Raw genomic sequence first — 68,036 nt, 5'->3', positions numbered from 1 at the left:
TTTAAAGTCAAGTCCATCCTATGCATACAAGAATGGATGTGTGTGCATTTACATATTTATTTTCAATTGCACTCATTAGGTAAACATAATAGATACTGATAAAAAGCATGTTTAAGGCTCAGAGTTTCTTCAAGGTTCTTTATGCATTAGTTGCTTCGGGTACTGTATGTTTATGATCATCAGTACATTGCACCATCGTCTTTCTCATTCTTCACTATATTGTGTTGTAGACGATTGTATTTTTGGCTCAGTTGGTATCTTCACATAAAAAGGCTAGTCCTTTTGAACATGTGTCTCTAAAGTGGACCCTCCAACCCAGGCACCCCTTCTTGAATTAACATTTGAATTAACATACATTTCTATCACTCTCCCACCCACATACAGTATGCATCTAAACTGTAACCCTTCCATCCATACATACAGGTTAGAGCGGAGGGGACTCCCTCCCTGAGCTAGCATGCAGACGCCCCCACCCGTGAGCCCTCCCGTGAACTGCAGGGAAAAATAAAGACAATTAATAATCTGTCCCACTACCACATTTCCCTGATATAATCCGCAGCAAAACCCTTTTAAAGCTTTCTCTCAATATGCATTTTTTAAACTTTAGCTTTGTCACATCATATGGCTTCTCTCGTTGCTTTTCTGTATGTTTGAGAGTGGTTATCTTTATTACATCGCTCTAGCTCTATGATTTCTTTGTTATGTTAGTTCTGGGTTGATTGCTTGTCGTCGTGTCATCTTTGTTCCTCCTGAGTGGGTTGGATGGAGCGCAGTTACTCAGTTTCAGTCACCACCTTGACGGACTGGGAAGAGTGTTTCTCCATCTTCTTGCTGGAGACTGTCTTCTCCTGCATCAAATCCTCAGACTCCTTCACAGTCTCGGTGACAGTGACTGATTTGGTGACATGCTTGGCCCCGTCCTCTCCAGTGGTGATGGTCTCCACTGTTTGGGTGATGACCACATTCTGGTCCTTTGGATCATCTTTCTGGTCGGGGTCATCTTTAGTGGGGCTCTCGTCCACTCCATTTGAGATAATATCCTTCTCCTCTGCCTCTTTCCCACCCTCATCCTTCTTGTCCTTGACCTCTGGGGAAGTCTTCTCCACATCTCCGTTCATGGCTGTGTCTTTCTTTTCTACCTTCTTCTCTGCCTCTGAATCACTCTTTTTGTCTACTTTCTCTTCTGCAGCCTTGGGGGCCTCTGACTTTGGAGCTTCTGGTTTGGGGGCCTCACCCTTAGGGGACTCTGCCTTGGGGGATCCTAATTTGGGGGATTCAGATTTGGGGGATCCTGTAGGTTTTGGGGATTCAGATTTTGGGGATCCTGTAAGTTTTGGGGATTCAGATTTGGGGGAGCCAGCAGGTTTTGGGGATTCAGATTTGGGGGAGCCAGCAGGTTTTGGGGATTCAGATTTAGGGGATCCAGCAGGTTTTGAGGATTCAGAAGTAGGGGATCCAGCAGGTTTTGGGGATTCAGATTTAGGGGATCCAGAAGGTTTTGGGGATTCAGAAGTAGGGGATCCAGCAGGTTTTGGGGATTCAGATTTAGGGGATCCAGCAGGTTTTGGGGATTCAGAAGTAGGGGATCCAGCAGGTTTTGGGGATTCAGATTTAGGGGATCCAGCAGGTTTTGGGGATTCAGAAGTAGGGGATCCAGCAGGTTTTGGGGATTCAGATTTAGGGGATCCAGCAGGTTTTGGGGATTCAGATTTAGGGGATCCAGCAGGTTTTGGGGATTCAGTTTTAGGGGATCCAGAAGGTTTTGGGGATTCAGATTTGGGGGATCCAGCAGGTTTTGGGGATTCAGATTTGGGGGATCCAGCAGGTTTTGGGGATTCAGATTTGGGGGAGCCAGGTTTTGGAGATTCAGAAGTAGGGGATCCAGCAGGTTTTGGGGATTCAGATTTAGGGGATCCAGCAGGTTTTGGGGATTCAGAAGTAGGGGATCCAGCAGGTTTTGGGGATTCAGATTTAGGGGATCCAGCAGGTTTTGGGGATTCAGATTTAGGGGATCCAGCAGGTTTTGGGGATTCAGTTTTAGGGGATCCAGAAGGTTTTGGGGATTCAGATTTGGGGGATCCAGCAGGTTTTGGGGATTCAGATTTGGGGGATCCAGCAGGTTTTGGGGATTCAGATTTGGGGGAGCCAGGTTTTGGAGATTCAGATTTGGGGGTTACAGCTTTGGGGGATTCATGTTTGGGGGATCCAGCTTTTGGTGACTCAGACTTGGGGGACCCAGCCTTTGGGGATTCAGCTTTTAGGGAGTCTGGCTTGGAGGGCTTTGGGGCCTCAGATTTCTGGACCTCAACTTTTGGGGCCTCACTCTTGGGGGCTTCTGTTTTGGGAGCCTCTGCCTTGGCTACAGCTGCCTTCTCATCTGTTTTGTCTTCTTTCTCATCCTTTCCTTTCTTCTCATCTTCCTCATCCTTATCATCTCCATCTTTGGATCCTTTGTCACTACCTGCACCTTCATCTTGATCATCTCCCTCCTCTTCTCCCTCTCCTGTCTCCTCTTCTCCTCCGCTTCCCTTCTCTTTGTCAGGAGAGGACTTTGATTCTGGGGCTTTAGAGCACAGGACTGTCTCCTCTAATTCCCCCTCTCCTTCTCCCTCATCACCACCTTCTGTATCATCTTCCTTGTCACCCTCACCCTCTTCTCCTTTCTCATCCTCTTCTTCTTTTTCTCCCTCTTCCTCTACATCACCACCTTCTTTGTCCTCCTCTTCCTCCTCAGCATGTGTGCTGGAGCTAACTTGGGCTTCAGTGGAGGCTACAACCTCTTCTGATTCACCCTCTCCCCCCTTCTCCCTCTTCTCCCTCTGCTTCTTCTCCTCCCTCTTCTCCCTCATCCTCTCCTTCATCTGTGGCCTCTGTCTCCAGAGCGGCAGAAAGCTCCTGGGCGATCTCAGCCAGGTCTTGGTCCATCTCATCCTTCTCATCCTCTACCCTGGTCTCCTCGATGATCTCCTCGACAAACTTATGCTGGACTTTCAGTTTGGGAGGCTCATACTTGGACTTCTTAGAGGAGGTGACGTTGTGGCGGTAAGGGAAAGTGCTAAAGTGGGTCTCTTCACCTTCTAGGAGTTTCCTGCAAGAACAGTAGAACATGAGATATAGTTTAGTGTAGGCCTAATATAAATATGTAGTTTCTATATATAAATGAGATCTTTATATACTATTTTGTTTTGAAATTAGTAAACATATATTTAAAAAAAAAAGTTTTTTCAATGTTAGGCCTAATTAGCACTCGGTCGTCGCATTGTACCTGTATGCAGCTATCTCAATGTCCAGGGCCATCTTGACATTGAGCAGGTCCTGGTACTCGCGCAGATGACGTGCCATCTCCCACTTCGTGCCCTTGAGCTCATTATCCAGCTGGTGGATGGTCTCCTGCAGAGAACAAGACCGAGAGACACAAGCTGGTTAAGAGCTATTATTTCTTATGCCTATATGGAACCCTGAAATAATACTTGGTTATTTCTTTTTGGTGTAGGGATGACACATTTCTCCATAAGGACACTGCTTTCTAAACATCATAAGAAAACTATCAAAAATACAATGTCATATTTTGTGATCCTGGTAATTACTTCACAATCACATTTAAACTTGTATAGGCCTACATTTGAAACAGCACTTTGAGATTCCATTAAAACACATGCATTTAGGGCCCACATAATAAAACAATTTAGTTCGTTCAAAATCAAACTAATGCAATATGTGGGAACACAATGCAAGTGTGTGTCTTTCTCTCTATAAATGTAGGGGACTCTCCTTATAAGTAGATCTACATTTAAAATAAGAATAAAAACCTCAAAGGTGTCGTGATAATATTCTCAATTTGGAAAAACATATCTTATTATATAATTTATTCTCTCCACTACATTGCTTCTCTTTACACAAAGAACACAACTTTATAGAATACTTCACCATTAAGCCTGTGGCTGGAGGTTTCTGTATGAAAATAATGCCTACAGCGGGTCTCATCATACCTGCAGGCTGGACAGGTCGCTGTTGTGTCGGTCCTCGATGTCATTCAACTGCCTCTCCAGTGACTCCCTGGTTCCACGGACGGACTCTAACTCCACGGTCTTGGACTGGAGCTGGCGGCGGTAGTCTGCTATCTCATCACGGGCGGACTTGATTGCATCTTTGTTTTGTTCCGCAGCATCAGTGAGCTTGGAATAGCGGCACATGAACCAGTCCTCCACCTGCTGCAGGTTCTGGTTGGAGTGGCCCTCGAGCTGGGTGCGGATCTCCCGGAGCGCCTCGGTGATGTCCGTCTTCTGGATGTCTTTCCTCTCCATGGTCACCTGCGACGCCTGCACCTGGGCGAACAGGTCGCTCACCTCTTCCTCGTGGTTGTTGCGAATAAAGGCAATCTCGTCATGCAGTGACTGAACTTTCTTCTCCAACTCTGACTTCACCAAATCAGAGTCGGTCATATCTTTTCTCAACGCCCGGATGATGCCTTCCGTCTCATCCCTGATGCGGGCTTCCTCATCGAAACGGTCCCTAATTCTCTGGATGTCATCCTCGACGTGGTCCGTGTCGAGCTGGATCTGCGCTTTATCGTGGTGAATCTGCTCCAGCATGGAGCGCAGCTCCTGGAGTTCCTGGTCGTATAAATCGCCTAGCTGGGATTGCGACACCTGCTTCTGCCGCAGCGTCTGGATCTCCTCTTCGATTTGGCTGTTCTGCTGCTCCAGGTAGTGCACCTTGTCGATGTAACCGGCGAAGCGGTCGTTGAGCCCCTGGAGCTGCTCTTTCTCGTTGGAGCGCTTGTAGTCTCCGTTCGTTTGATTGAAATCAACGCTGTCGGCGGAGCTGAGGAGTGTGGAGCTGTACATTCGGGCTACCGGCATGTTGACGCTCCTCTTGTAGGAGGAGGTCATCGTGGAGCCTGGGCTTGCCCGGGACCAGGACTGAGAACGGAACCCGCTGGAGGGGGTGCCAGTGGAGCGGCCGTAGGTGGTCCTACTATCCATACTTCTCCTGAATGGACTCCCTATCGTGTCCACCGGGTGGTAACTCATCCGGCCAGACCAGGGGTTGCGTGTGCAGATGGAAGGGAAGGTGTGCGAGGTGGAGGAGTGGTGTGTGTGTCTGTTTGCAGGTGCGGGGTGGATGGCGCTCACAGCATTCTTAGTCTCACCGGCTGTCCTTTATATAGGAGAAGCTTTATCGCTAACAAGGCAGCGACTGTTTTTACTGGCCCATTGATCGAACGGAGGGGGAGGGCCATGTCTCAACCCTTCATACTCTATGTAAGTGAAACACTACTTGTTTGTGGGGGGTTCGTGGGTGGCCGCTTGAAAAGCAGAGGAATGATCACACATAGGGAGAAAAAAGGAAATGGGGTGATTATCATTAGGATTTTTGGGATAGCTCATGTGTCCTTGACGTTGATGTGTTTATCATTTGTCTCTTGTCACAGAGGGAATATAGAGTTTCCTCCAAACATTGAACATTAGAATAAGAGAGAAAATTATACATGCATCTCTGCATTTGCTAATTCAACCAGCCAACGTGCAGCATTACTATGCATGGAAATATAACTTATGGAGCAGTTCAATGACCCATGTTAATTATTATTTCCCCTATTATTAGTTAGCAAAAAGGTTATACCAGAAATGATCAATTTACCGATGCAATTTAGAGCGATAACAATATCGACACCATGGACAGCGACTTAATGCAGTAAAACACCATTACCGTCCTTTACAAGTGTTTGAAAAGTGTTGAAAATGTTTCTCTCAATTTGAACAGAATGATTGATCATTAAATTAATTGAATAAAACATTTATATTTGCCTATGAACATGTGCAAAGCCGAACCAATTTCCTATATTGATGTTTTGCTTGTGCTAAGTCTTCAATAATAGGTGATTGATTACTTCTTGACAGGAAACCTCCCAAGATCAAAGGGATTACCATCAGTGACCTACCGATGACGTATAAAGTGAGACTACCATGAGGGGGTTGGTTCAATCAATATCATGCATTTATGTGACCACTTATAACTTTCAGGAAATGTTGAAGCATTAATCATAGTTGTAGTTATTGACAGCTATTGGAATAGATTACAGTTATGATCAGCCTGTGCTTATATGCAAGCAATTTACCCCATTCAATAGTATATATTACCTTCATAATGCATATCATAATATGTTATGGACAAATTTGCCCTTTTATTTTGAGCCACTTCAAACCAAAGCATTTCAGTAGTGATGAATAGGCATCCAAACTGCAACACTGTTTTTTCTATAATTACATTCCTCAGAATGACTTTGTAACTCTATCTGTCCAACTCTAACAATGATGGGAAACACTTTGATTAATATGGTTTCACAAACAGATACAGAATACAATGCATAAGTTACAGTCTTTGGGTTGCGGATGAGAGCACATTGGATAGAGAGGCTGCTATCTCCTCCCTGCATTGAGATGATTTCTCTAAGGAGTGAAGCTGCAGTGTTGCTTGCCAGATCTGATTGGCTGCAGTGTGTTGTCAGTCTTATTGATTCCCATTCAGTCCTGCTCTACCCATTTCAGAGGTAACTAAGGTCATTGCAAACCCTGCAACTGAAGCAGGTAATGCAACAAAATGGCTGCCTCTGGTTTTGGCCAATTGACTGCCTTTAATGACAATATTTCATCCTATGAAAACCAGTGATTAAAAATTCAAAAGGCACTTGCACATCTGAGCTATCTTTGTTGCAGGCACATGGTAAGAATTGAATAACATGAGAAAAAATAAGAAACCTGACACTGCTCTTGCTAGTATCCCTTAATAAAGAGCAGTGACACTAGCAAGAGCAGTGTGCGGGTTTCTTCTTTATTCTCATCCTATGAAAACCAGCTAGACTATTTTTGACAAACGGCAAGGCTATTGTTGCCTCCCAGAACATTATTACCCACAATAAGATTTAAATTGTTTGTCAGGTTGATTCAGATTCTCCAGTCGCCTTTAAAAACCCTTGTTTTATACCACAGTTAAGAGGGAAGAATAAGTTATTCCCATCTCTGAGACTTAATTAGACACTTGTCACTTATCACCCATTTGTATTCTGTTATCTCACTCATTGTTTTTCCATTGCAACAGTTAGCTCTGTGGAGTGAGCCCTAACGCATTTGGGAGCTCAGACAATTTCAGATTGTGTTTGTCCCAGAGAGAGAGAGAGGGAGAGAGAGAGGGAGAGATAGTTACCATGCCTCACTACATAAAAGTGATTCTCTCATCCTAACTGAATGTGTGTGAATGTGTGTTGTTGTGGCTGAGTTAACTTGAGCGATGTATATGGCCCTATACTCACTTTCTCCTGGCTGATCCTTGTGACCTAGAGCTAGACACCTGGCCTCTGTTGCCTCTTTCTCTCTCTGCTCTCCTGCTGGCCTCAGCCTTTTAAACATGTACATCACCACCAGTGGCGATTTTAGCATGTAAATCTTGGTGGAGTAAAACACAACACAACACTAAACAATACATTAATTGCACTATAACGGTGACAAATGGTGCCCACAAACTGTTAGGGCCTATATAAAGCTGTCCCAACAGCAGAGTCCCAACAGCAGTCCCAACATCTTACCACTGCTACACCTGGCTATTAACGGAGCCTTGTCTGGCAGCAAAACAGTTCATTCAGCCTCATTTACTGCTTTAAAAAAAAACATAGTTGATATGGCTGACTTGCTTAAACAAATATGGTTTCTAATGACAATTTAGATGTATAAACTATGGCTTACGGGGACGACAAGCGGATAAGAAGCAATCTGTAATTTCGATTAAGACATGAGCGAGCTAGGACGGACGTGGTCGCTATAACTATTTGTTTCGCACTTTGAAATGTACAACGACACAATTCAGAACATGGGCCATTCTTACAGTGTTCTCCCTGTAGACCAAGTCAGAACAATAGGCTAAATAAAGGGGCCATATAAGCAGACAATGAAAGCTCTTACAATATTCAATGATTACATTTCTCTAAAACTGGTTATAGGCTACATGTGCACCACCAAGTCAGATCAGTAGGCAAAATTAAGAGAGGAAAATAGACTAAATTATTAGGGTGAGGCATGTTGACTACTAACAGCTTACTACACAACATAGACTTAGTATTACTTTCTTTGATACAGTATACATATCTCCCTGGCATATTACATCATTTATGCAGCAGCATACAAGACATTTTTGGACTCGCCTTGTTGTGCTGTGATCACTTGAACAGGAAGGTGGCGCGGCGGTCCTTCGTGGGCAAATTTTGTTATCAAAGTCTGGCATTCTCTGGATTTATGGTGCTTTCAAGACAACTGGGAACTCAGAAAAACAAGGTTGAATCATGATCTTCAGATCGTAGCTCTAGAAAGACACCCGAGTTCCAGATTTACAATTCCGAGTTGGATAACCGTTTCAAAAGATATTTTCACAGTCAGGGCTCATGCTTCATTCACAGCATGACCAATGCTGAATGTTTATAATTTTAGACTTGGAAAAGAGACCCTTAATCCCAGATTTGGGACCACACAGCCACTCCACTGAATAGCAGGCTAGTGATTGCTTTTCCATGCTTGCAGTTAGCCACTGGTTCCTTCCAAACTGTAACGTCTGCGTCCAACTCATACTTCTAAACACATAGATCCCCGGAACACAGCCCACTTTCCAGCTCACTCTCCAGATCCCAATCACCGGAATTCTAATCACCTGTTCACACACCTGCATGTCATCATCCCACACTATTTAGTTCAGTTCCTTGCACCCCATCACTGTGAGGTATTGTTTGTTTTGAGACACACTTCTTTCGGAGCTCTGTTTTTTCTTGTCCTTCATGCCTCCCGTGTATGATCGTTTTTGCCTGCCTCCCTCACGACACCTTTTGCCTATTCCCTGCCTGTACTGTTGCCATTTTGGACCTACCGTGTAGGACCTTCTGCCTGCCCCTGGACCCAGCTACCTGCCTCCTCCTATGGTCCTTTCCAATAAACACCTGCTGCGCTCGGCGCTTGAAACCAGCTCTCTGTCTCATATCGTGTTCATTACAGAATACCTCACCAAACACGACAGATGGATTCAGCGGAGCTGCAGCTACGTCTAGCGCGACAGGAGGAATGGCTCGATGAACTCTGCGACCTCCTTCACCAGTCCATTCCTTCTTCACCCATATCAGGTGCCACAGCCTCCTCTCGTTCATCCTCCTCTATATCCATGCCTAATAAATATGACGCTCCCCAGGGAAATGTCAAGGATTTTTCATGTAGCGTAACCTGTACATAGACCATCACCCCGCTGACTTCACCTCTGACAAAGAAAGGGTGGACTTCGTCATCTCCCTATTCACTGTAACGGCGTTGGTAGTCGTGATTAGGAATGAGGCGCAGGAAGCAACGAGCACAGGGAGTGTTGTTCTTTTAATAACACTTTGAGAAAGAAAATCAAAGTTCCCAAACACAGGGGAATAAATAAAGTGTGACAATGCCAAGCCGAACATGAACAAGACAGTCGGAAACAACAATTAATCCCGCACGAAAAGGAGCTGGCCAGCTAACCTAAATAGCCCTTCTAATGGCTAATTTACCACAGGTGTGTAAAATAAAAAAAAGGGAAAAGCAAAGGGAATCGGTGGCAGCTAATAGACCGGTGATGACGACTGCCGAGCGCCACCCGAGCAGGAGGGGGCGCCACCGTCGGTGGGAATCGTGACAGTACCCCCCTCCTGACGCGCGGCTCCTGCAGCGCTGACACCGGCCTCGAGGTCGACCCGGAGGGCGAGGGGCAGGGGCGATCCGGACGGAGGTGGTGGAAATCCCTCAACATAGATGGGTCCAGGACGTCCTCCGCCGGCACCCAGCACCTCTCCTCCGGGCCGTACCCCTCCCAGTCCACGAGGTACTGCAGGCCCCTCGAGTCCAGAATGGCCCGTATGCTGTACGCCGGGGACCCCCCGATGTCCAGAGGGGGTGGAGGGACCTCCGGCACCTCATCTTCGTGAAGGGGACCAGCTACCACCGGCCTGAGGAGAGACACATGAAACGAGGGGTTAATACGGTAATAGGAAGGGAGTTGCAACCGATAACACACCTCGTTTATCCTCCTCAGGACTTTGAAGGGCCCCACACACTGCGGCCCCAGCTTCCAGCAGGGCACGCGGAGGGGCAGGTTCCGGGTCGAGAGCCAGACCCTGTCTCCCGGTGCGAACACGGGCGCCTCACTGCGGTGGCGGTCAGCACTCCTCTTCTGCCGCGCACTGGCCTCCTTTAGTGAGTTCTGGATGGCTCTCCAGGTCTCCTTGGAGTGCTGGACCCAGTCCTCCACCGCAGGAGCCTCGGTCTGGCTCTGGTGCCATGGTGCCAGGACCGGATGGTAACCTAACACACACTGAAAGGGTGATATGTTAGTTGAGGAGTGGCGAAGTGAGTTCTGGGCTAATTCGGCCTGGCAATACGACCTCAGGAACCTGCCCACCTCCTGGTTCACCCTCTCCGCCTGCCCATTGCTCTCGGGGTGATAACCGGAGGTCAAACTGACCGAGACCCCCAGCCGCTCCATAAACGCTTTCCAGACCCAGGACGTGAACTGGGAACCTCGATCAGAGACAATGTCCTCCGGCACCCCGTAGTGCCGGAAGACGTGGGTAAATAGGGCCTCCGCAGTCTGCAGCGCCGTAGGGAGACCGGGCAATGGGAGGAGACGGCAGGACTTAGAGAACCGATCCACAACCACCAGAATCGCCGTGTTCCCCTGAGAGGGGGGAAGATCTGTTAAGAAGTCGATGGACAGGTGCGACCATGGTCGTTGTGGAACGGGGGGGGGCTGTAACTTCCTTCTCGGTAGATGCCTAGGAGCCTTACTCTGGGCACATACCGAACAGGAAGAGACATAGGACCTCACGTCCTTAGCCAAGATGGGCCACCAGTACTTCCCCCTTAGACCCCGCACTGTCCTCGCGTCACCAGGATGACCCGCAGTAGGTAGCGTGTGCGCCCACCGAATCAAACGATCACGAACACCGAGCGGCACATACATGCGCCCTATGCGCACCTGCGCAGGCGCAGGTTCCAACACTAATGCCCTCTCGATGTCGCGTCCACCTCCCATACCACTGGTGCCACCAGCCTAGATGCTGGAATGATGGGAGTTGGATCGATGGGCCGGTCCTCTGTGTCATAGAGACGGGACAGCGCGTCGGCCTTAGTATTCAGGGAACCCGGTCTATAGGAGATGGTAAACCTAAACCGGGCGAAGAACATGGCCCACCTCGCCTGACGTGGATTCAGTCTCCTCGCTGCCCGGATGTACTCCAGGTTTCGGTGGTCGGTCCAGATGAGAAAGGGGTGTTTAGCCCCCTCAAGCCAGTGCCGCCACACCCTCAGAGCTTTAACCACCGCTAGCAACTCCCTGTCCCCCCACATCGTAGTTACGCTCCGCCCGAACTGAGCTTCTTCGAAAAGAAAGCGCAGGGGCGGAGTTTCGATAGCGTACCGAGCGCTGTGATAGCACGGCACCCACCCCAGCCTCGGATGCGTCCACCTCCACTACGAACGCTAAAGACGGGTCCGGGTGCGCCAACACGGGTGCGTCGGTGAACAGCGCCTTCAACCTCTTGAAGGCTCCGTCCGCCTCCGTCGACCATCGCAAACGCACCGGCCCCCCTTCAGCAGTGAGGTAATGGGAGCCGCTACCTGGCCAAAACCCCGGATAAACCTCCGGTAGTAATTGGCAAAGCCTAAGAACCGCTGCACCTCCTTCACCGTGGTTGGAGTCGGCCAATTACGCACGGCCTTAACGCGGTCACACTCCATCACCACCCCCGTGGTGGAAATCGCGATAACCCAGAAAGGAGACGGCTCGTTTGGAAAACTCACACTTCTCAGCCTTAACGTATAGGTCATGCTCCAGCAGTCTACCAAGCACCTTGCGCACCAGGGACACATGCGCGGAACGGGTGGCGGAATATATCAGAATGTCATCGATATAGACAATCACGCCCTGCCCGTGCAGGTCCCTGAGAATTTCGTCAACAAAGGATTGAAAGACGGCTGGAGCATTTTTCAACCCATACGGCATGACGAGGTACTCATAATGGCCTGATGTGGTACTAAAGGCGGTTTTCCACTCGTCTCCCTTCTTGATCCGCACCAGATTATACGCGCTCCTGAGATCCAATTTTGTGAAGAACTGTGCTCCGTGAAATGATTCCACCGCCGTAGCGATGAGAGGTAGTGGGTAACTAAATCCCACCGTGATAGCGTTTAGACCTCGGTAATCAATGCACGGACGCAGACCTCCCTCCTTTTTCTTCACAAAAAAGAAACTCGAGGAAGATGGTGAGATGGAGGGCCGAATGTACCCCTGTCCCAGGGATTCCGTGACATATGTCTCCATAGCCGCCGTCTCCTCCTGTGACAAGGGGTACATGTGACTCCTGGGAAGCGCAGCGTTTACCTGGAGATCTATCGCACAATCCCCTGTCGATGAGGTGGTAATTTAGTCGCCCTCTTTTTACAAAAAGCGATCGCCAAATCGGCGTATTCAGGGGGAATGCGCACGGTGGACACCTGTTCTGGACTCTCCACCGACGTGGCACCTATGGAAACTCCTAGACACCTCCCTGAACACTCCTCTGACCACCCCTGGAGAACCCCCTGTTTCCACGAAATATGGGGATTGTGACCAGCCAGCCAGGGGACCCTCAGCACCACCGGAAACGCAGGCGAATCAATAAGGAAAAACGAATGCGTTCAATATGATTCCCCCTGCGTTACCATGTCCAGTGGCACCGTAGACTCCCCTGACTAGCCCTGACCCTAATGGTCGGCTATCTAGGGAGTGCACGGGAAAGGGGAATCTATCGGCACCCGCGGAATGCCCAGCTTAATGGCAAGTCCACGGTCCATAAAATTCCCAGCTGCGCCTGAATCGACTAGCGCCCTATGCTGGGAAGAGGGGAAACATTTAGTAAAAAAAACAGGTAAAAACACGTGACCAACAGGGGGTTCTGGGTGAATCTGGTGCTGACTCACCTGAGGTGACCGAGAAGTGTTCTGCCTGCCATCTCGACTCCCAGACTGGCTCCTCCAGTACCGGTCGGCCGTGTGTCCTCTCTGACCACAGCTGGTGCAGGAGGAGCCACCTCCTCCGGTGCCCCTTGGCACGGCCCCTCCCACCTCCATAGGGGTAGGAGCGGGGGTGCACGGGGGTGGAACGGGCAGGACCCTCTCCGAACGCCCGCGGGCAGCCAGCAAATTTTCCAGACGTATGGACATATCAATCAGCTCGTCCAGGGACAGAGCTGTGTCCCGACAGGCCAGCTCCCTGCGGACGTCCGCCCGGAGACTGCAGCGGTAGTGGTCAATGAGGGCCCTGTCGTTCCACCCCGCCCCAGCAGCCAAGGTCCTGAACTCCAGCGCGAAGTCCTGCGTACTCCTCGTCTCCTGCCTGAGGTGGAACAGCCGTTCACCCGCCGCTCTTCCTTCCGGAGGGTGGTCGAACACGGCCCGAAAGCGGCGGGTGAACTCTGGGTAGTGGTCCCTCGCCGAGTCTGGACCGTTCCAGACCGCATTAGCCCACTCCAGAGCTCGGCCCGTCAGGCAGGAAACGAGGGCACTCACGCTCTCCTCTCCCGTGGGAGCAGGTCTGACGGTGGCCAGGTACAGCTCAAGCTGGAGCAAAAACCCCTGGCACCCAGCCGCCGCCCCATCGTACTCCCTCGGGAGCGCCAAACGAAGCGCGCCAGAGCCAGACGTCAGGGGAGGCGTAGATGGCTGTATCGGGGGAGGTGGAGGTGGAGAGAGGATACCACTTCTCTCCCATCGGTCCATCCTCTCCATCATCTGGTCCATGGCCGATCCGATGCGATGTAGGACTGTCGTGTGGTGGAGCACGCGTTCCTCCATCGAGGGCAGAGGAGTGCTCGCTGCTTCCGCTGATTCCATACCTTTATGGTGTTGCGGGATTCTGTAACGGCGTTGGTAGTCGTGATTAGGAATGAGGCGCAGGAAGCAACGAGGACAGGGAGTGTTGTTGTTTTAATAACACTTTGAGAAAGAAAATCAAAGTTCCCAAACACAGGGGAATAAATAAAGTGTGACAATGCCAAGCCGAACATGAACAAGACAGTCGGAAACAACAATTAATCCCGCACGAAAAGGAGCGGGCCAGCTAACCTAAATAGCCCTTCTAATGGCTAATTTACCACAGGTGTGTAAAATAAATAAAAAGGGAAAAGCAAAGGGAATCGGTGGCAGCTAATAGACCGGTGACGACGACTGCCGAAGCGCCACCCGAGCAGGAGGGGGGCGCCACCGTCGGTGGGAATCGTGACACTCACAGGCAAAGCTCTGGATTTGGGTCACAGCCCTGTGGGCCGCTCAAAGATCCGATCTTGTTTTACTATCCTAATTTATTTAATATGGTTTTACTATCCTAATTTATCTCTCTTAATTTTACATTTGTCTATCATAATTTTATATTTATCTATCTTAATTTTATATTTGTTTATCTTAATTTTATATTTGTCTAGAAATGTATTGTTGTCACGTCCTGGCCAGTATAAGGGTTAATTGTCATTGTAGTTTGGTCAGGACGTGGCAGAGGGTATTCGTTTTATGTGGTTCGGGGTGGTGTGTTTGTTGAAGGGGCATTTGATTTAAGTATTCCGGGGTGTTTGGGCACTGTTTGATATTCATGTATTCTATGTTTAGTCTAGTGAGTCTGTTTCTATGTTTGGTTAATTGGGGTTGGGACTCTCAGTTGAAGGCAGGTGTTGTCTATTTGCCTTTGATTGAGAGTTCCATATATTAGGGTGTGTTTGTGTTTGTCATTTGTGGGAGATTGTTCTGTGTTTAGCCTTGTGCCTTGCCAGACTGTTTTGTTGATCGTTCGTTCTTTTGTTATTTTGGTGTTCATTTTGAATTTATTAAACTTCAAGATGAGCATACACATACCTGCTGCATTTTGGTCCTCCTTTACCAACGACAACCGTGACAGAATCTCCCACCAAAAATGGACCAAGCAGCGAGGAAGGAGCAAGGGGAATTCGGTGAGGACCGGGAACGCTACCGAGGAACGCGACTGGCGTTTAAACCGGAGAGGCAGCCCCAAGATTTTTTTTGGGGGGGGCACACGGACAGATCGGCGGAGCCGAGGATGGAACCAGAGCTAGTGAGGGAAAAGGGGAGGAAAGAGAAACAGAGACTATAAGGGAGTTGATGGGAAAATTGGAGGAGAAAAGGATGAGAGAGCTACTGTGTTGGTGTTTTAGGCACGACATTCGCCCTACAGAGCGTGTCCTAATGTTATCACCTGGAGTAGCGTTTATTAATAGTCCTGAGGTGCGTGCCAGCTGTCTGGTGAAGATAATACCAGCACCACGCACCAGGCATCCAGTTCGTCAGCCCAGTCCGACTCGTCCTGGAGGTGCGTGTTCCCAAGCCGATACCTCCAGTACCAGCGCCACGCATCGGGCTTTTAGTGCGTCAGCCCAGTCTGACTCGTCCCGCTCCCCGCACTAGCTCTGAGGTGCGTGTTCCCAGGCTGATACGTCCAGTACCAACACCACGCACCAGGCTTCAAGTGCGTCAAACCAGTCTGACTCGTCCTGTTCCCGCTCCCCGCACTAGCCTGGAGGTGCGTGTTCCCAGTCTGGTACGTCCAGTACCAGCACCACGCACCAGGCTTCAAGTGCGTCATCTCAGTCAAGAGTCGCCCGAGCTGCCCGTCAGTCAAGAGTCGCCCGAGCTGCCCGTCAGTCAAGAGTCGCCCGAGCTGCCCGTCAGTCAAGAGTCGCCCGAGCTGCCCGTCAGTCAAGAGTCGCCCGAGCCGCCCGTCAGTCAGGAGTCGCCCGAGCCGCCCGTCAGTCAGGAGTCGCCCGAGCCGCCCGTCAGTCAAGAGTCGCCCGAGCCGCCCGTCAGTCAGGAGTCGCCCGAGCCGCCCGTCAGTCAGGAGTCGCCCGAGCCGCCCGTCAGTCAGGAGTCGCCCGAGCCGCCCGTCAGTCAGGAGTCGCCCGAGCGCCCGTCAGTCAGGAGTCGCCCGAGCCGCCCGTCAGTCAGGAGTCGCCCGAGCCGCCCGTCAGTCAGGAGTCGCCCGAGCGCCCGTCAGTCAGGAGTCGCCCGAGCCGCCCGACTGCCCGGAGCCGCCAGAGCGGCCAGACTGCCCGGAGCCGCCAGAGCGGCCAGACTGCCCGGAGCCGCCAGAGCGGCCAGACTGCCCGGAGCTGCCAGACTGCCCCAGCGGCCAGGATCAGCCAGATTGGCCCATCTGCCCAGAGTTTGCCGATGACCAAAACCCAAGGGAGTCTAGCAGCAACCTTGAACTCAGTAAGCCTGACAATTCAGAACTTAAAGAGATTAACTGTTTAATTGCTGAGTCTGCATACAGGGTGGAGAGGTGGAGGTCTGCCCATGATCCGGAGCAGGGGGAGTCTGCCTACGGTCCGAGGCTGATCGGGTCGGTCAGCACTCTGGAGGACAATAGGCCGGAGCCTGAACCACCACCTGCATAGGTGGGTTGGGGAGGGGGGGTGTAGCACAAGTGCCGTCGGTGACGGCAGCCACCCTCCCTTCCCTCCCTTTAGTTTAGGGGAATTTTGTTGTTGTTTGGGGTTTTTGTTTTTCTTAAGGTGCTTCCGGGGTTAGCACCTTTAGGGGGGGGGGGGTACTGTCACGTCCTGGCCAGTATAAGGGTTAATTGTCATTGTAGTTTGGTCAGGACGTGGCAGAGGGTATTCGTTTTATGTGGTGCGGGGTGGTGTGTTTGTTGAAGGGGCATTTGATTTAAGTATTCCGGGGTGTTTGGGCACTGTTTGATATTCATGTATTCTATGTTTAGTCTAGTGAGTCTGTTTCTATGTTTGGTTAATTGGGGTTGGGACTCTCAGTTGAAGGCAGGTGTTGTCTATTTGCCTTTGATTGAGAGTCCCATATATTAGGGTGTGTTTGTGTTTGTCATTTGTGGGAGATTGTTCTGTGTTTAGCCTTTTGCCTTGCCAGACTGTTTTGTTGATCGTTCGTTCTTTTGTTATTTTGGTGTTCATTTTGAATTTATTAAACGTCAAGATGAGCATACACATACCTGCTGCATTTTGGTCCTCCTTTACCAACGACAACCGTGACAATTGTTTTTATCTTTCTCACTTTTTTATTATTTTATTTATGTAAGTGAAGTACTTTGAATTGCACTGTTTTTGGTAAGAAATGTGCGATGTAAATTAAGTTTGATTTGATAAATCAAGTGCTATAATAAAATGCTATTTGCATGAAAATGCCATGGGGTGCATCGTTTATGTTATGGTTGGTGGCTCATTCTTTGATGGTATGCACATATTACAGCGTAGCTTTAAATATCTGTAAAGGACAGCGTCTGTAGAGGACAGCCTCTGTAGAGGACAGCCTCTGGATGGTGATGTGGTTTTGTATCATTTCTAGGCTACAAAAGATCATGAGGCATGCAATCCCACCCCCAGGAAAGCAGATGAAGAAATAGAATAGTGTGCATGTTGAGGTGAGACAGCTACTGTAAATGAACAAGTGAAAGGACATGACAGGACAATTGCATAAAGGAACAAGAGACCATATTTGTATTTCAGTATGACATTTATTGAGCAAATGCTGCTGGGAAATAGTTCATGATGAGTAAAGACATGGGATTGCAAACTGTAGCACCTCATTTATGTTCGCTATTTAAAGTCAAGTCCATCCTATGCATACAAGAATGGATGTGTGCGCATTTACATATTTATTTTCAATTGCACTCATTAGGTAAACATAATAGATACTGATAAAAAGCATGTTTAAGGCTCAGAGTTTCTTCAAGGTTCTTTATGCATTAGTTGCTTCGGTACTGTATGTTTATGATCATCAGTACATCGCACCATCGTCTTTCTCATTCTTCACTATATTGTGTTGTCGACGATTGTATTTTTGGCTCAGTTGGTATCTTCACATAAAAAGGCTAGTCCTTTTGAACATGTGTCTCTAAAGTGGATCCTCCAACCCAGGCACCCCTTCTTGAATTAACATTTGAATTAACATACATTTCTATCACTCTCCCACCCACATACAGTATGCATCTAAACTGTAACCCTTCCATCCATACATACAGGTTAGAGCGGAGGGGACTCCCTCCCTGAGCTAGCATGCAGACGCCCCCACCCGTGAGCCCTCCCGTGAACTGCAGGGAAAAATAAAGACAATTAATAATCTGTCCCACTACCACATTTCCCTGATATAATCCGCAGCAAAACCCTTTTAAAGCTTTCTCTCAACATGCATTTTTTAAACTTTAGCTTTGTCACATCATATGGCTTCTCTCGTTGCTTTTCTGTATGTTTGAGAGTGGTTATCTTTATTACATCGCTCTAGCTCTATGATTTCTTTGTTATGTTAGTTCTGGGTTGATTGCTTGTCGTCGTGTCATCTTTGTTCCTCCTGAGTGGGTTGGATGGAGCGCAGTTACTCAGTTTCAGTCACCACCTTGATGGACTGGGAAGAGTGTTTCTCCATCTTCTTGCTGGAGACTGTCTTCTCCTGCATCAAATCCTCAGACTCCTTCACAGTCTCGGTGACAGTGACTGATTTGGTGACATGCTTGGCCCCGTCCTCTCCAGTGGTGATGGTCTCCACTGTTTGGGTGATGACCACCTTCTGGTCCTTTGGATCATCTTTCTGGTCGGGGTCATCTTTAGTGGGGCTCTCGTCCACTCCATTTGAGATAACATCCTTCTCCTCTGCCTCTTTCCCACCCTCATCCTTCTTGTCCTTGTCCTCTGGGGAAGTCTTCTCCACATCTCCGTTCATGGCTGCGTCTTTCTTTTCTACCTTCTTCTCTTCCTCTGAATCACTCTTTTTGTCTACTTTCTCTTCTGCAGCCTTGGGGGCCTCTGACTTTGGAGCTTCTTGTTTGGGGGCCTCACCCTTAGGGGACTCTGCCTTGGGGGATCCTAATTTGGGAGATTCAGATTTGGGGGATCCTGTAGGTTTTGGGGATTCAGATTTTGGGGATCCTGTAAGTTTTGGGGATTCAGATTTGGGGGAGCCAGCAGGTTTGGGGGATTCAGATTTGGGGGAGCCAGCAGGTTTTGGGGATTCAGATTTAGGGGATCCAGCAGGTTTTGGGGATTCAGAAGTAGGGGATCCAGCAGGTTTTGGGGATTCAGATTTAGGGGATCCAGAAGGTTTTGGGGATTCAGAAGTAGGGGATCCAGCAGGTTTTGGGGATTCAGATTTAGGGGATCCAGCAGGTTTTGGGGATTCAGAAGTAGGGGATCCAGCAGGTTTTGGGGATTCAGATTTAGGGGATCCAGCAGGTTTTGGGGATTCAGAAGTAGGGGATCCAGCAGGTTTTGGGGATTCAGATTTAGGGGATCCAGCAGGTTTTGGGGATTCAGATTTAGGGGATCCAGCAGGTTTTGGGGATTCAGTTTTAGGGGATCCAGAAGGTTTTGGGGATTCAGATTTGGGGGATCCAGCAGGTTTTGGGGATTCAGATTTGGGGGAGCCAGGTTTTGGAGATTCAGATTTGGGGGTTACAGCTTTGGGGATTCATGTTTGGGGATCCAGCTTTTGGTGACTCAGACTTGGGGGACCCAGCCTTTGGGGATTCAGCTTTTAGGGAGTCTGGCTTGGAGGGCTTTGGGGCCTCAGATTTCTGGACCTCAACTTTTGGGGCCTCACTCTTGGGGGCTTCTGTTTTGGGAGCCTCTGCCTTGGCTACAGCTGCCTTCTCATCTGTTTTGTCTTTTTTCTCATCCTTTCCTTTCTTCTCATCTTCCTCATCCTTATCATCTCCATCTTTGGATCCTTTGTCACTACCTGCATCTTCATCTTGATCATCTCCCTCCTCTTCTCCCTCTCCTGTCTCCTCTTCTCCTCCGCTTCCCTTCTCTTTGTCAGGAGAGGACTTTGATTCTGGGGCTTTAGAGCACAGGACTGTCTCCTCTAATTCCCCCTCTCCTTCTCCCTCATCACCACCTTCTGTATCATCTTCCTTGTCACCCTCACCCTCTTCTCCTTTCTCACCCTCTTCTTCTTTTTCGCCCTCTTCCTCTTCATCACCACCTTCTTTGTCCTCCTCTTCCTCCTCAGCAGGTGTGCTGGAGCTAACTTGGGCATCAGTGGAGGCTACAACCTCTTCTGATTCACCCTCTCCCCCTTCTCCCTCTTCTCCCTCTGCTTCTTCTCCTCCCTCTTCTCCATCATCCTCTCCTTCATCTGTGGCCTCTGTCTCCAGAGCGGCAGAAAGCTCCTGGGCGATCTCAGCCAGGTCTTGGTCCATCTCATCCTTCTCATCCTCTACCCTGGTCTCCTCGATGATCTCCTCGACAAACTTATGCTGGACTTTCAGTTTGGGAGGCTCATACTTGGACTTCTTAGAGGAGGTGACGGTGTGGCGGTAAAGGAAAGTGCTAAAGTGGGTCTCTTCACCTTCTAGGAGTTTCCTGCAAGAACAGTAGAACATGAGATATAGTTTAGTGTAGGCCTAATATAAAAATGTAGTTTCTATATATAAATGAGATCTTTATATACTATTTTGTTTTGAAATTAGTAAACATATATTTAAAAAAAAGTTTTTTCAATGTTAGGCCTAATTAGCGCTCTGTCGTCGCATTGTACCTGTATGCAGCTATCTCAATGTCCAGGGCCATCTTGACATTGAGCAGGTCCTGGTACTCGCGCAGATGACGCGCCATCTCCCACTTCGTGCCCTTGAGCTCATTATCCAGCTGGTGGATGGTCTCCTGCAGAGAACAAGACCGAGAGACACAAGCTGGTTAAGAGCTATTATTTCTTATGCCTATATGGAACCCTGAAATAATACTTGGTTATTTCTTTTTGGTGTAGGGATGACACATTTCTCCATAAGGACACTGCTTTCTAAACATCATAAGAAAACTATCAAAAATACAATGTCATATTTTGTGATCCTGGTAATTACTTCACAAGCACATTTAAACTTGTATAGGCCTACATTTGAAACAGCACTTTGAGATTCCATTAAAACACATGCATTTAGGGCCCACATAATAAAACAATTTAGTTCGTTCAAAATCAAAACTAATGCAATATGTGGGAACACAATGCAAGTGTGTGTCTTTCTCTCTATAAATGTAGGGGACTCTCCTTATAAGTAGACCTACATTTAAAATAAGAATAAAAACCTCAAAGGTGTCGTGATAATATTCTCAATTTGAAATCAACGAAAAACATATCTTATTATATAATTTATTCTCTCCACTACATTGCTTCTCTTTACACAAAGAACACAACTTTATAGAATACTTCACCATTAAGCCTGTGGCTGGAGGTTTCTGTATGAAAATAATGCCTACAGCGGGTCTCATCATACCTGCAGGCTGGACAGGTCGCTGTTGTGTCGGTCCTCGATGTCATTCAACTGCCTCTCCAGTGACTCCCTGGTTCCACGGACGGACTCTAACTCCACGGTCTTGGACTGGAGCTGGCGGCGGTAGTCTGCTATCTCATCACGGGCGGACTTGATTGCATCTTTGTTTTGTTCCGCAGCATCAGTGAGCTTGGAATAGCGGCACATGAACCAGTCCTCCACCTGCTGCAGGTTCTGGTTGGAGTGGCCCTCGAGCTGGGTGCGGATCTCCCGGAGCGCCTCGGTGATGTCCGTCTTCTGGATGTCTTTCCTCTCCATGGTCACCTGCGACGCCTGCACCTGGGCGAACAGGTCGCTCACCTCTTCCTCGTGGTTGTTGCGAATAAAGGCAATCTCGTCATGCAGTGACTGAACTTTCTTCTCCAACTCTGACTTCACCAAATCAGAGTCGGTCATATCTTTTCTCAACGCCCGGATGATGCCTTCCGTCTCATCCCTGATGCGGGCTTCCTCATCGAAACGGTCCCTAATTCTCTGGATGTCATCCTCGACGTGGTCCGTGTCGAGCTGGATCTGCGCTTTATCGTGGTGAATCTGCTCCAGCATGGAGCGCAGCTCCTGGAGTTCCTGGTCGTATAAATCGCCTAGCTGGGATTGCGACACCTGCTTCTGCCGCAGCGTCTGGATCTCCTCTTCGATATGGCTGTTCTGCTGCTCCAGGTAGTGCACCTTGTCGATGTAACCGGCGAAGCGGTCGTTGAGCCCCTGGAGCTGCTCTTTCTCGTTGGAGCGCTTGTAGTCTCCGTTCGTTTGATTGAAATCAACGCTGTCGGCGGAGCTGAGGAGTGTGGAGCTGTACATTCGGGCTACCGGCATATTGACGCTCCTCTTGTAGGAGGAGGTCATCGTGGAGCCTGGGCTTGCCCGGGACCAGGACTGAGAACGGAACCCGCTGGAGGGGGTGCCAGTGGAGCGGCCGTAGGTGGTCCTACTATCCATACTTCTCCTGAATGGACTCCCTATCGTGTCCACCGGGTGGTAACTCATCCGGCCAGACCAGGGGTTGCGTGTGCAGATGGAAGGGAAGGTGTGCGAGGTGGAGGAGTGGTGTGTGTGTCTGTTTGCAGGTGCGGGGTGGATGGCGCTCACAGCATTCTTAGTCTCACCGGCTGTCCTTTATATAGGAGAAGCTTTATCGCTAACAAGGCAGCGACTGTTTTTACTGGCCCATTGATCGAACGGAGGGGGAGGGCCATGTCTCAACCCTTCATACTCTATGTAAGTGAAACACTACTTGCTTGTGTGAGGGTTCGTGGGTGGCCGTTTGAAAAGCAGAGGAATGATCACACATACGGAGAAAAAAGGAAATGGGGTGATTATCATTAGGATTTTTGGGATAGCTCATGTGTCCTTGACGTTGATGTGTTTATCATTTGTCTCTTGTCACAGAGGGAATATAGAGTTTCCTCCAAACATTGAACATTAGAATAAGAGAGAAAATTATACATGCATCTCTGCATTTGCTAATTCAACCAGCCAACGTGCAGCATTACTATGCATGGAAATATAACTTATGGAGCAGTTCAATGACCCATGTTAATTATTATTTCCCCTATTATTAGTTAGCAAAAAAGGTTATACCAGAAATGATCAATTTACCGATGCAATTTAGAGCGATAACAATATCGACACCATGGACAGCGACTTAATGCAGCAAAACACCATTACCGTCCTTTACAAGTGTTTGAAAAGTGTTGAAAATGTTTCTCTTAAATTGAACAGAATGATTGATCATTAAATTAATTGAATTAATAATGTATATTTGCCAATGAACATGTGCAAAGCCGAACCAATTTCCTATATTGATGTTTTGCTTGTGCTAAGTCTTCAATAATAGGTGATTGATTACTTCTTGACAGGAAACCTCCCAAGATCAAAGGGATTACCATCAGTGACCTACCGATGACGTATAAAGTGAGACTACCATGAGGGGGGTTGGTTCAATCAATATCATGCATTTATGTGACCACTTATAACTTTCAGGAAATGTTGAAGCATTAATCATAGTTGTAGTTATTGACAGCTATTGGAATAGATTACAGTTATGATCAGCCTGTGCTTATATGCAAGCAATTTACCCCATTCAATAGTATATATTACCTTCATAATGCATATCATAATATGTTATGGACAAATTTGCCCTTTTATTTTGAGCCACTTCAAACCAAAGCATTTCAGTAGTGATGAATAGGCATCCAAACTGCAACACTGTTTTTTTCTATAATTACATTCCTCAGAATGACTTTGTAACTCTATCTGTCCAACTCTAACAATGATGGGAAACACTTTGATTAATATGGTTTCACAAACAGATACAGAATACAATGCATAAGTTACAGTCTTTGGGTTGCGGATGAGAGCACATTGGATAGAGAGGCTGCTATCTCCTCCCTGCATTGAGATGATTTCTCTAAGGAGTGAAGCTGCAGTGTTGGTTGACAGATCTGATTGGCTGCAGTGTGTTGTCAGTCTTATTGATTCCCATTCAGTCCTGCTCTACCCATTTCAGAGGTAACTAAGGTCATTGCAAACCCTGAAACTGAAGCAGGTAATGCAACAAAATGGCTGCCTCTGGTTTTGGCCAATTGACTGCCTTTAATGACAATATTTCATCCTATGAAAACCAGTGATTAAAAATTCAAAAGGCACTTGCACATCTGAGCTATCTTTGTTGCAGGCACATGGTAAGAATTGAATAACATGAGAAAAAATAAGAAACCTGCACACTGCTCTTGCTAGTATCCCTTAATAAAGAGCAGTGAAACTAGCAAGAGCAGTGTGCGAGTTTCTTCTTTATTCTCATACTATGAAAACCAGCAAGACTATTTTTGACAAACGGCAAGGCTATTTTTGCCTCCCAGAACATTATTACCCACAATAAGATTTATATTGTTTGTCAGGATTGATTCAGATTCTCCAGTCGCCTTTAAAAACCCTTGTTTTATACCACAGTTAAGAGGGAAGAATAAGTTATTCCCATCTCTGAGACTTAATTAGACACTTGTCACTTATCACCCATTTGTATTCTGTTATCTCACTCATTGTTTTTCCATTGCAACAGTTAGCTCTGTGGAGTGAGCCCTAACGCATTTGAGAGCTCAGACAATTTCAGATTGTGTTTGTCCCAGAGAGAGAGAGAGGGAGAGAGAGGGAGAGATAGTTACCATGCCTCACTACATAAAAGTGATTCTCTCATCCTTACTGAATGTGTGTGAATGTGTGTTGTTGTGGCTGAGTTAACATGAGCGATGTATATGGCCCTATACTCACTTTCTCCTGGCTGATCCTTGTGACCTAGAGGTAGACACCTGGCCTCTGTTGCCTCTTTCTCTCTCTGCTCTCCTGCTGGCCTCAGCCTTTTAAACATGTACATCACCACCAGTGGCGATTTTAGCATGTAAATCTTGGTGGAGTAAAACACAACACAACACTAAACAATACATTAATTGCACTATAACGGTGACAAACGGTGCCCACAAACTGTTAGGGCCTATATAAAGCTGTCCCAACAGCAGAGTCCCAACAGCAGTCCCAACATCTTACCACTGCTACACCTGGCTATCAGCGGAGCCTTGTCTGGCAGCAAAACAGTTCATTCAGCCTCATTTACAGCTTTAAAAAAAAAACATAGTTGATATGGCTGACTTGCTTAAAACAAATATGGTTTCTAATGACAATTTAGATGTATAAACTATGGCTTACGGGGATGACAAGCGGATAAGAAGCAATCTGTAATTTCGATTAAGACATGAGCGAGCTAGGACGGACGTGGTCGATATACCTATTTGTTTCGGCACTTTGAAATGTACAACGACACAATTCAGAACATGTGCCGTTCTTACAGTGTTCTCCCTGTACACCAAGTCAGAACAATAGGCTAAATAAAGGGGCCATATAAGCAGACAATGAAAGCTCTTACAATATTCAATGATTACATTTCTCTAAAACAGGTTATAGGCTACATGTGCACCACCAAGTCAGATCAGTAGGCGAAATTAAGAGAGGAAAATAGACCAAATTATTAGGGTGAGGCATGTTGACTACTAACAGCTTACTACACAACATACACTTAGTATTACTTTCTTAGATACAGTATGCATATCTCCCTGGCATATTACATCATTTATGCAGCAGCATACAAGACATTTTTGTACTCGCCTTGTTGTGCTGTGATCACTTGAACAGGAAGGTGGCGGGGCGGTCCTTCGTGGGCAAATTTTGTTATCAAAGTCTGGCATTCTCTGGATTTATGGGGCTTTCAAGACAACTGGGAACTCAGAAAAACAAGGTTGAATCATGATCTTCAGATCGTAGCTCTAGAAAGACACCCGAGTTCCAGATTTACAATTCCGAGTTGGATGACCGTTCAAAACATATTTTCACAGTCAGGGCTCATGCTTCATTGACAGCATGACCAATGCTGAATGTTTATAATTTTAGACTTGGAAAAGAGACCCTTAATCCCAGATTTGGGACCACACAGCCACTCCACTGAATAGCAGGCTAGTGATTGCTTTTCAATGCTTGCAGTTAGCCACTGGTTCCTTCCAAACTGTAACGTCTGCGTCCAACTCATACTTCTAAACACATAGATCCCCGGAACACAGCCCACTTTCCAGCTCACTCTCCAGATCCCAATCACCGGAATTCTAATCACCTGTTCACACACCTGCATGTCATCATCCCACACTATTTAGTTCAGTTCCTTGCACCCAATCACTGTGAGGTATTGTTTGTTTTGAGACACACTTCTTTCGGAGCTCTGTTTTTTCTTGTCCTTCATGCCTCCCATGTATGATCGTTTTTGCCTGCCTCCCTCACGACACCTTTTGCCTATTACCTGCCTGTACTGTTGCCATTTTGGACCTACCGTGTAGGACCTTCTGCCTGCCCCTGGACCCAGCTACCTGCCTCCTCCTATGGTCCTTTCCAATAAACACCTGCTGCGCTCTGCGCTTGAAACCAGCTCTCTGTCTCATATCGTGTTCATTACAGAATACCTCACCAAACACGACAGATGGATTCAGCGGAGCTGCAGCTACATCTAGCCCGACAGGAGGAATGGCTCGATGAACTCTGCGACCTCTTCACCAGTCCATTCCTTCTTCACCCATATCAGGTGCCACAGCCTCCTCTCGTTTATCCTCCTCTATATCCATGCCTAATAAATATGATGCTCCCCAGGGAAATGTCAAGGATTTTTCATGCAGTGTAACCTGTACATAGACCATCACCCCGCTGACTTCACCTCTGACAAAGAAAGGGTGGACTTTGTCATCTCCCTACTCACAGGCAAAGCTCTGGATTGGGTCACAGCCCTGTGGGCCGCTCAAAGATCTGATCTGTCCTCTAATTTATTTAATATTGTTTTACTTTCCTAATTTATTTAATATTGTTTAACTATCCTATTTTTTTCATATTGTTTTACTATCCTAATTTATTTAATATGGTTTTACTATCCTAATTTATCTATCTTAATTTTACATTTGTCTATCTTAATTTTATATTTGTCTAGAAATGTATTGTTGTCACGCCCTGGCCAGTATAAGGGTTAATTGTCATTGTAGTTTGGTCAGGACGTGGCAGAGGGTATTCGTTTTATGTGGTTCGGGGTGGTGTGTTTGTTGAAGGGGCATTTGATTTAAGTATTCCGGGGTGTTTGGGCACTGTTTGATATTCATGTTTTTCTATGTTTAGTCTAGTGAGTCTGTTTCTATGTTTGGTTAATTGGGGTTGGGACTCTCAGTTGAAGGCAGGTGTTGTCTATTTGCCTTTGATTGAGAGTCCCATGTATTAGGGTGTGTTTGTCATTTGTGGGAGATTGTTCTGTGTTTAGCCTTGTGCCTTGCCAGACTGTTTTGTTGATCGTTCGTTCTTTTGTTATTTTGGTGTTCATTTTGAATTTATTAAACGTCAAGATGAGCATACACATACATACCTGCTGCATTTTGGTCCTCCTTTACCAACGACAACCGTGACAATTGTTTTTATCTTTCTCACTTTTTTATTATTTTATTTATGTAAGTGAAGTACTTTGAATTGCACTGTTTTTGGTAAGAAATGTGCGATGTAAATTAAGTTTGATTTGATAAATCAAGTGCTATAATAAAATGCTATTTGCATGAAAATGCCATGGGGTGCATCGTTTATGTTATGGTTGGTGGCTCATTCTTTGATGGTATGCACATATTACAGCGTAGCTTTAAATATCTGTAGAGGACAGCCTCTGTAGAGGACAGCCTCTGTAGAGGACAGCCTCTGGATGGTGATGTGGTTTTGTATCATTTCTAGGCTACAAAAGATCATGAGGCATGCAATCCCACCCCCAGGAAAGCAGATGAAGAAATAGAATAGTGTGCATGTTGAGGTGAGACAGCTACTGTAAATGAACAAGTGAAAGGACATGACAGGACAATTGCATAAAGGAACGAGAGACCATATTTGTATTTCAGTATGACATTTATTGAGCAAATGCTGCTGGGAAATAGTTCATGATGAGTAAAGACATGGGATTGCAAACTGTAGCACCTCATTTATGTTCGCTATTTAAAGTCAAGTCCATCCTATGCATACAAGAATGTATGTGTGCGCATTTACATATTTATTTTCAATTGCACTCATTAGGTAAACATAATAGATACTGATAAAAAGCATGTTTAAGGCTCAGAGTTTCTTCAAGGTTCTTTATGCATTAGTTGCTTCGGGTACTGTATGTTTATGATCATCAGTACATCGCACCATCGTCTTTCTCATTCTTCACTATATTGTGTTGTCGACGATTGTATTTTTGGCTCAGTTGGTATCTTCACATAAAAAGGCTAGTCCTTTTGAACATGTGTCTCTAAAGTGGATCCTCCAACCCAGGCACCACTTCTTGAATTAACATTTGAATTAACATACATTTCTATCACTCTCCCACCCACATACAGTATGCATCTAAACTGTAACCCTTCCATCCATACATACAGGTTAGAGCGGAGGGGACTCCCTCCCTGAGCTAGCATGCAGACGCCCCACCCGTGAGCCCTCCCGTGAACTGCAGGGAAAAATAAAGACAATTAATAATCTGTCCCACTACCACATTTCCCTGATATAATCCGCAGCAAAACCCTTTTAAAGCTTTCTCTCAACATGCATTTTTTAAACTTTAGCTTTGTCACATCATATGGCTTCTCTCGTTGCTTTTCTGTATGTTTGAGAGTGGTTATCTTTATTACATCGCTCTAGCTCTATGATTTCTTTGTTATGTTAGTTCTGGGTTGATTGCTTGTCGTCGTGTCATCTTTGTTCCTCCTGAGTGGGTTGGATGGAGCGCAGTTACTCAGTTTCAGTCACCACCTTGACGGACTGGGAAGAGTGTTTCTCCATCTTCTTGCTGGAGACTGTCTTCTCCTGCATCAAATCCTCAGACTCCTTCACAGTCTCGGTGACAGTGACTGATTTGGTGACATGCTTGGCCCCGTCCTCTCCAGTGGTGATGGTCTCCACTGTTTGGGTGATGACCACCTTCTGGTCCTTTGGATCATCTTTCTGGTCGGGGTCATCTTTAGTGGGGCTCTCGTCCACTCCATTTGAGATAACATCCTTCTCCTCTGCCTCTTTCCCACCCTCATCCTTCTTGTCCTTGTCCTCTGGGGAAGTCTTCTCCACATCTCCGTTCATGGCTGCGTCTTTCTTTTCTACCTTCTTCTCTTCCTCTGAATCACTCTTTTTGTCTACTTTCTCTTCTGCAGCCTTGGGGGCCTCTGACTTTGGAGCTTCTGGTTTGGGGGCCTCACCCTTAGGGGACTCTGCCTTGGGGGATCCTAATTTGGGAGATTCAGATTTGGGGATCCTGTAGGTTTTGGGGATTCAGATTTTGGGGATCCTGTAAGTTTTGGGGATTCAGATTTGGGGGAGCCAGCAGGTTTGGGGATTCAGATTTGGGGGAGCCAGCAGGTTTTGGGGATTCAGATTTAGGGGATCCAGCAGGTTTTGGGGATTCAGAAGTAGGGGATCCAGCAGGTTTTGGGGATTCAGATTTAGGGGATCCAGAAGGTTTTGGGGATTCAGAAGTAGGGGATCCAGCAGGTTTTGGGGATTCAGATTTAGGGGATCCAGCAGGTTTTGGGGATTCAGAAGTAGGGGATCCAGCAGGTTTTGGGGATTCAGATTTAGGGGATCCAGCAGGTTTTGGGGATTCAGAAGTAGGGGATCCAGCAGGTTTTGGGGATTCAGATTTAGGGGATCCAGCAGGTTTTGGGGATTCAGATTTAGGGGATCCAGCAGGTTTTGGGGATTCAGTTTTAGGGGATCCAGAAGGTTTTGGGGATTCAGATTTGGGGATCCAGCAGGTTTTGGGGATTCAGATTTGGGGGATCAGCAGGTTTTGGGGATTCAGATTTGGGGGAGCCAGGTTTTGGAGATTCAGATTTGGGGTTACAGCTTTGGGGGATTCATGTTTGGGGGATCCAGCTTTTGGTGACTCAGACTTGGGGGACCCAGCCTTTGGGGATTCAGCTTTTAGGGAGTCTGGCTTGGAGGGCTTTGGGGCCTCAGATTTCTGGACCTCAACTTTTGGGGCCTCACTCTTGGGGGCTTCTGTTTTGGGAGCCTCTGTCTTGGCTACAGCTGCCTTCTCATCTGTTTTGTCTTCTTTCTCATCCTTTCCTTTCTTCTCATCTTCCTCATCCTTATCATCTCCATCTTTGGATCCTTTGTCACTACCTGCATCTTCATCTTGATCATCTCCTCCTCTTCTCCCTCTCCTGTCTCCTCTTCTCCTCCGCTTCCCTTCTCTTTGTCAGGAGAGGCCTTTGATTCTGGGGCTTTAGAGCACAGGACTGTCTCCTCTAATTCCCCCTCTCCTTCTCCCTCATCACCACCTTCTGTATCATCTTCCTTGTCACCCTCACCCTCTTCTCCTTTCTCATCCTCTTCTTCTTTTTTGCCCTCTTCCTCTTCATCACCACCTTCTTTGACCTCCTCTTCCTCCTCAGCAGGTGTGCTGGAGCTAACTTGGGCATCAGTGGAGGCTACAACCTCTTCTGATTCACCCTCTCCCCCCTTCTCCCTCTTCTCCCTCTGCTTCTTCTCCTCCCTCTTCTCCCTCATCCTCTCCTTCATCTGTGGCCTCTGTCTCCAGAGCGGCAGAAAGCTCCTGGGCGATCTCAGCCAGGTCTTGGTCCATCTCATCCTTCTCATCCTCTACCCTGGTCTCCTCGATGATCTCCTCGACAAACTTATGCTGGACTTTCAGTTTGGGAGGCTCATACTTGGACTTCTTAGAGGAGGTGACGGTGTGGCGGTAAAGGAAAGTGCTAAAGTGGGTCTCTTCACCTTCTAGGAGTTTCCTGCAAGAACAGTAGAACATGAGATATAGTTTAGTGTAGGCCTAATATAAAAATGTAGTTTCTATATATAAATGAGATCTTTATACACTATTTTGTTTTGTAAATTAGTAAACATATATTTAAAAAAAAAGTTTTTTCAATGTTAGGCCTAATTAGCGCTCTGTCGTCGCATTGTACCTGTATGCAGCTATCTCAATGTCCAGGGCCATCTTGACATTGAGCAGGTCCTGGTACTCGCGCAGATGACGCGCCATCTCCCACTTCGTGCCCTTGAGCTCATTATCCAGCTGGTGGATGGTCTCCTGCAGAGAACAAGACCGAGAGACACAAGCTGGTTAAGAGCTATTATTTCTTATGCCTATATGGAACCCTGAAATAATACTTGGTTATTTTTTTTTGGTGTAGGGATGACACATTTCTCCATAAGGACACTGCTTTCTAAACATCATAAGAAAACTATCAAAAATACAATGTCATATTTTGTGATCCTGGTAATTACTTCACAAGCACATTTAAACTTGTATAGGCCTACATTTGAAACAGCACTTTGAGATTCCAATAAAATATTGCAATAACAATTGAAATTGTGAACTCCTCCTGTCTCATTTATGAAAAGTGAAAGTGCAAATAATTGGATAGGTTGGACTGTTGTTGTGTTAAATAATGTATTCGGACGCAGTGAACAGCACTGTTTTCAAGGGCCCCGAGTCTCTGGCTCAGCAACGAAAAAATAACAAAAAAAACAGTCTGCTGCATTATGTCTTCCCAACCCTATAATGTTGACGTGCCCAAGTGTCGCAGCTTATGCGTAGCCTAATGCTCCAACATTTGGAGATGTTACATCTGTGTCCATAAGATGTCAGCATTGTGCCATTTAGGCAGTCTAAAGCAAAAGCGCAGACACCACCATTGCGCAGAGTTTATAGCCTAGTTAAAACGCATGCATTTAGGGCCCACATAATAAAACAATTTAGTTCGTTCAAAATCAAACTAATGCAATATGTGGGGACACAATGCAAGTGTGTGTCTTTCTCTCTATAAATGTAGGGGACTCTCCTTATAAGTAGACCTACATTTAAAATAAGAATAAAAACCTCAAAGGTGTCGTGATAATATTCTCAATTTGAAATCAACGAAAAACATATCTTATTATATAATTTATTCTCTCCACTACATTGCTTCTCTTTACACAAAGAACACAACTTTATAGAATACTTCACCATTAAGCCTGTGGCTGGGGGTTTCTGTATGAAAATAATGCCTACAGCGGGTCTCATCATACCTGCAGGCTGGACAGGTCGCTGTTGTGTCGGTCCTCGATGTCATTCAACTGCCTCTCCAGTGACTCCCTGGTTCCACGGACGGACTCTAACTCCACGGTCTTGGACTGGAGCTGGCGGCGGTAGTCTGCTATCTCATCACGGGCGGACTTGATTGCATCTTTGTTTTGTTCCGCAGCATCAGTGAGCTTGGAATAGCGGCACATGAACCAGTCCTCCACCTGCTGCAGGTTCTGGTTGGAGTGGCCCTCGAGCTGGGTGCGGATCTCCCGGAGCGCCTCGGTGATGTCCGTCTTCTGGATGTCTTTCCTCTCCATGGTCACCTGCGACGCCTGCACCTGGGCGAACAGGTCGCTCACCTCTTCCTCGTGGTTGTTGCGGATAAAGGCAATCTCGTCATGCAGTGACTGAACTTTCTTCTCCAACTCTGACTTCACCAAATCAGAGTCGGTCATATCTTTTTTCAACGCCCGGATGATGCCTTCCGTCTCATCCCTGATGCGGGCTTCCTCGTCGAAACGGTCCCTAATTCTCTGGATGTCATCCTCGACGTGGTCCGTGTCGAGCTGGATCTGCGCTTTATCGTGGTGAATCTGCTCCAGCATGGAGCGCAGCTCCTGGAGTTCCTGGTCGTATAAATCGCCTAGCTGGGATTGCGACACCTGCTTCTGCCGCAGCGTCTGGATCTCCTCTTCGATTTGGCTGTTCTGCTGCTCCAGGTAGTGCACCTTGTCGATGTAACCGGCGAAGCGGTCGTTGAGCCCCTGGAGCTGCTCTTTCTCGTTGGAGCGCTTGTAGTCTCCGTTCGTTTGATTGAAATCAACGCTGTCGGCGGAGCTGAGGAGTGTGGAGCTGTACGCTCGGGCTACCGGCATATTGACGCTCCTCTTGTAGGAGGAGGTCATCGTGGAGCCTGGGCTTGCCCGGGACCAGGACTGAGAACGGAACCCGCTGGAGGGGGTGCCAGTGGAGCGGCCGTAGGTGGTCCTACTATCCATACTTCTCCTGAATGGACTCCCTATCGTGTCCACCGGGTGGTAACTCATCCGGCCAGACCAGGGGTTGCGTGTGCAGATGGAAGGGAAGGTGTGCGAGGTGGAGGAGTGTGTGTGTGTGTGTGTTTGCAGGTGCGGGGTGGATGGCGCTCACAGCATTCTTAGTCTCACCGGCTGTCCTTTATATAGGAGAAGCTTTATCGCTAACAAGGCAGCGACTGTTTTTACTGGCCCATTGATCGAACGGAGGGGAGGGCCATGTCTCAACCCTTCATACTCTATGTAAGTGAAACACTACTTGCTTGTGTGAGGGTTCGTGGGTGGCCGTTTGAAAAGCAGAGGAATGATCACACATAGGGAGAAAAAGGAAATGGGGTGATTATCATTAGGATTTTTGGGATAGCTCATGTGTCCTTGACGTACATGTGTTTATCATTTGTCTCTTGTCACAGAGGGAATATAGAGTTTCCTCCAAACATTGAACATTAGAATAAGAGAGAAAATTATACATGCATCTCTGCATTTGCTAATTCAACCAGCCAACGTGCAGCATTACTATGCATGGAAATATAACTTATGGAGCAGTTCAATGACCCATGTTAATTATTATTTCCCCTATTATTAGTTAGCAAAAAAGGTTATACCAGAAATGATCAATTTACCGATGCAATTTAGAGCGATAACAATATCGACACCATGGACAGCGACTTAATGCAGCAAAACACCATTACCGTCCTTTACAAGTGTTTGAAAAGTGTTGAAAATGTTTCTCTCAAATTGAACAGAATGATTGATCATTAAATTAATTGAATTAATAATGTATATTTGCCAATGAACATGTGCAAAGCCGAACCAATTTCCTATATTGATGTTTTGCTTGTGCTAAGTCTTCAATAATAGGTGATTGATTACTTCTTGACAGGAAACCTCCCAAGATCAAAGGGATTACCATCAGTGACCTACCGATGACGTATAAAGTGAGACTACCATGAGGGGGTTGGTTCAATCAATATCATGCATTTATGTGACCACTTATAACTTTCAGGAAATGTTGAAGCATTAATCATAGTTGTAGTTATTGACAGCTATTGGAATAGATTGCAGTTATGATCAGCCTGTGCTTATATGCAAGCAATTTACCCCATTCAATAGTATATATTACCTTCATAATGCATATCATAATATGTTATGGACAAATTTGCCCTTTTATTTTGAGCCACTTCAAACCAAAGCATTTATGTAGTGATGAATAGGCATCCAAACTGCAACACTGTTTTTTTCTATAATTACATTCCTCAGAATGACTTTGTAACTCTATCTGTCCAACTCTAACAATGATGGGAAACACTTTGATTAATATGGTTTCACAAACAGATACAGAATACAATGCATAAGTTACAGTCTTTGGGTTGCGGATGAGAGCACATGGGATAGAGAGGCTGCTATCTCCTCCCTGCATTGAGATGATTTCTCTAAGGAGTGAAGCTGCAGTGTTGGTTGACAGATCTGATTGGCTGCAGTGTGTTGTCAGTCTTATTGATTCCCATTCAGTCCTGCTCTACCCATTTCAGAGGTAACTAAGGTCATTGCAAACCCTGCAACTGAAGCAGGTAATGCAACAAAATGGCTGCCTCTGGTTTTGGCCAATTGACTGCCTTTAATGACAATATTTCATCCTATGAAAACCAGTGATTAAAAATTCAAAAGGCACTTGCACATCTGAGCTATCTTTGTTGCAGGCACATGGTAAGAATTGAATAACATGAGAAAAAATAAGAAACCTGCACACTGCTCTTGCTAGTATCCCTTAATAAAGAGCAGTGAAACTAGCAAGAGCAGTGTGCGGGTTTCTTCTTTATTCTCATACTATGAAAACCAGCAAGACTATTTTTGACAAACGGCAAGGCTATTTTTGCCTCCCAGAACATTATTACCCACAATAAGATTTAAATAGTTTGTCAGGTTGATTCAGATTCTCCAGTCGCCTTTAAAAACCCTTGTTTTATACCACAGTTAAGAGGGAAGAATAAGTTATTCCCATCTCTGAGACTTAATTAGACACTTGTCACTTATCACCCATTTGTATTCTGTTATCTCACTCATTGTTTTTCCATTGCAACAGTTAGCTCTGTGGAGTGAGCCCTAACGCATTTGAGAGCTCAGACAATTTCAGATTGTGTTTGTCCCAGAGAGAGAGAGAGAGGAGAGAGAAAGAGAGGGAGAGATAGTTACCATGCCTCACTACATAAAAGTGATTCTCTCATCCTAACTGAATGTGTGTGAATGTGTGTTGTTGTGGCTGAGTTAACTTGAGCGATGTATATGGCCCTATACTCACTTTCTCCTGGCTGATCCTTGTGACCTAGAGGTAGACACCTGGCCTCTGTTGCCTCTTTCTCTCTCTGCTCTCCTGCTGGCCTCAGCCTTTTAAACATGTACATCACCACCAGTGGCGATTTTAGCATGTAAATCTTGGTGGAGTAAACCAACACAACACTAAACAATACATTAATTGCACTATAACGGTGACAAACGGTGCCCACAAACTGTTAGGGCCTATATAAAGCTGTCCCAACAGCAGAGTCCCAACAGCAGTCCCAACATCTTACCACTGCTACACCTGGCTATCAGCGGAGCCTTGTCTGGCAGCAAAACAGTTCATTCAGCCTCATTTACTGCTTAAAAAAAAACATAGTTGATATGGCTGACTTGCTTAAAACAAATATGGTTTCTAATGACAATTTAGATGTATAAACTATGGCTTACGGGGATGACAAGCGGATAAGAAGCAATCTGTAATTTCGATTAAGACATGAGCGAGCTAGGACGGACGTGGTCGATATACCTATTTGTTTCGCACTTTGAAATGTACAACGATACAATTCAGAACATGGGCCATTCTTACAGTGTTCTCCCTGTACACCAAGTCAGAACAATAGGCTAAATAAAGGGGCCATATAAGCAGACAATGAAAGCTCTTACAATATTCAATGATTACATTTCTCTAAAACAGGTTATAGGCTACATGTGCACCACCAAGTCAGATCAGTAGGCGAAATTAAGAGAGGAAAATAGACCAAATTATTAGGGTGAGGCATGTTGACTACTAACAGCTTACTACACAACATACACTTAGTATTACTTTCTTAGATACAGTATGCATATCTCCCTGGCATATTACATCATTTATGCAGCAGCATACAAGACATTTTTGTACTCGCCTTGTTGTGCTGTGATCACTTGAACAGGAAGGTGGCGGGGCGGTCCTTCGTGGGCAAATTTTGTTATCAAAGTCTGGCATTCTCTGGATTTATGGTGCTTTCAAGACAACTGGGAACTCAGAAAAACAAGGTTGAATCATGATCTTCAGATCGTAGCTCTAGAAAGACACCCGAGTTCCAGATTTACAATTCCGAGTTGGATGACCGTTCAAAACATATTTTCACAGTCAGGGCTCATGCTTCATTGACAGCATGACCAATGCTGAATGTTTATAATTTTAGACTTGGAAAAGAGACCCTTAATCCCAGATTTGGGACCACACCGCCACTCCACTGAATAGCAGGCTAGTGATTGCTTTTCAATGCTTGCAGTTAGCCACTGGTTCCTTCCAAACTGTAACGTCTGCGTCCAACTCATACTTCTAAACACATAGATCCCCGGAACACAGCCCACTTTCCAGCTCACTCTCCAGATCCCAATCACCGGAATTCTAATCACCTGTTCACACACCTGCATGTCATCATCCCACACTATTTAGTTCAGTTCCTTGCACCCAATCACTGTGAGGTATTGTTTGTTTTGAGACACACTTCTTTCGGATCTCTGTTTTTCTTGTCCTTCATGCCTCCCATGTATGATCGTTTTTGCCTGCCTCCCTCACGACACCTTTTGCCTATTCCCTGCCTGTACTGTTGCCATTTTGGACCTACCGTGTAGGACCTTCTGCCTGCCCCTGGACCCAGCTACCTGCCTCCTCCTATGGTCCTTTCCAATAAACACCTGCTGCGCTCTGCGCTTGAAACCAGCTCTCTGTCTCATATCGTGTTCATTACAGAATACCTCACCAAACACGACAGATGGATTCAGCGGAGCTGCAGCTACATCTAGCCCGACAGGAGGAATGGCTCGATGAACTCTGCGACCTCTTCACCAGTCCATTCCTTCTTCACCCATATCAGGTGCCACAGCCTCCTCTCGTTTATCCTCCTCTATATCCATGCCTAATAAATATGACGCTCCCCAGGGAAATGTCAAGGATTTTTCATGCAGCGTAACCTGTACATAGACCATCACCCCGCTGACTTCACCTCTGACAAAGAAAGGGTGGACTTCGTCATCTCCCCTACTCACAGGCAAAGCTCTGGATTGGGTCACAGCCCTGTGGGCCACTCAAAGATCTGATCTGTCCTCTGAATCATGTTTCCACACCCTCTTCAAGGAGGTGTTTGACCATTCAGTTTCAGGTTGTCACACCGGGGACCTGTTATGTGAGCTGCGACAGGGCCATCGCGCCACCACAGAGTATGCTCTTGAGTTCAGCACCATGGCTGCCGGCAGTGGATGGAGTGAACCAGCTCTCCTTACAGTCTACAGGAGGGGTCTTAATCGGGAGTTATAGACCAAACTGGCCTGCAGAGGAGATTTAACTGACGTAAACCAATACATCCGGATGTTCATATCCATTGGCAACCTACTGGTGGACCGCAGATCTACACAGTCGCCAATGGCCTGCGAGTCTTCCACGCCTTTCTGTCGTCCACCACTGTCCAATAGCCCCGAACCCATGCAACCCGGCCGCGTCCCTCTCCTGCCAAGAGACAACGGAAGGTACGTGAAAACCTGTGCCTCTATTGTGGCGAGAGTAACCCCGTACTCACTAGCTGTCCGATTCGCCCTCCACAAAGGGGTGACCACAACCCCTCCACTTCCACCCGGGTAAGCACCTCTACGTTTTGAATATTACCAAAAGGCAGTTTGGTATCCCAGCTCTTCTTTCTGCTAATGGGTCACTCAGTTTGTGGAGGGACTAGTGGACTCGGGGGCCGCAGGAAATTTCATTGACGAACAATTGGCACAACAGTTAAGAGTCAAACTAATCCCTGTTAATCCTCCCCTGAGGATTAATGCGCTGGACGGACAACCTCTCGGAACTGGTCTTGTGACTCGCATGACCCGAAAGTATCAACCTTCTGATTGGCCTCTTTCACGCTGAGGTCATTCAGTTAATGGTGTTGTCTTCACCTAAAGAACCCCTCATCATCGGTCACCCCTGGCTAAGCCTTCACAACCCTGCCATCTCCTGGCGACAAGGGGAACTGCTGTCATGGTCTCCCACCTGTTTTAAGAACTGCTTCAGTCTACCCTGTCGAGCCACCTCTATAGAAGGATTGGAGTCTGCCATTCCAACCCACATCCCACCTGTATATGCCCAGTTTCTGAGTGTCTTCAGCAAGAAAAAGGCATCCATTCTGCCCCCCTCATCGCCCGGAGCACTGTGCGATGGACCTCCTTCCTGGCGCTTCCCTCTTCCCCCTGATTCTGGCCGCACTAGAACAAGTTGGACAGGCTACCATCTACTCCAAACTGGACCTACGTAGTGCTTACAACCTTGTCCGTATCCGAAGTGGGGATGAGTGGAAGATGGTGTTCATCACTGCTAGGGGTCACTACAAATACCTGGTTATGCCCTACGGTCTCACCAATGCTCCCGCAGTCTTCCAGTCCTTCATGAATGAAGTTTTCCAGGACATGATCAACCAGTTCATCATCGTGTACATTGACGATATCTTGATCTACTCTCAATCCCTTGCAGAACACGTACAGCATGTGCAACAGGTCCTCAAATGACTACAGGACCACCATCTTTATGTCAAGGCTGAGAAGAGTGCCTTTCACGTTACTGCGGTAACCTTCCTAGGGTTCGTGCTGACACCAGGAGGGGTCAACATGGACAAAGGGAAAGTTACGGCCGGGCTCAACTGGCCCAAACCTACCACCATAAAGGAGCTACAACGGTTCCTAGGGTTCTCCAACTACTTCCGCCGGTTCATCCAAAACTGCAGCAGCACAATCGCTCCTCTCTCAGCTCTCACAAACCGGTACCCTCCAATGGACCGACACTGCCCTTACTGCATTTGAGACCTTGAAATGCCTCTTCACCTCTGCACCCATCCTTAGGCAGCCAGATCCTACCCTTCCTTTTGTTCTGGAGGTGGATGCTGCCGAGGATCCGCATAGGAGCGGTTCTCTCTCAGCGGGTCGAGACACCTCCCAAATTACATACATGTGGCTTTTTTCCAAAGAAACTGTCACCCGTTGAGAGGAACTATGATGTCAGGAACCGAGAGCTTCTCGCCATGAAACTGGGAGCTCATCACCCATTACTTGTCCTTACCTACCACCGCAATTTGGAGTACTTAAGAAGTGCTAAGAGGCTCAACCCCAGATACGCTCGCTGGGCACTCTTCTTCACCTGCTTCAACTTCACCGTCACCTATCTGCCCGGCAAGAAAAATGTGAGGCTGATTCCTTATCCCGTCTATTTGACTCCCCTTCCTCTAACCCAGCTCCCGAGCCCATCCTGCCTCCGTCTTGCGTCATGTGAACTATACAGTGGGAAATCCAATCAGCCGTCCAAGAGGCCCTACGCCACGACCCAGCACCTCCCAACACCCCTGCAGGCAAGACCTACGTTCTGGCGTCCATCAGACCAAAACTAATGCAGTGGTGCCATACCTCACTGAGTTCTGGCCATCCCGGAATGTGGCGCACCTTGGCACACCCCTCGTTTGACATCGACAGTGCACCGCCTTATTCCATCCAAGCCCTCCTTAATTCCAAGTGCCTGGGTGGTCGCATCCACTACTACAACTCCAAATTGTTGTGCAATGTTTATGTCCAATGGCCGATGATCACCGATATGTTTTATTTATAATTTCTATTCATTATTTCTCTTCATATGACAAGGATTAAAAAGGATTTGCCAGTAGATTGACGACTTGATTCATGATGATGACTGCTAGCTAAGATTTTGAAAGTATGATCAGTCCAATCAAAGCTACTGTAGATATAACGTGATTTGACATAATTTTATCTGTGGCCAATGACCTTGAGCCTTCTTGGATGGACACTAATGTAACTCTATGGCAGCAACCAAGGGGCTTGAATTTTCGAGTTTTACCCTTAGACTCAGCAGTGACATAGTGTCCTCGTGAGTGACAGAACACTGAGCCAATCACAGCGCAACTAGAGAATATTACCAACACCTACAGTACGCCCCGTATTTTCCGCTGGCTGCCCCAAAACCACCAGAAAGCACTGTGAATACCTGCATTTTGGAGCTGCCTTACTCAACAAAGCAAAAAAGAGACCATGTTTGTATGCGGCTTTATTAAATCAAATATACAGTATATATTTTTTTTACATTGTTTGCAAACTGATATGTGACATGTATTAGTCGTGAAGAGGGCATGACAAAGCCTATTCCCCTCAGGAAACTAAAAAGATTTGGCTTGGGTCCTGAGATCCTCAAAAGGTTCTACAGCTGCAACATCGAGAGCATCCTGACTGGTTGCATCACTGTCTGGTACGGCAATTGCTCGGCCTCTGACCGCAAGGCACTACAGAGGGTAATGCGTACATCACTGGGGGCTACGCTGCCTGCCATTCAGGACCTCTACACCAGGCGGTGTCAGAGGAAGGCCCTAAAAATTGTCAAAGACCCCAGCCACCCCAGTCATAGACTGTTCTCTCTACTACCGCATGGAAAGCGGTACCGGAGTGCCAAGTCTAGGACAAAAAGGCTTCTCAACAGTTTTTACCCCCAAGCCATAAGACTCCTGAACAGGTATTCAAATAGCTACCCGGACTATGTGCATTGTGTGCCCCCGCCAACCCCTCTTTTACGCTACTGCTACTCTCTGTTCATCATATATGCATAGTCACTTTAACCATATCTACATGTACATACTACCTCAATCAGCCTGACTAACCGGGTGTCTGTATGTAACCTCGCTACTTTTATAGCCTCACTACTGTATATAGCCTGTCTTTTTACTGTTGTTTTATTTCTTTACTTACCTATTGTTCACCTAATACCTATTTTGCACTATTGGTTAGAGCCTGTAAGTAAGCATTTCACTGTAAGGTCTACACCTGTTGTATTCGGCGCACGTGACAAATAAACTTTGATTGAATTTATTATTAATGCCAAAATAACATGCAAAACAGGCAAGCCATTAGCTAAAAATGTAGGGCTCAAAACAGGTGGGGCTCTGCCCCATCTGCTCTGAATGATGGTTGCCACTGATCACCACACAGGCACAATTGGCCAGCCACTCAGCCTTCAAGGTGCTTTTGTCTGGCACAGCTAGGGGTGGTGTGATGTGATGCATGGAGGGGCTAGAGAAAGGGTTGTTGTTTAAATTCAGTCTGGGGCTCACACGCACTGCAGAAGGCTTGGAGCACTTTTAAGTGGCATTGCAGCAGAAGCAGGCTGTGAACAGAGTGCAAGCTGCCCAGCCCAGCCTGCAAAGCTCTCCTCTCCCTCTTCGCATCCCCCTACTTTCCGCTGGCCACCATCCCTGCAGACTCAGCTTCAAACAGGGAGGAGACTTGATATAGATCCACTTAGATTAAAGTCTTATCTGCTATCATCACTTATCGTATGAATGAATCTGTTCCTATCAATAAAGGTATGTTACGAAGCATCTTGTAGCCGAACAAGATCTCACAAACTCAGTGCACCCTCATATTTCATTATGCATGTCTCTGCACAGTCCTTTATCATATTTGATGCATGAGTGACTACATTCATTTAAATATAGCACAGGAAAAGCACTATGAGAGTATCTGAATCCCTCTGGTTAGGAGGGGAAAGGTAGGCAGAAGAGAGGGCATTGGATATATAGGTAATCAATAGAAGTATTGGGGTGATCTGCGTTTCAAAACGGAGAAACCCCTGAAGAGCTAATAGGGCGTGGCAGAGGGACAGAGATCTACATAACTCCCAGGATGGGAGTTACTCTACACTAATGTTTTATTCATGTACACAGAGAGACTATGGCAGATGCAGAGAGGTGAGGGAGAGATAGGCTGCGTTTACACAGCCAGCCCAATTATTGTTAAAAGACCAATAAGTTGAAAGAGATCCAAATTGGGATGCCTGTGTAAACATAGCCTATGAGAGACAGAGCGGAAGGGAGGGAGAGACCGAAGGGGAAGGGAGGGAGAGAGCAAGGAGGAAGAGAGACCGAAGGGGAAGGGAGGGAGAGAGCGAAGGGGAAGGGAGGGAGAGAGAGAGAAGGAGGAAGAGAGAGAGAGAAGGAGGAAGAGAGAGAGGAGGGAGAGAGAGAGAGAGAGAGAGGAGGGAGAGAGATACTTATAGAGATGTACAGCAGTGATGCGTAGCCTATACCTCTCCAAAGCCCAGCAGGCTGTGTGTGTGTATGAAGTCAACAACATACCAACAGGGTACCCGATATGAGGACAGAGAATGAACGATCCATGTGATGGAGCAGGTCCAAGTTCTAATCACATCCATCTCTGGTCCCGCATGGAATGTACACACAATTGATGGGTTTAAATGTGGAAAAGGGCAGTTTATTTTGCCTTGGCTTCTAATGTACATGTAGCTGTCTATATCTTTAATTAACCTATTTTTATCCATTTCAGACTTTTTCTTTAAAGAGCCTGTCAATTTTATAAATGAAACAAGGTACTGTATTAGCATAAAGAGAAAAATGACTTCCTTTGTCAGTGCTCCCATATAGAGACAGATGTTTTATGAACAGGGAGTTAGCGATCAATCAATCAATGTTTGTGTGTTGGTACGGTGTAAGGAATGTTCATAGGTGAATAGGGAAGTGAGTCTACGTGTAATTTAAAATGATATTGAGGGTGTGTGTGTTATGTGTATGTGTACGTGCGCTGCAGGGGTGGACTGAGTTAAGAGGACAGACACGGTCTGATAGGTGGACAGACCATCACAGCCAGCCATACAGGTTGTTCAAAAATACCAGCTGGAGCATTGCCCCCTTTGTCCTCTCTCTCTCTGTGTGTCTGTGTCTCTTTCTCAGTCTGTCTCTGTCTCTGTCTCCATCTCCACATCTCTCTCTCTAATTTATATCCCTTTCTCCTTCTCCACCAAACCCCACCTTTATCTCCCTCTATCTCTGTCACGCTTACCAGCTTGCTCTCAGTCGCCATCCTTTGTCCTCTGTTGTTCACAATGATAACAGAGTTGCTTGTCTGTCAACTCAGACATGTGTATCCATCTGTTTGCCTGGGCATATTTACCCTTAGTGAGCAGCTTTGTTGCCATAAAGGTTTCCTTCAATGGATTTGGTATATAAACTCCATCAATATTACCCCAGTGGGTTGGTATGTCCTGTTGCACTTCAGGACTGGATGGTCATGTTCTGAGATAAACCTCAAATATCATCCCAATTCTAATATCCCAACCACCCAGTTTTGTGACAACAGTATGCTGATGCAGGTATTGGCATCATTGTAAAGGTAAATGTCCTAGTTTTATAAATCAGTGAGATAACTGCCTGGTAAATCAACATAAATATGTTGTATATCTCTGAGGAACGTATCCAACTTAAATAATTGATCTGAGTTGTGAGCAAATCTCTGAGCAGAGCTGTGAGCTGAATGTCATAGTGAATATCATAGATAGGCGTGGCTGGTTAGTGCTTACTAGTATGGGGAGAGAGGGACGTAACCTGGGATAAGGCGTGAGGCAGCACCATACTGTACTGGAATGGGGTGTGTGTGTTGGGGAGGAGGGGGCGGGGGTGGTTGGAGAGTCAGAAGCTCTGGGGAGCTGAGCTGTATGCAGGGTGAGGTGGGGAGGCAGTGATGATGTCATATTGAGCATTTGGGCGGAAGGGTCCATGGGAAATGAGAGGGGAGGGGTTATCCAGGATCTGCAGTTTATCTGCAATGCATCAGCAGCTCTCTCTCTCTCCCTCCCTCTCTGAATGTGTGAGTAGCATAAGGCCGATGCAGCACGTTGACGTTCTACTCTAGATGGTCCTCTAAGGACTTAACCACACAAATTAAACCGTTGCCTAGTTCCCCTCCCAGGGGAGGACTTTTCAAAACGGAGAAACTCCTGAAGTGTTGCTTCACTTAGCTAGCCGTAAAAAATAGTATGTTGTATTTAGACTGCAATAACCACTTATAGGCACATCCATCCAGCGACTACAACCTTGTGTCATTGTGAACGTTTCCATCCCAATAACATCTTTATCCCTGCATGTGATAGAGATAGAGCCCTTCAGCCAACCACCCATATCATATCCACAGAGATTATTATGACCCTAAATAATATCTTTATGACACACTCAGCATGGAAGCCATATTGAAGCAGCCTCATTGACCCCCTTTGAAGGAGCTGTGTTATGGTTCTTTGTCCTGGGAACAGAGATGGCATGGAAGCCTCCAACACCCATAAGGACATGGGAATGACACTCCAGGTCATTACGCCCAGCCATTCTACAGACTATTTATCCAACTCGCCTTAGATGTATGTGTCTGTACAGCACTACAGTAACGCCCCATTCATCTATGGAACCCTGGCATTGAGACCCCTTGTTTGTAGTCGTAGCCCACCATGTGAAGTGCCCAAAGGGGCTTTATGGGGTCTTTGATGGGGCTATCCTTTTAGCTGGCTATGCTGCAAGGAGTCTGTATCAACCTGAAAGTCATGGTTACTGAGGAAACAGAGAAACATATTGAGCTACAAGCACGCGCGTGCTCTAAACACACACACACACACACACACACACACACACACACACACACACACACACACACACACACACACACACACACACACACACACACACACACACACACACACACACTTTCAAACTGACAAGGTCTAGCCCTGATGCTGAGGCTAAAAGCATTGTGTGCTGATGTCAGCTGTATTTTTCATCAGGGAGGATGTAAATGGCTGCCCAACCACCAGCAAAGTGAATTGATTAACCCTACAGTGTGTGTGACTGGAATAGAATATGGCTCTAATGCATTCACATATCATCATTTACATGTCCCCAACTCTTGCATATGTTTTCCATTTAATCTTAATCTTTAATCTGTCTCCCTCACTCATACTCTATGTGGGTGTCGCTTCTCCTCTCCCTCCCTCTCTATACATCTTCCACTCCTCATCTTCCAGCCTCTCCATTCTCCTCCATTTCTCCTCTTCTTCATGTCACTCTTTCCTCTACTTCTATATTGCTCTGTTATTTCTGGCAATTTGCTGGAGATCAGTAAACTGACACACAGATTGTTCTGCAGAGTCACCCATCCCCCGACTCTCCTCTGCATTCCCCTCCCTGCACCTCTTTCCCTCTCCCCCTCTCCTGCCAGGTTTGTGTCTGTACTCTACATTCTAGATCTACAGGACAGAGACAACTTTCATTTAAGGCCCAGCAATTGATGATCAAAAGCGATTTGACTTTGTCATAACCTTCTTACAGTCTGGTGTCAGACACACTGGGTCAATACTAGCATGAGACAAACCCATATGCTCTATCTGTCCATATTGCCTCTAGTTGTGCTGACTCCGCTAAACCAGACTCTGAATGAGTCAATAGTAGCACACAAAGATACAGTTCTTTAGGAGTTCATTACATCTGAGTGTCTGTCTGTCTGTATGTGTGTGCATCTCTCTTTCTGTATTTATGTGACTATTCTGTGGACATGCATCTGTCTGTGTCAGCATGTGCTTCGTCTGTGTTTTTATTTTCTGCTGGAAAAGCTGTGTGATGTGTGCTGTCATTGCTCAGTGTGAGTATATTTTGGTGGGTAATGATCTCTTCCAGATGTAACACGCCCTTGTGTGTGTATGTGTGTGTGTGTGTGTGTGTGTGTGTGAGCCAGCCTGGGACACTGTAAAACTGCAGGTAGCTAAGGGTGTGGTTTTTTTCCCTTATTGTGTGTGTGTGTCTTTTGTGTGTGAGGGTGTGCGCGCAAGCCATGAAGCCCAACTCTGGAGGGAGGGGACTTGTTAACAAGAGATAAAAGAGAGGGAAGGAGATTTAAAGCGTAACTCTCAACCCCAATTTCAGCCTTTGCCCAACCCCTTCAAATTCTCCAAAAATGTATTCAGGTGAGAAGTTGTGGTTAGGGTGAATTGCTCATCAATATTACATTTGTTACGATGGATGTAGCTACGAATGTAAAAAGTATAATCCTCAATTGGCGACTGGCTTTCATGTGGAGTTCATCATAATTTATTTAATCTGAAGCCCAATAAACTGCATACTTTCCCGACAAGTCATAGAGGGAGTACCACACAAAATATCATCAGTTGACTCCATGATTACTTCGATTTGATGGTTATTATATCAATATATGCGCATAAAAACGTTTCCACCAACATTTCTCGCATTATTAATTTTACAGACACAAAAAGATACCGCCTTGACTAGCATATTTTGTTTTGTCAACATTTACAAACTTCAAAGTGTTTTCTATCCAATTCTGCCAATTATATGCATATCCTGGCTTCTGGGCCTGAGTAACAGGCAGTTTACTTTGGGCACGTCAGTCAGGCAGAAATTCAGGAAAATAGACCCTAGCTCTAAGAAGTTAAGAAAAGTGTATGCTATTTATCTTTGTGTAGCATACAAATAATCAACCAATGTCACACCCTGATCTGTTTCACCTGTCTTGTGCTTGCCTCCACCCCCCTCCAGGTGTCTCCCATTTCCCCCATTATCCCCTGTGTACTTATACCTCTGTTTTCTGTTGGTCTGTTGCCAGTTAGTCTTGTCTTGTCAAGTCTTACCAGCGTGTTTTCCCATTTTCCAGTAGCTGTGTTCTAGTCCTCCCGGTTCTGACCATTCAGCCTGCCCTGAGCCTGCCTGCTGTTCTGTTTCTTTTTAACGCTGTTTCGATTACCGACCTCTGCTGACCCTGAGCCTGCCCGCCATTCTGTCCCTGTTTGATGCTGTCTTGGATTACCGACCCCTGCCTGCCGTTTGCCTGCCCCCTGTTTTGTAATAAACTAGTCAGGATTGAGGGAAAGATGTACGGAGCAAAGTACAGAGAGATCCTTGATGAAAACCTGCTCCAGAGCACTCAGGACCTCAGACTGGGGTGAAGGTTCACCTTCCAACAGGACAACAACACTAAGCACACAGCCAAGCCAATGCAGGAGTGGCTTCTGGACAAATCTCTGAATGTCCTTGAGTGGCCCAGCCAGAGACCGAACTTGAACCCAATCTAACATCTCTGGAGAGACCAGAAAATAGCTGTGCAGCGACGCTCCCTATCCAACCTGACAGAGCTTGAATGGATCTACAGAGAAGAATGGGAGAAACTCTCCAAATACAGCTGTACCAAACTTATAGCACCAGCTTATATCCAAGAACACTTGAGGCTGTAATCATTGCCAAAGGTGCATCAACAAAGAACTGAGTAAAAGGTCTGAATACTTACGTAAATATGATATTTCCGTTTTTTTACTTAATTCTGTCCATATGTAGCTTGTTTCTGGTCACAGGTTCCGGAATGGCTGAAGAATTGCAACCTTTACTTGGAGCTATCTCTGCAAATAGCACTGCTGGATGATTTGAAAAGCCCTAGTCAATCGATCAATAATATAATAATACTCTGAGCAAAAAAAAAGTATCTTTAATTTACAATCTTTAGAAACTATGACAATAGAAAGGTGCAGAACTTTTGTGAAACATCACAGCACAGTTGAAATAAACACTGCTCAAAAAAATAAAGGGAACACTAAAATAACACATCCTAGATCTGAATGAATGAAATAATCTTATTAAATACTTTTTTCTTTACATAGTTGAATGTGCTGACAACAAAATCACACAAAAATAATCAATGGAAATCCAATTTATCAACCCATGGAGGTCTGGATTTGGAGTCACACTCAAAATTAAAGTGGAAAACCACACTACAGGCTGATCCAACTTTGATGTAATGTCCTTAAAACAAGTCAAAATGAGGCTCAGTAGTGTGTGTGGCCTCCACGTGCCTGTATGACCTCCTTACAACGCCTGGGCATGCTCCTGATGAGGTGGCGGATGGTCTCCTGAGGGATCTCCTCCCAGACCTGGACTAAAGCATCCGCCAACTCCTGGACAGTCTGTGGTGCAACGTGGCATTGGTGGATGGAGCGAGACATGATGTCCCAGATGTGCTCAATTGGATTCAGGTCTGGGGAACGGGCGGGCCAGTCCATAGCATCAATGCCTTCCTCTTGCACGAACTGCTGACACACTCCAGCCACATGAGGTCTAGCATTGTCTTGCATTAGGAGGAACCCAGGGCCAACCGCACCAGCATATGGTCTCACAAGGGGTCTGAGGATCTCATCTCGGTACCTAATGGCAGTCAGGCTACCTCTGGCGAGCACATGGAGGGCTGTGCGGCCCCCCAAAGAAATGCCACCTCACACCATGACTGACCCACCGCCAAACCGGTCATGCTGGAGGATGTTGCAGGCAGCAGAACGTTCTCCACGGCGTCTCCAGACTCTGTCACGTCTGTCACATGTGCTCAGTGTGAACCTGCTTTCATCTGTGAAGAGCACAGGGCGCCAGTGGCGAATTTGCCAATCTTGGTGTTCTCTGGCAAATGCCAAATGTCCTGCACGGTGTTGGGCTGTAAGCACAACCATGGGGGTTGTGCTTACAGCCCTCCACACCTGTGGACGTCGGGCCCTCATACCACCCTCATGGAGTCTGTTTCTGACCGTTTGAGCAGACACATGCACATTTGTGGCCTGCTGGAGGTCATTTTGCAGGGCTCTGGCAGTGCTCCTCCTGCTCCTCCTTGCACAAAGGCGGAGGTAGCGGTCCTGCTGCTGGGTTGTTGCCCTCCTACGGCCTCCTCCACGTCTCCTGATGTACTGGCCTGTCTCCTGGTAGCGCCTCCATGCTCTGGACACTACGCTGACAAACACAGCAAACCTTCTTGCCACAGCTCGCATTGATGTGCCATCCTGGATGAGCTGCACTACCTGAGCCACTTGTGTGGGTTGTAGACTCCGTCTCATGCTACCACTAGAGTGAAAGCACCGCCAGCATTCAAAAGTGACCAAAACATCAGCCAGGAAGCATAGGAACTGAGAAGTGGTCTGTGGTCACCACCTGCAGAACCACTCCTTTATTGGGGGTGTCTTGCTAATTGCCTATAATTTCCACCTGTTGTCTACTCCATTTGCACAACAGCATATGAAATTTATTGTCAATCAGTGTTGCTTCCTAAGTGGACAGTTTGATTTCACAGAAGTGTGATTGACTTGGAGTTACATTGTGTTGTTTAAGTGTTCCCTTTATTTTTTTGAGCAGTATATATGACAAATATAAATCAAAACGGGATGGTCTTCAGAGATAGATGGGAGGGGTTGAGGGTAGCTGAAGGATGGGATTAAAACAAAACAAAACAAATCAAATCAAATTCTATTTGTCACATATTTAGCAGATGTTACTGTGGGTGTAGCGAAATGCTTGTGTTCCTAGCTCCAACAGTGCAGTAATATCTAACAATTCACAACAATACACATACATCTAAAAGTAAAAGAATGGAATTAAGAAATATATAATTATTAGGATGAGCAATGTCGGAGTGGCGTTGACTAAAATACAGCAAAATACAGCATATACATATGAAATGAGTAAAACAGTATGTTAACATTATTAAAGTGACTGGTGTTCCACTATTAAAGTGACCAGTGATTCCATGTCTATGTGCATAGGGCAGCAGCCTCTAAAGTGCAGGATTAAGTAACCGGGTGGTAACCGGCTAGTGATGGCTATTTAACAGTCTGATGACCTTGAGATAGAAGCTGTTTTTCACTCTCTCGGTCTCAGCTTTGATGCACCTGTACTGACCTCGCCTTCTGGATGATAGCGGGGTGAACAGGCCTTGGCTCGGGTGGTTGATGTCCTTGATTATCTTTTTGGCCTTCCTGTGACATCGTGTGCTGTAGATGTCCTGGAGGGAAAGCAGTGTTCCCTGGTGATGCGTTGGGTAGACTGCACCACCCTCTGGAGAGCCCTGCGGTTTCAGGCGGTGCAGTTGCCGTACCAGATGGACATACAGCCAGACAGGATGCTCTCAATTGCTTATAGGTACAATTTTGTGAGGGTCTTAGGGGCCAAGCTGAATTTCTTCAGCCTACTGAGGTTGAAGAGGCGCTGTTGCGCCTTCTTCACCACACTGTCTGTGTGAGTGGACCATTTCAGATTGTCAGTGATGTGTACGTAGAGGAACTTGAGGCTCGATGTGGATAGGGGCATGCTCCCTCTGCAATCTCCTGAAGTCCACGATCAGTTCCTTCATTTTGTTAATGTTGAGGGAGAGAATATTTTCCTGGCACCACACCGCCAGGGCCCTCACCTCCTCCCTGTAGGATGTCTCGTCATTGCTGGTAATCAGGCCTACTACTGTTGTGTTGTCTGCAAACGTGATGATTGAGTTGGAGGTGTGCATGGCCATGCAGTCATGGGTGAACAGGGAGTACAGGAAGGGTTTGAGCGCGCACCCTTGTGCGGCCCCTGTGTTGAGGATCAGTGTAGTGGAGGTGTTGTTTCCTGCCTTCACCACCTGGGGGCGGCCCGTCAGGGAGTCCAGTACCCAGTTGCAGAGGGCGGGGTTCAGACCCAGGGCACTTAATAATAAGCTTGGAGGGTACTATGGTGTTGAAGGCTGAGCTATAGTCAATGAACAGCATTCTTACATAGGTATTCCTCTTGTCCAGATGGGATAGGGCAGTGTGCAGTGCGATGGCGATGGCATTGTCTGTGGATCTATTGGTGTGGTATGCAAATGTAGTCACCTGGAATACATTTCAATTAACACGTGTGCCTTGTTAAAAGTTATTTTGTGGAATTTCTTTCCTTCTTAATGCATTTGAGCCAATCAGTTGTGTTGTGACAAGGTAGGGTTGGTATATAGAAGACCAAAGAGCAAATAAGCAAAGAGAATGAATACCAAGAGTGTGCAAAGCTGTCATCAAGGCAAAGGGTGGCTACTTTGTAGAATATAAAATATGTTTTGATTTGTTAAACACTTTTTGGTTACTACATGTTTCCATATGTGTTATTTCATTGTTTTGATGTCTTCACTATTATTCTACAATGTAGAAAATAGTAACAATATTAGGAAAACCCTGGAATGAGTAGATGTCTCCAAATGTTTGACTGGTACTGAATGTATGTATGTACACTACCGTTCAAACGTTTTGGGTCACTTAGAAATGTCCTTGTTTTTGAAAGAAAAGCATATTTTATGTCCATAAAAATAACATCAAATTGATCAGAAATACAGTGGAGACATTGTTAATGTTGTAAATGACTATGGTAGCTGGAAAGGGATGATTTTTTTGTGGAATATCTACAGGCGTACAGAGGCCCATTATCAGCATCCATCACTCTTGTGTTCCAATGGCACGCTGTGTTAGCTAACCCAAGTTTATCATTTTAAAAGTCTAATTGATCATCAGAAAACCTTTTCACAATTATGTTAGCACAGCTGAAAACGGTTGTTCTGATTATAGAAGCAATAAAACTTTGCAGAGTTGCAAAGAAAAAGACATATCTCAGACTGGCCAATAAAAATGAAAGATTAAGATGGGCAAAAGAACAGACACTGGACAGAGGAACTTTGCCTAGAAGGCCAGCATCCCATCCCAACACTGTTGATGTTGAGACTGGTGTTTTGCAGGTACTATTTAATGAAGCTGCCAGTTGAGGACTTGTGAGGCTTCTGTTTCTCAAACTAGACACTCTAATGTACTTATCCTTTTGCTCCGTTGTGCACCGGGGCCTCCCACTCCTCTTTCTATTCTGGTTAGTGCCAGTTTGCGCTGTTCTGTGAAGGGAGTAGTACACAGCGTTGTACCAGATCTTTAGTTTCTTGGCAATTTCTCGCATGGTATAGCCTTCATTTCTCAGAACAAGAATAGACTGACGAGTTTCAGAAGAAAGTTATTTGTTTCTGGCCATTTTGAGCATGTAATCGAACCCACAAATGCTGATGCTCCAGATACACAACTAGTCTAAAGAAGGACAGTTTTACTGCTTCTTTAATCAGGACAACAGTTTTCAGCTGTGCTAACATAATTGCACAAGGGTTTTCTATTGATCAATTAGCCTTTTGAAATAAGAAACTTGGATTAGCTTACACAATGTGCCATTGGAACACAGGAGTGACGGTTGCTGATAATGAGCCTCTGTACGCCTATGTAGATATTCCATAGAAAAATCTGCCGTTTCCAGCTACAATAGTCATTTACAACATTAACAATGTCTACACTGTATTTCTGATCAATTTGATGTTTTTTTTAATGGACAATTTTTTTCTTCTTTTCTTTCAAAAACAAGGACATTTCTATGTGACCCCAAACTTTTGAACGGTAGTGTATGTATGGAGCATAATGTATTTACATGTTTTATTCACATGTTTTCAAGTACTTATGACAAATAATGCATTCAGATTATTGCATAGATTGTAATGGACACCTATGATGTGTGTAAAATACTTTTTTGGTATTTTGTTGTATTGATTACAATGAGCTAATGCTAAGCTATTTGCCAGCTATGTGTGGTTCCATGTTTGTTGACATTATACAATGCATTCTGGGTGTCACGTAAATGTCTGTCAGACCAAAGATGTTATAATGAAGTGAAGGAATGGTTCACATATCTTTCGAGTAAACTTCCAGAAGTGAATGAAGGGAAGTGAATGATCGTTGACGACACCCCCCCTTCAACATGCACACTGCAAACAGACCAAACTCATCTTGTCTTTTATTATCTTTGGTTGACGCGAAGAAAAAAAACATGGCGGCACGCACAAACTCCCCATCATCGGATTACTTTTGATTTCTAGAAAGTGTTTTACTAAATTATTTTGATCAATGTTGAGCTCAAATGTGATGTGATGATTTATACATAGTAACTGCTATCGGCTAATTGATATTGTGATTTCTGTCTGCTGAGAGTTCTCTAAATATGACAGCTTGTGTTATGTCAATCTTTTATCAGTTAGCGCTAGGACTAATGTAGCCTACATTTTCTGGTCACAATCAAGACATAACTTTGTAAGGACTGTGTTTGTGCAAAATGTTTCTGTGAAAGAAACAGTGTGGCTAGCTCAAATGCTGACTGTTGCATCTATGGAAACTAAATAAGCATTCTAATCTCACCGGTTTGAGCGTACGCTGCAGGGACCACTGTAGAATGATCACACCGGTTTGAGCGTACGCTGCAGGGATCACTGTAGAATGATCACACCGGTCTGAGCGTACGCTGCAGGGACCACTGTAGAATGATCACACCGGTTTGAGCGTACGCTGCAGGGACCACTGTAGAATGATCACACCTGTTTGTTGGGTATCCTAAAAGGAACCGGCCAGTATCATGTGAGTATCTCTCTGTACCTCTGAAGGTTCCTTGTGTACCTTTGACCTTTTATGTACCCTAAATGTACCCTAATTTTGAGAGTGTGTGGATATATATTTTTGGTAATAAAGATGTAACTAGTGGCACTCCTGAAACATTAATGCACTTCCACCCAAAAACGTTCAAGTTCAAATCACCAAAGCATTTATGCAAACTTTACATGAAATGTCCCTGAGCACTGCTATTTGTATGTCGGTGTTGTTAGATAATCGGGCAATAATTATTATTGACTTGATTCTGGTAAAAGTTTTGCAAACTGCTGATACTATTCTTTCCATTTTATCTGTAGCCAATCTCTGTCATTCGCACGGACCTGGTGGTGTAACAGGAAATTCAGGTCTTTAGCAACCAATAAAGTAGTAGTAAATTCAAATCCCAACTGAGGTGTAGTCTCAAGTACTTTCCATTACAGCAATAACACCTTAATTCAGCTGTTAAAATACATTAACTGGTTGTTGTTTACCATACTTTCACTGCAACCGGTAGCCCGTTGTGTACCGTAACAGTTACTTTTTAACAGTAGCATTTCATGGCATAAAAGGAAAAAATGTTGGAAAGGGAAAGAACAGGATGGTTCTTCACAACCATCACAGCAGTAAAGAACCCTTCCTCAAAGCCCCCCACCACCCAAAAAAATACAATGATTTGATACACATATTAACCTTAACCCTGACAAAGAACCCCTTAAGAACCTTTTTTCTGTTAAGAGTGTATGCTGGTCCAGCATGGTCTAGCTAAGGGTTAGCCAACCCTGTTCCTGGAGAGCCGTGGGTATTTTTCCCCAACTAGGCACCCCACCTGACCAACTGAGCTAATTGAGCAGTTCAGTAAATTGCATAAATTCAACATACCTGGGCTTCCAGGTTGGTTAAATCAAAAATATGAAGTGCCTGCGGCTCTCCAGGATCAGGGATGCCTACTCCTGAGCTAGCTGGTCAGGCTGGTCTGCAAAACCACACCCATCATTATCAGATTTTCTCTTTTGCGGTTAGATTTTTAGAATTGTTTGTTTCAATATCTATGTTCTTGCATGATTAATTAATCAATTAATTTATCTTAAGCTACACAAAGATAAATAACAAACATTTTCTAAACTAATCCAATCTGGTAGTTGAACTTATTGCACCCGTTACTGAAATGATTGTTCCAGTTTAAATGATTTAGGTAGTCTCATTCATAAAACATTCTGAATGCAGATTATGGGTGAATATAAATTCAAATTGTTGGATATACCCACTTAGGCTGGAGTCCGATAGGAAACTGAGGCTTTCTGAAGGCATTGGAGGGTTCACCAAATTGTGCCCGGAAAACGGTTCATTACTCAGAGTTTCATTATCGGTTCACAATGTATATTAGTGACATCTGCCGGTCAGCAATAAGTATCAACGTTTGATGGTGTTACTGTATGTTTTTTCCACTGTTTTCCTCAAAACTCCATGGCGCAGCATTTAGTTTGTTGGCTTTAGTAGCCTACAATCAGTTAGAATACCAGGTTTGCATAATCCTTCCCTTTTTTCCCTTTTTCAAAAACTGTGAATCTATGGCATTATTTAGGATGATTAAGACAGAAACGTATACTATACTAAATTCAATTAATTATTTGAACATCAATGCGCATAATGTGTGGTTTCTCATAAAACAATTTTCAAAATAGTGTGCCTTTACCAGGATTCAACCCCATACCCTCACTGTTCCAATGTTCCCTACTCTACCTGCTAAGTTACTGGTCATGGCGAAATCAGTGGGATATTGCATTTTTCAACACACGGTTAGAAAAAGCACATGATCAAACGAAGCTTCGGACATCTTTAATAACGTGCATCTGATAAAGTGATACAGGCATCGACCCACTGCTTTTAAGTAAACCGATTTGCGATTTCCACACATTCCCCAGAGCTCTGGTATCAAACGTAACATCACTTATAGGAATTAGACATCACTTTGCAAGCCAGAATAATGTGACTTGATGCTGGTTTTGCGGGTGACCAGCATATGCTGGTACGCAGGTGTGTCCAAAAGACAGTGAAGGCTGGCCACCAGCAAAAACACATCGAAGGCTGGTCACCAGAGAAAACACAATGAAGGCTGGTCACCAGCAAAAACACAGTGAAAGCTGGTCACCAGCGAAAACACAATGAAGGTTGGTCACTAGTGAAAACACAACGAAGGCTGGTTATCAGTGAAAATACAATGAATGCTGGTCACCAGCCTATGCTGGTCTAAGCTGTTTTTTTTTTCAGCAGGGACACGCCTGCCTTAGCAATGTCCCAGACACAGAAAACAATCCCTCATCCCGATTCACACTTGTGGGGAGAGGATTTGAATTAACCTGCCTCTGTGTAAACGAGACAATAAAGCTTTGTTTCGAAGGATTTGGTGTAATGTGTACCTCTATCACCTGTGACTCAGTGGATACATTAAACAGGCTGTTTAATACTGTAAGCACTTTGGTGTTGGCTACTCCCTCTCTTCCAGAGAAATGTGCTGCGTATGCAGGGAGGTTGCCTGATGTTTGGTGCAGGAGTCGGGGAGTAATTGATTATGGTGCAGCTTCTTTTGCTACACTGGAGAGCTATCTTCGCTTTAAGAAGGTGTGTGTGTGTGTGTTTCCACACTGCCCTCTGCTGCTGGATCGGTCGCACACAGTGCAGGTTTCTCTACTCCAGTGTATAATACACAGCAGTAGAGAAAGTACTTCTGAAAATGCAGAGTTAAATCTAGCTGAATGTATAACTCAATGGGTAGATGATTTCTTAAAGACTTCTGAAGGTTGAATCCTGTGCATTACCCTTACCGTATATCTGTATACAGTGTTATTGTTTAAAAATGTTGATGTATCGCCCGTTTCCTGCATATAGCTATCACAGCATTGCAAAATCAGTTTGAAATCTGCTTGTCTGTTGGATCCTTTGTGACAAAGCTATTAATGAATGTAACTGGGTACTACACTGTCTCTCAGTGGACAGCATACTGCCGTTTCCTCCCTGTAAGGGAAGCATCACTGACAGACTGCAACAACACTGATTCACCACTGACTATGTGACGGAAATATTGATGATATCTTTCTGTGGCCCCTTATTTAAATTATGTAATATGAAATGCAAACTCATAAGGCGCACAAGCACATTTACAAGCTAAGAAGTCACAGGGTAAGGAAAGAGTCAACCATCACGGTAGTGTGTTTGTGTGCGCATTTTCTGTTTGCATGTTTAATGTTATTTGAAGCAGGGGCATCATAACAACATTCTGGCCCTGTATGTGTGATGATGAAACGAAAGTGGAATAAATAATAAAGAGTAAAAAATGTTGATTATATGGTTGTGTGGGTGGGACAAAAACAAACGTAAGCCCAAACTTGAGTAACAAGAAGACATACATTTTGGTATTTCTACCTTCATATCCTTTGGAGAAAGGGCTAGTTTTTCATTCTATTCTCAGCGGAAGGTTTGGCACATTCACACCCTCTCCCTTCTGACTAAGTTAAGCTGATAAGGCCTAGAATATTCCCTGGTATCCAGAGATGGAGCATTACAACACGGTTCTGTTTTGGGCATCAAAGTAAATGCGGCAACCAATGGGGTGTAGCTACCAAACAGCTTTATGCTTTAATTCACAGACTACCAGAAACAACGGGCTGTGGTTACTAGAATCCGTCTGTGTGTCTTTATCTCTATCTAAGTAATTTCACAAAGGTAATAGTAAAGATTATGTATCTGGTCCAGCTGGCTTTGATGAGCCGGGCTTTCCTGAAGATTTGAAGATCTCACACACACTGCTAGCAGCCATTTAGCCAGTCCCTTACGTTTCTGTCTCATTTCATCAAATATGTATGACGATAAGTCACCAGTCACTTACATCTGCATGATTTCCTGTCCCTAACACTGATGCCGCTCTGATATTTGGGCCACTGACTGACTGAGCTATAGTACTTTCTACTGACATGCCAGTAAACTAATATGAAAGACCCTTCTGTCCTGTTCTGAATGTTTTAAGAGCTACAGTATGGTTGGTTTACTGTATGGTATTTCTGAACTAATAAATGTCCACCCGCCTGTTATGAATTGACATTCTCCCAGAGTGGGGCAATGTAAAAGTTTGATGAGATTCTGCTGATGTTACTGTATATGGTGTATCTGAATAAATGTGAATCCGTAAGTCATGAGTTTGTCCTTATTTCATCATATGGGTTTTACAGGATGAATAAATCAGATGTTTTTACCTGGGGGTGGGGACGACAGTGGGGGTATAGATGGGGCGGAGACAGGGTTAGGGTGTGGGTGGGAGGTATGACTGGTGCCAGGGCGCTGCATCTCAACCTCTCCAACTGTGGTGAGTCATCTCTATCTGGGCACAATGCCTCCCTCCCTCCTTCCTTCCCTCCCTCTGCTCCTATGCCCATTCTACAATGCATTTGGGAAAGTATTCAGACCCCTTGACTTTTTCCACATTTTGTTATGTTACAGCATTATTCTAAAATTGATTAAATTGTTTTTTCCCCCCCCCTCATCAATTTATACACAACAGCCCATAGTGACAAAGCATAAACAGGTTTTTAGATTTTTGGGCCCCCAAAAAATATATACATTTACATACAGTACCAGTCAAAGGTTTGGACACACCTACTCAATCAAGGGTTTTTCTTTATTTTTACTATTTTCTACATTGTAGAATAATAGTGAAGACATCAAAACTATGAAATAACACATATTTTACCAAATAGGGCTATCTTCTGTATACCACCCCTATCTTGTCACAACACAACTGATTGGCTCAAACGCATTAAGAAGGAAATAAATTCCACAAATTAACTTTTAACAAGGCACACGTGTTAAATTAAATGCATTCCAGGTGACTACCTCATGAAGCTGGTTGAGAGAATTCCAAGAGTGTGCAAAGCTTTCATCCAGGCAAAGGGTGGCTACTTTGAAGAATCTGAAACATAAAATATATTTTGATTTGTTTGTCACTTTTTTGGTTACTACATGATTTCATGTGTGTTATTAGTTTGATGTCTTCACTATTATTCTACAAAGTAGAAAATATAAAAAATAAAGAAAAACCCTTGAATGAGTAGGTGTGTTCAAATTTTTGACTGGTACTGTAAGTAGTGGCGAGTGACGTAGCGGTCTAAGGGACTGCATCTCAGTGCTAGAGACACCCTGGTTCGAATCTAGGCTGTATCACAACCGGTTGTGATTGGGAGTCCCATAGGGTGGTGCACAATTGGCCCAGCGTCGCCTGGTTTTGGCCGGTGTATGCCGTCATTGTAAATAAGAATTTGTTCTTAACTGACTTGCCTACTTAAATGAAGGTTACATTTCAAAAATCAAAAGTATTCAGACCCTTTACTCAGTACTTCGTTGAAGCACCTTTGGCAGTGATTACAGCCTCGTGTCATCTTGGTTATGACGCTACAAGCTTGGCACACCTGTACTTGGGGAGTTTCTCCCATTCTTCTCTGCAGATCCTCTCAAGCTCTGTCAGGTTGGATGGGGAGCGTCGTTGCACAGCGATTTTTAGGTCTCTCCAGAGATGGTCGATCGGGTTCAAGTCTGGGCTCTGGCTGGGCCACTCAAGGACATTCAGAGACTAGTCCTGAAGCCACTCCTGCATTGTCCTGGCTGTGTGCTTAGGGTTGTTGTCCTGTTAGAAGTTGAACCTTCACCCCAATCTGAGGTCATGGGTGCTCTGGAGCAGGTTTTCATCAAGAATCTCTCTGTACTTTGCTCTGTTCATCTTTGCCTCGATCCTGACTAGTCTCTCAGTCCCTGCCGCTAAAAACATACCCACAGCATGATGCTGCCACCGCCATGCTTCACCATAGGGATGGTGCCAGGTTTCCTCCAGACGTGACGCTTGGCATTCAGGCCAAAGAGTTCAATCTTGGTTTCATCAGACCAGAAAATCTTATTTCTCATGGTCTGAGAGTCCTTTAGGTGCCTTTTGGCAAATGCCAAGAGGGCTGTCATGTGCCTTTTACTGAGGAGTGGCTTCCGTCTGGCCACTCTACCATAAATGCCTGATTGGTGGGGTGCTGCAGAGATGGTTGTCCTTCTGGAAGGTTCTCCTATCTCCACAGAGGAACTCTGGAACTCTGTCAGAGTGACCATCGGGTTCTTGGTCACCTCCCTGACTAACGCCCTTCTTCCCCAATTGCTCAGTTTGGCCAGGCGGCCAGCTCTAGGAAGAGTCTTGGTGGTTTCAAAGTTCTTCTATTTATGAATGATGGAGGCCACCATGTTCTTGGGGACCTTCGATTCTGCAGAATGTTTTTGGTACCCTTCCCCATATCTGTGCCTTGACAGAATCCTGTCTCGGAGCTCTAATTTGTAGGTGATCGAATAAACCCCCACTTCCTTCCATTCCGTTAGCAAACATGCAATCTGTGGAAAATAAAATCGATGACCTACGCGAAAGATTAAACGACCAACGGGACATTCAAAACTGTAATATCTCATGCATCACAGAGTCTTGGCTGAACGAGGACATTATCAACATACAGCTGGCTGGTTATACGCTGTATCGGCAGGATAGAACAGCGCCGTCTGGTAACACAAGAGGCGGCGGACTAGGTATATTTGTAAATAACAGCTGGTACACAATATCTAAGTATGTCTCGAGGTTTTGCCCGCCTGAGGTAGAGTATCTCATGATAAGCTGTAGGCTACACTATCTACCTAGAGAGTTTTCATCTGTATTTTTCGTAGCTGTCTACATACCACCACAGACTGATGCTGGCACTAAGACCACAATGAATGAGATGTATTCCGTCATAAGCAAACGCTCACCCAGAGGCGGCGCTTCTAGTAGCCGGGACTTTAATGCAGGGAAACTTAAATCCGTCTTACCAAATTTCTATCAGCATGTTAAATGTGCAACCAGAGGGAAAAAACTCTGGACCACCTTTACTCCACACACAGAGACGCATACAAAGCTCTCCCTTGCCCTCCATTTGGCAAATCTGATAATTCTATCCTGATTCCTGCTTACAAACTAAAATTAATGCAGAAAGCACCAATGACTCGATCAATAAAAAAGTGGTCAGATGAAGCAGATGCTACGCTACATGACTGTTTTGCCAGCACAGACTGGAATATGCTCCGGGATTCCTCTGATGGCATTGAGGAGTACACCACATCAGTCATTGGCTTCATCAATAAGTGCATCGATGACATCGTCCCGACAGTGACTGTACGTACATACCCCAACCAGAAGCCATGGATTACATGCAACATCTGCACTGAGCTAAAGGCTAGAGCTGGCGCTTTCAAGGAGCGGGACTCTAACCTGTAAGCTTATAAGAAATCCGCTATGCCCTCCGACGAATCATCAAACAGGCAAAGCGCCAATACAGGACTAAGATCGAATCGTACTACACCGGCTCTGATGCTTGTCGGATGTGGCAGGGCTGGCAAATCATTACAGACTACAAAGCAAAGCACAGCCGAGAGCTGCCCAGTGACACATGCCTACCAGACGAGCTAAACTACTTCAATGCTCGCTCGCGGCAAATAACACTGAAACATGCATGAGTGCACCAGCTGTTCCGGAAGACTGTGTGATCACGCTCTCCACAGCCGATGTGAGTAAGACCTTAAAACAGGTGAACATTCACAAGGCCGCAGGGCCAGACGGATTACCAGGACATGTACTACGAGCATGCGCTGACCAACTGGCAAGTGTCTTCACTGACATTTTCAACCTCTCCCTGTCCGAGTCTCTAATACCAACATGTTTTAAGCACACCACAATAGTGCCTGTGCCCAAGAACACTAAGGTAACCTGCCTAAATGACTACCGACCCGTAGCACTCACGTCTGTAGCCATGAAGTACTTTGAAAGGCTGGTTATGGCTCACATCAACACCATTATCCCAGAAACCCAAGACCTACTCCAATTTGCATACCGCCCCAACAGGTTCACTGATGATGCAATCTCTATTGCATTCAACACTGCCCTTTCCCACCTGGATGAAAGGAACACCTACAGCTCAGCGTTCAACACCACAGTGCCCTCAAAGCTCATCAATAAGCTAAGGACTGTTAGGTTCTAATTTTGAGTAAATAACTCATGGACACTAGAGAAGCTTAACCAAGTTAAATTCTTCCCAAAGGGTCGATACAGCTGTAATTCAGACAAAAAAACATTTCACACAAGCACTGATATTTAACCCTTTCTCCAAGGCTGAGTCTCCTTCTCCACAACTGAACAACCAATGCATCTCTGTTGCTAGACAGAACCTTACTGATATCTGTTCTTCCTCACTTCATCTATCCTGACCTCTACCCCAAAGTGCTCACTTCTCCCCAACTCAAGGCTGTCATGGTTATTGATATCAGACTGTCTCTTCTCCTCCTAGAGAATCCCTGATGGCTAACAATAACATATCCTGACATAATGTAAACGTTATACATTACCCTCTGTCCCTCAGTGACATTGTTAGTTTCTAAGATCTCCACACGTCTCACAATATCAATGCCTGTCACATGTAATCGTTTCCCTGCACTCAACACGTTCCAAGCTTAGTTGCACAGTCTATATACCTTCCTAGCTATAACCCTTAACTTAACTAACTCTAAATCTTAGCACTCCATCAGTGACATGAATAGGTATATTTTCATATTCTCAGAACCCAACAGGACCCTGGAACTAAACACCTCCCTCTGTAACAGGACCCTGGACTCCTGACGGGCCGCCCCCAGGTGGTAAGGATAGGTAACAACACATCCACCACGCTGATCCTCAACACAGGGGCCCCTCAGGGGTGCGTGCTCAGTCCCCTCATGTACTCCCTGTTCACTCATGACTGCACGGCCAGGCACGACTCCAACACCATCATTAAGTTTGCCGATGACACAACAGTGGTAGGCCTGATCATCAACGATGAGACAGCCTATAGGGAGAAGGTCAGAGACCTGGCCGTGTGGTGCCAGGACAACAACCTCTCCCTCAACGTGATCAAGACAAAGGAGATGATTGTAGACGACAGGAAAAGAGGACTGAGCACACCCCCATTCTCATTGACGGGGCTGTAGTGGAGCAGGTTGAGAGCTTCAAGATCCTTGGTGTCCACATCACCAACAAACTAACATGGTCCAAGCACACCAAGACAGTCGTGAAGAGGGCACGACAAAACCTATTCCCCCTCAGGAGACTGAAAAGATTTGGAATGGGTCCTCAGATCCTCAAAAGGTTCTACAGCTGCACCATCAAGAGCATCCTGACTGGTTGCATCACTGCCTGGTATGGCAACTGCTCGGCCTCCGACCGCAAGGCACTACAGAGGATAGTGCATACGGCCCAGTACATCACTGGGGCCAAGCTTCCTGCCGACCAGGACCTCTACACCAGGCGGTGTCAGAGGAAGGCCCTAAAAATTGTCAAAGACTCCATCCACCCTAATCATAGATTGTTCTCTCTGCTACCGCATGGCAGGTGGTACTGGAGCGCCAAGTCTAGGTCCAAGAGGCTTCTAAACAGCTTCTACCCCAAGCCATAAGACTCCTGAACATCTATCAAATGGTTACCCCCAAAAAATGTACAAATATATTATTAACGCAACTCATGAAATGGTCATTATTTACTTTGAGCTGAAAAGCAGCAATATATTTTGCTAACAAAAAAGTCAACACAGAATAACGTAATACTCATTCATACAAACGTTGACACATTTGCACCATTTGATTTTCTTTCCTGGTTAGCAATGTTTTTAACGTTTAACCAACATTCGTGCAATAACCTGTTGGTAAAACCTCCCTATCCTCTCCTATTTAGTTTCACTTTCCCTCTATCCATTATTTCAATTCCAACCAGACAGACAGACACTCCCTCTCTTCTGCCTGTCCTCTAAGCCTTCTCAAAATAACATACAGTATATTATGTTCCTGCACCTCACGCTTGTTTCGTTCTTTCTCTCTACCTCGTTTCTATTTTTCATCGCTCCTAATGTGCAGCCAACGCCCAGTTTCTGCAGTGCTGCGCAATCTCTCTCCTTCCAAAAACTCTCTGCACCCCTCCCTTTCCCAAACTCTCTAACAACACCCCTCCTTTCCCCTCTGTCTGTCTGCAATGATGGGGAGGATGGAAGAGAGGAGACAAGAGTTTCACTGTGTCCTTCAGTAGCTCAATGCTGCGGTGCACTTAAGTTATACAAAAATATATACATAGTAAGTCTACCTTGCAGATTTTGGGTTATTCAAAACCTTTGTTAGTCACTTGCCTATACCCTCAGTCAGTAACTCACAATTACTTACCTAAAGACTAACAACTCACAAACTCACTCACTCATCTGAACATTCGCTAACTGATCTAACCACTTGCTCTCTCACTAATCCACTCCTTCACCTATAGACTTAACAACCCCAGCCCTCCCACACAATGTCTGTGGCCAGCCATCATTCTTAGCTCTTTAATGTGATGTAATATCAAACTAGTCTGGAAAGGGTAGAATAATAAGCCTGGGAAGAGGCCATGCTTAAATTGCCTCAGCGAGGAGGATGGAGCCATCAAGAGAGGAGGAACAGATTTGGAGTTATTACAGGAGCAATGATAAAAAGGTATCCACTCCAGCCTTCAAAGCCAGCAGACTTCAGAGGCCTTGGTCCGTGACTGAGAGCTCTGTAGAGTAGATCTATCCCAGGATGCACGTCTGTGTGTCTGCACATCTAACTAATGGCAGAGAGCAGCAGCAGAGACTCTTCAGAACAAGGGAAATAGGAGATTTACAGAGGTATACCATTATGTTGAATTTAATGTCATACTCATCTGGGATTACAGATCATATTTTTGGGCACATATGCACCAGAGAAGTCAGCAAGGGGTTAGGTTTGATATCCCATCATGCCCTATTTGTTCTATCCTTAAGTGTCAATCAGGTCCAATTGATAAAAGATACCTCAGATACATTCCGGCTTAATCTATGGAACAATGTAGTCCCCGATTGCAGAATCACTGCAAAGTAAACACATTTACGGTAATGTACCTCTTGTAAAAAGGCAACTCGATGCGTATTGATCTGCAGGCAACGATGTGGGCCTTGTACTCAAGTGCTCTGGAGCTGTTCTGGGGAGGCAGGGTAATCTAACCCTCAGAGGTCAGCACATTTCCTGGCAGGACCAGGGAGAAGCCACTCGATAACAGGCACTGCCACTCTGCAACGCGGGCCCATACTGGGTCCAAGAAAATCTTATTTAACCCTGCAAGCCCCTGACACTTTGGATGGATGGTTTTCTCATAAACTGTGGGGGTGATGACGGTGTACCAGACTCATACATATGGATAACAGCCCTCACTAAAAATGCTTTAACAATGAAAAAGGAAACAGGATTGCAGAATCCCAGCGCATGGCGATAGTTCTCTCATCAGCATTTCAAACAGAAAGAGAGAAAGCTTGCATTATTCTTCTCCTTGACAGGAAGCAGCACTGCAGTATTGAGATCTTGGCTTCGACAGGGGTGACTCAGATAAATTCTGAGCGTCTGCCAAGGGCTTTTTGCCCCCAAGCACTTTGACACTCACAGTGGCAACACCACGGCCAGACTGTAATGATTAATGGCTCCTAAAGGACAAGTGGTCAAGAGCGGCACCAGAGTTAAAGGAACACTGAGATTATTTCTTTGAGTTAGGGGAAAGGGGATACCTAATTGTTGTTGGGGGTTTACCGCCTTGCTCAAGGAAAGAACAGCATACTTTTCCACCTTGCCGGCTCAGGGATTCAAACAGTGACCTTTCGGTTACTGGCCCAACGCTCTGCTGCCTCAGTTAAAACACTAATTTCCCAGATGGCAATGCAAATGAACCTAACATCAATTCAGTAATTTATGAATTTCCATCAATTCTGCAGATAAACTGAACCAAGCTTAAACAATATGTTGGAAAGCAATGGATGATGGCAGCAAGAACCCATAGAGCTGAACTAATGGCCAAAATATTTGTGTTGGCTCATTCCTATGCTGGTGGATTCTCCCATCACTTGGCACATTCATTTTCAAATTTGGCAATATTTTGTAGGCCTATATGTTGTATTTGTATGTTTTGTTGGATGTTGTATATGGCGGCATTTGTTACAGCAAATGTTATTTAATTGTTTTGTAATAGGCGATGTGTCCTACCTCTGACAGACTGTTTGTAGCCTACTCTTCATGATGTTAGTGCCACCTAGAGCTATAGTGTTGAATAACCTGAAAAATAAACACTAATGTTGGACTATTCAGGGATGGGCAAAAATGACAAAATACAACACAAAATACAATTACAAAATACCATAAAGATCAATGTATGAAAATAAACAACAAAAATACAGAAATACATTTGCAAGTATCTGGCCAGAACAGCAACAACATTCTCAGGAACGGTTACAGAAACGTTTTACTTGCTGTGATATGTTTAAGCAATAATGCACAAGGGGGTGTGGTAGGACACAACCCTTAGCCGTGGTAAATTGGCCATATACCACAAACCCCCGAGGCACCTTATTGCGATTATAAACTGGTTACCAACGTAATTAGAGCAGTAAAAAGAAATGTTTTGTCATACCCATGGTATACGGTGTGATATACCACGGCTGTCAGCCAATCAGCATTCAGGGCTCAAACCACCTAGTTTATAATGTTGTTTATCTACCTTAGTTGAAGTAAGTCACTCTGGGTAAGAGTGTCTGCTAAATGACCATAATGTTACTGTATATGTGAAAATTAACATACCAAAATGAACTGCAAAGCATACTGGGTATTATTACTGGCATTGCTTCGGGGCAGAGCTCATTAGAATAATACTCAGATTGCGTTGCAATTGTTCATTTTTGCATATAGATCAGGGGAGGCTGGTGGGAAGAGCTATAGGAGACATGCTCATTGTAATGGCTGGAATGGAATACATGGAATTGAGTCAAACATGTGGTTTCCATATGTTTGATACGTTTAATGTATTTAATTCCAGCCATTACAATGAGCCCGTCCTTCTATAGCTCCCCCACCAGCCTCCTCTGATATACATGTATATTTAGTTCATTTAGCAGACGTTCTTATCACACCATAGTGCCATCAGACTTCTGATACCAATGCAGGGTGAAAGGGGTCACAAAATGGTTAAAATATATATATTTTTAAATACAAATTACAGCTCTCGAAAGTATCTTGTTACAAAATACATTGGAGTTCAGCCCAGTGTAATATAAATGACAAAATACTCAGAAGTAACTGAAATACCTAATTCAAATACATGTAACAGACATACTGCCCATCTCTGACTATGTGAGCAGTACTCCTCATAACAGTATCCAATGGTTAAATAAAATCCATAACTTTTTTGGTGCAGACATTTTGCTCACCTTTTCTCGTGGTGGCAGTAGCATAAATCGAACACATAGCAAGTTACAGTATACATGGGAAATATCACTTTTTAGTCGATGGTGTACAGTAATTAGAAAAAAGTAGCTACTTTGACCATCGATTGAAGATTAATGCTTAGAATTTTGTACAGGCGTTAACGAGGCAACTATGTTGGGTCCTCACAGCGTCAACGTTTACGTGAGTAAAGCACAGCGAGGAAGTAAAAGTGTGAGTATGCACACAATAAACATATGTCCCTTCCACATTAGTCCTGAATTTCTATATTTGTTTGTCTGAAAGTGAATGCGAGCACATCTAGCACGTTTTCAGTTTGCTAGCTTGTCAGGAAGCTAAGCAAACGGTTCCATAAATATACTTTTAGCTTGGGATTGCTAGACTTTTAGCTAACGGCTAACTTAGCTAAGTCAACTTTACCTGAAAGGAATAGGACTTATCATGTTGCAATAAAGGGCTCTGGCCTAGTCATATGTTACTGACATCTAAACTGCTCTGGCCTAACTAACCTAATGTGACTGAAATCTGTTTTGTTGTGCAGGTGAAGATGGGCCGCTCCTCCAAAGACAAACGGGATATCTACTACCGTCTTGCCAAGGAGGAGGGCTGGAGGGCCAGGAGCGCCTTCAAACTACTGCAGCTGGATGAGGAGTTTGGCCTGTTCAAAGGCAAGAAGGCCCCCTGGGTTAATTTTTCTGGCCATGGTTGTTTTACCCTAGGTCAACATCAGACATCAATGGCTTATGTTATTCAGTATGGCCGTTGTAAAATATAACATTATGTCAAAGGAAAGGAAAAAGGGAGATGAGTTTGATCATCCATTTCTGATGTTACTTGTCTATGACATTGACATCCATTTCTCCCTCCCAGGTGTAAAAAGGGCAGTCGACCTCTGTGCTGCCCCAGGCAGCTGGAGCCAGGTCCTGAGCCGTAAACTCAGGTTGGTTTCAATCTCTTTCCTTTCCTTGGCTCCCTAGTGGCGCAGTGGTCTAAGGCACTGCATCTCAGTGCCAAGAGGTGTCACTACAGTCCCTGGTTCGAATCCGGGCTGTATCACATCTGTCCATGATTGGGAGTCGCATAGAGCGGCGCACAATTGGCCCAGTGTCGTCCGGGGTAGGCCGTCATTGTAAATAAGAACTTGTTCTTAACTGACTTGCCTAGTTAAATAAATTCTACTCGAAGCATAGTTGGAATATTGTGCATAACACTAATATAGTGTGCATAACACTAATCTTGT

The 68,036-nt window shown here is 45.5% G+C and overlaps 4 protein-coding genes across 4 annotated transcripts in view; 1 reads left to right on the top strand and 3 right to left on the bottom strand.

Moving 5' to 3' along the window:
- LOC106566148 (neurofilament medium polypeptide-like) overlaps window positions 1–5,155 on the bottom strand; it is a 5,260-nt gene extending 105 nt beyond the window's left edge. Inside the window, 4 exon segments of the mRNA XM_045691605.1 lie at window positions 1–2,810; window positions 2,812–3,088; window positions 3,266–3,390; window positions 3,990–5,155. The exon segment at window positions 1–2,810 is cut by the window's left edge and continues 105 nt beyond it. Coding sequence (XP_045547561.1) covers window positions 774–2,810; window positions 2,812–3,088; window positions 3,266–3,390; window positions 3,990–5,033 — 3,483 coding nt within the window. The 5' untranslated portion in view covers window positions 5,034–5,155 and the 3' untranslated portion in view covers window positions 1–773.
- Window positions 5,156–17,828: 12,673 nt separating this feature from the next.
- LOC123723974 (neurofilament medium polypeptide) lies at window positions 17,829–22,490 on the bottom strand. Its single transcript, XM_045691602.1, has 4 exons — window positions 21,334–22,490; window positions 20,601–20,725; window positions 19,535–20,425; window positions 17,829–19,113 (listed from the first exon to the last, which is right to left on the bottom strand). Exons 1-4 carry the CDS (start codon window positions 22,375–22,377, stop codon window positions 18,441–18,443), a joined length of 2,733 nt encoding a protein of 910 aa, XP_045547558.1. The 5' UTR covers window positions 22,378–22,490; the 3' UTR covers window positions 17,829–18,440.
- Window positions 22,491–27,830: 5,340 nt separating this feature from the next.
- LOC123725530 (neurofilament medium polypeptide-like) lies at window positions 27,831–33,115 on the bottom strand. Its single transcript, XM_045691599.1, is given in 7 exon segments — window positions 27,831–29,221; window positions 29,517–29,656; window positions 29,816–30,117; window positions 30,120–30,433; window positions 30,435–30,722; window positions 30,900–31,024; window positions 32,005–33,115. Coding segments are annotated over 7 exon segments (2,727 nt in total). The 5' UTR covers window positions 33,049–33,115; the 3' UTR covers window positions 27,831–28,707.
- A 33,668-nt stretch (window positions 33,116–66,783) lies between these two features.
- LOC106566467 (putative tRNA (cytidine(32)/guanosine(34)-2'-O)-methyltransferase) overlaps window positions 66,784–68,036 on the top strand; it is a 10,001-nt gene continuing 8,748 nt past the window's right edge. Inside the window, exons 1-3 of the mRNA XM_045691597.1 lie at window positions 66,784–67,009; window positions 67,338–67,464; window positions 67,667–67,736. Of these exons, the coding sequence (XP_045547553.1) occupies window positions 66,950–67,009; window positions 67,338–67,464; window positions 67,667–67,736 (257 nt within the window). The 5' untranslated portion in view covers window positions 66,784–66,949. The remainder of the gene's footprint in view (window positions 67,010–67,337; window positions 67,465–67,666; window positions 67,737–68,036) is intronic.

Source organism: Salmo salar, chromosome ssa01 (assembly GCF_905237065.1).
Source record: "Salmo salar chromosome ssa01, Ssal_v3.1, whole genome shotgun sequence".
In the NCBI taxonomy this organism is placed as follows: Eukaryota; Metazoa; Chordata; class Actinopteri; order Salmoniformes; family Salmonidae; genus Salmo; species Salmo salar.
This window is presented reverse-complemented; position numbering and strand designations above follow the sequence as displayed.

What these genes read in the sequence shown, in the direction of transcription:
- LOC123723974 (XM_045691602.1), bottom strand. Translation starts at nt 22,377, where the DNA reads ATGAGTTACCACCCGGTGGACACGATAGGGAGTCCATTCAGGAGAAGT. An exon ending in GCGACCTGTCCAGCCTGCAG is followed by an intron (nt 20,726 to 21,333) that starts GTATGATGAGAC and finishes TGTTCTCTGCAG; the next exon opens with GAGACCATCCACCAGCTGGA. An exon ending in ATTGAGATAGCTGCATACAG is followed by an intron (nt 20,426 to 20,600) that starts GTACAATGCGAC and finishes CTGTTCTTGCAG; the next exon opens with GAAACTCCTAGAAGGTGAAG.